The following is a 70,687-nucleotide window of genomic DNA, read 5'->3' on the forward strand; positions in this document are numbered from 1 at the left end:
AATCCCGAGTCACACTCGGGGTAACTTTAGAAGCCCCCCTTTTTTAATTATTATTTATAATTATGTATTAAATTTACCACTAAATTATCACTTTTTACAAACATAAATTAACTTACATTTGGAGGAAAGTGCTAGAGGATACATTTGTTGCTATGCTTACTCAAATGAAAGAGATTTCAATTTATTGGACTGAGTTTTTAGATTTGTGTGCTGAAGACATCTTCACGTTTTTGCTTTATCTATTAAATTTATTCTTTTCATATTGTATACCAATGTTAAATTCTCATAGGCAAGACTCACCTATTCCCACAATGGAATGTTTGTGTTTCTCTCTCTCAGATCCTGACAATGGCCTATTTATTCCTGTGATTGCTGGTATTGCCGGTGTTGTTATTATCCTTATTACTGCTGTTGGACTTTTTTATTTTTACTCAAGTAAGTGACCGCTTGTGAATTTTTAAACTGATTCTTACATGTTACATGTTACCTGTCATATTGTTAAGAACTAGTCTTCATAAATATCGAGCCATAGGTAAGTGGTAATATTATTTTCTGTGCTGAGTGCTGTCTCAGTGGCTCCATTCCCTCCCATTCAGCTACAGACAAGAGAGTCAGATTTATGATTTATGATCCATTCCAGGTTTGCTGGATCACCCAGCTTCACTGATGCAAGTGTATGCTCTCCAGTCTTGGATAGCTTTCATAAAGCAGGCCCAATGATGGCATCAGAATGGTTGCTCATCTGCAGCAAAGTGTCGGGATGCTAGCTTCCATTTTGGAAGACCGAGTCTAATAACGTGACTGTGCCAGTTTAAATTGAACTTCTCTTGTTATACTGCTTCTTTAACTTTTGGACTTTATCATTAGGAGTCTTAATTCTTTAAATTGATTCTTCATTCACTTTCCTGGTGGATTACAAATACTCCCTGCTATAAGTCTGAGTGTTTATTCTACTCTTTTCTATTTGCCATTTATATTTGGATTAGGCTGATTTAGGCCTTCTCTAATGGTAAATATCCCATCTACAGGCCTTTATGGACTTTCCCAGCTTCAACATTCTTAAATTGTTCTTGTTGGGCAGTTTTTGTGAGGAGATTTTGTTTAATGTTTTCCTTTATTTAATACAATATATTTTATATTTCAGAGAGGGGACGTGGCTACAAGAGTACGAGTAGTAAGTATTGCATTATGTTCAGTTCTTTGTATTATTAGAGTGTTCAATGTGTGTATAATATGTGAGGAGATGAGAAGTTGTGCAAATATTGGCAGCATGAGGTTGGTCATGCTAGTCAATCAGCCCACTAATGAGGTGGGTACAAGGAGATGCACTATTCTAACAATGCTTTTCTGCAGATCATGGGAAAGAATATGTGCTGTATCTATTTCAGGACAGGGGAAGACTTACTTGATGAGAGCAGGTGCAATGATTATCAGACCGATTGTACAGCCGGGGGAAATACAGTGGATTCACATCTGTTGCAATGGCAGCTACTGGCAGAACCCCTGGGGACCTTTCATTGAACTCCAGGGTTTTGCAGAATCCCAGATACGAAACTCTGTTTTAGAGTTTTGATAATAGGTTTTGATATATATATAGACTGTTATAGAAGTCTATACATTATACCAGAAAGATTGTCAACAGAGAAACATAGAAGGGCAGAGGGATTTGGGTCTAGTGTTGGGATAGTCCCTCCAAATGAATGGCAGCTGAAAATAACACAGATAATAATAAGTGATCAGCTCTCTGTACAGGATCTGTATAGTGTGTGAGGAGAATGTCCTCTCTGTACTTTATATAGTGGAATTATTGCATGATAATCATCATTTTTCATCAAATTCCAAATCCCCCCCTGACATACGGTATATCTAACTGTTAACAACACTGTTATTCGGCCCTCCCGTCAGGCACGTTGTCTTGGTGTCACCTTTGACTCGGCTCTCTCATTCACCCCCCATATTCAGAAGGTTGGTCATGCTAGTCAATCAGCCCACTAATGAGGTGGGTACAAGGAGATGCACTATTCTAACAATGCTTTTCTGCAGATCATGGGAAAGAATATGTGCTGTATCTATTTCAGGACAGGGGAAGACTTACTTGATGAGAGCAGGTGCAATGATTATCAGACCGATTGTACAGCCGGGGGAAATACAGTGGATTCACATCTGTTGCAATGGCAGCTACTGGCAGAACCCCTGGGGACCTTTCATTGAACTCCAGGGTTTTGCAGAATCCCAGATACGAAACTCTGTTTTAGAGTTTTGATAATAGGTTTTTATATATATTACAGTGTTATAGAAGTCTATACATTATACCAGAAAGATTGTCAACAGAGAAACATAGAAGGGCAGAGGGATTTAGGTCTAGTGTTGGGATAGTCCCTCCAAATGAATGGCAGCTGAAATTACCACAGATAATAATAAGTGATCAGCTCTCTGTACAGGATCTGTATAGTGTGTGAGGAGAATGTCCTCTCTGTACTTTATATAGTGGATTTATTGCATGATAATCATCATTTTACCATGATCTACACACACACTAAATTACTGTACTCCATTTTATTTTTACAGTTTCAGATACCAACTCTGACTCCTCCAACAACCCAAAGGCCACATATTGAACAAAAGAATGTATTAGGTGTGGACATCCCAGGAGGAGGAAGAGGAGATACACCTTTTCTCCATGGAGAGTCGGCCTATTCTGCTTGCGTCTGTCAGCTTCCATTAATATATTTAAAGCCATGTAGTTGAAAGAGAATCTGTCAAGTGTTTTATTATGTTGATCTATGAATGGCATAGGACTAAATGTAAAACTGGAGTAGATTGGATCAGTGATATATGTACCGTAGAATTTTATTTGCTGCTATGTGCGTATATGCTCACCGTGATCCACCAATTCAGTGCTTCCCAGCACTGATGGTGAATTATTTATGTATTTTTATTTCTTTGTGTATTTGGTGGCAGACTCAAAATCTGCACTTCTGAGTACAGGTCAGCAATGACAGCTCTCATAGTTCCATCCTCAGTGGTCCCATATATTACAGGTCATTTTTTTTATGATATTCATGGGTGATAGTTTTTTGTAAATAATTTGTAAAATATTACGTTATACCAAACCTTCTGTAACATGTAACATCCTGGACACAACAGTCATATTATATGGTAGTTTAGATTTATGATGGCCCTATCAGCAGAAACATCCCTTCTGAATCCATTTTCATGTCCGCCATGTCTCTGGCTGGCCTTTATTCAGTACACAGTTCTGTCATCCACACACATGAGATCAGTGGAGGTCATCAGCTTTCCAGCAGAGAAGGCGATCACGGTGCAGGGCAATGTCCGACTCCAACTAAACTGCTGATAGTGTGTATGAGAACTCCAAACATCATAGAGATAAATGGTTGTCCTCCCTCAGATCATGAAGTAACAGCGGTCATTTGGAATGGATGTTTAATGACTTGGCATGGTAGATCACTAAACAGCATCAGGGGACAGCTGTGCAGGTGCTAAATGTTCATTAAAGTGAGGAAAATCCATGAATTTTAACAGAAAATCTTAGTCCAGATTTCTTATCACTACACCCAGACCATCAAAGATAGATACATATATGAGTCATGTGAGGAAAAACAAATCAGATATCTGTAAAAATATTTATTTACTTTAAAGAAAGATATTAAATTATTTGTTTCTTTAGATTTACATTTTCAATAAAACAGATTTGTTTTTTTTCCTTTTGAGCTGTCTCAGTTTCTTTGTTTATTTTTCCGGGAATTTGCATTTTTCCTGTGATTTCTTAAATATATCTCAATACCTAATATTTTACGTTTATTTTTTTTTTAACTTTTATATATATTTTTATTTTTTAAATCAGTTTGATTATTAGCTGCATAGGAAATATGTTTGTAAAATGACAAATTCCATATGTTCACCAAAAACAATAAAACAAATGGAGAAAGAAATTCAGTGCTGGGAAGAGGATCATCTGCGGAAGTTAATGGGGCTGTAATATTATTGGAAGAGTAATAATAAATTGGGCTCATTTCTAATTCTCTGCAATTACCCCCCTCATACACTCTGTTCTCTGATTAGAGCAGGGGTGTCAAGCTCTGGCCCGCGGGCCAAATCTGGCACACAACGGGTTCTTTTTTTTTTGGCCCCCAAAAGGAATCCTAAATATAACTGCAGTTGACTGTCTGTGACACAGGTGACAACTCTCTGGTATCCATTTAAGTAGGATGGAGTGTTAAGGTAAATAGGGTGGAAATGTTAGGGCTTCCTATAGGGCTTATAGTGATTTTCCTGTCGGGAGGCCTTAGCTTCTTTCTCATTGGAGCAAAATGTCATCCAATCAGAAGAGATAGAGCAGCTGTTGCTAAGGTCTCCTGATAGGATAGTCACTCTTAAAGGACCCCTAACAAGAATATATCATTACTGGGAGTTCCTGGGTCGGACCCTGAGATTTCAGGGATTTTCTGGATTTTGTTGCTGGGTTTATTCCTTGGCTCTCAGCTCCTCTTATTTCTCATAAATACTACAACTGTCTTATTCTGGATATATATTTTCTGTACAGACATTGAAGGTGACAACCTATGGTAACCAATCCCCGATTTACCTGAAATAGCAGTGGTTTCCAACCTTTGGAGGCTTGCGGGCCACTAAATGCACGGACTTGGGGAGCCCTGTGTGACTAGGAAAGAAGCTTCCCCGCAGAGATACATCATGATGCCAGGGCTCCAGAGACACAACCTGCCCACTGCCCTGATCCTGCGATGTCTTTGGGAGACGTGGTCTATGGCTTTGGTGGGTGCACTGGCCAAAGCCGTGGCCCACCTGTCAGATGACCTAGTGGGCTGCGGACCAGGGTTGGACCTTTGTGATATAGGGAACTCACAGCTATACCTACAACAAACTCCTTGCGTGAAATCTGCAGGTTGCATCATAGAATCCTCGCTTGTGGTACCCTTCTAATTTCATTAATATACCTAACATTTTTTTTAACCCCTTTTTATGTACTTTCCTAATTAGCAATGTTAGTTATTTTAACGAAAATTTTCTCCTATCATTTATTAATATAAGGATTCACTCCGTAACATATATTTTTGGAGCATCAGCTATCCTTTTCCATAGCATCTTCCTATACAAACAAATAAACCCTTAATTTGGCTTCAAATTACAACCTTATCTCATCTGCTTGTATCTGATTTACTGCATCCAATTGGTATGTATCTGCAGGGATATTTTTGTAACAGGTCCCTAGAAAAAGGTGACTTTTGACTTTTCTATTTTCTACTACATAAATATAAGTAGCCTTTTAGGCACCCTTTACATATTTTTCTCTTTAAATTTAGTTTATATCTGCATACCAGTCTAGCAATAGTCAATATATATTCTTGCTATTTACAAACGAGTTACTATGCAACAACCATCAGTTGTAATTAATATGAAGATACATTTATTAAGCTTTACAATGCAAATATTCCAGACAGTATCCAATTATAACAAATACTGTACTGCAGCAATATTTATAATATATCATTATGTAAAATTGTTATACACTTTACTGTTGTTTCTCTCTTTTGCACTTATACACAGACCTTACAGTCCTTAAGCTAACACTCCCCTGAGGAAGCTCAGTTAGTTGAAATGTGTCGGGATGGCATAAGACTAAAACGGTTACCTATTGTACATAGCTAGAACTTCATGTCTAGTCTATATACTCCAGTCCAGTGACAAGAGAACAAAAACCTCTTTCTTTTGTCCTTCCTGTTTATACGTTTATAATTTAAAGAGGAAACTCCGCAATATAATACCGGAGAGTCATTAGCCTTTTAAGTTCTCAGTCACAATGGTTCCCTAGAAGAGGTTTCTTGTTAAAGTAGAGAAAGGTGAGAATATTTGTTAGAGTTTAAATGCTGTCGATTACTTTCTTCTCTGAGATCATTTAATTTCAAAAAGAACACACAATAAACCCCTAATAAAGCGGTGAAGCAAAAGAACAGTCCTTCACACGGATGATTGATGTTTGAACTCAAACAAGTCCTCTATGGCTGCTGATCAGGTTCCTTGTGCACAAAGTGATAAATACTGTGATTGGGTTATACAAGTGCCTGTAACTCGCTTAGAAAAAGACCAAATCCTGAAAGGCACCAGAAAAGAATATCTCCCTTTGAATTCATGCCGGGTTCTCTAATCCATAGCAAACAGCACTGTATGTGATTATTCACTGTAACATCAAAATTAGGATGAAGTCACATGGCCATTTTATGCTGATGGGTGTTGGAATGCAATATTATGCTAGTTCCAAGAAGTAAATTGATTTGAACAATATGTCTAATGAAGATGTTTACTTTCTTTTAATCGTATACCCATATATATCTTTCTCTCTATCCCTGATGATGTAATATAATGAAAAAAAAACTCTTCTGCAGTATAATTAAATAAATTTTATACAACCTATGAGTTTGTGACAATATTTTATAAAAACCAAAGACTTCCTTAAAGTCTCATCAAGTTGATGTTTTTTAGTTATTATTGAACATGAATTATGAAACGCCAAAAAAAAGTCATATGGCATTACAGTTGTATGACGATGGTCAGCTGTGTTGTTAGGAAGAGAGAGAGTCATAACTCCTATTTTGTAGATATATGGTATATTTAATAAAGATTTTGTTTTATAAAGTTTGAAGTGCAGTTTTATTCTTAATTTTTACAAAGACACCCCCTCCCCTACTCATTTGCATTGTCCATATTGCCATGGTCCTATCTCATAAAACATCTACTACCCGTTAGTTACCGGTAATTCTTCCTTGTGAAGTGACATAAACACAGCTTAGACCAACTGCACTGGCCCCCGGGTTTACCGCAGGAGCACTAAGGGTTTAACTAGGTCCCCTAGACATTAGGTGGGCTCTAGGCTTCTTTCTCCCTAGGTCAGTTTTTGAGTGATTTGATGCTGGAGGTAACCTGTGGCCTGGAACCAATCAGGACAGCAAATACAAGAAAAGTATTAACATTTCTTACTGGTAATTTCCAGCAAGCTACAGGTTAGAGATGTTTTTAATCTCTTCAGATGGGCCTTGGATGAAGATCTCCCCAGAGCTTTGATTTCAGTCCTCTAAATAATAATATACATAAATGTATATTTTTTTTTTTGCTTTAAGGGCAATGATGATACAGGCAAGTTTAGTTTTGTTTCAGTAGCTTTATTAGTGTTAGAGGTTTCATCACTTGCGTTGTTTTTTGTTTCGGGTAGCGGCCAGTGATTTTGCTTTTGCTTTTTTTTTTTTGGCCTGGGGTTGGGTCCCTGTCTTCACTTTCTTCAGAGTAGTTTTCTTGGTCTGTGGTGGGGCCACTGTCTTTACCTTCTTTGGAGCAGTTTTCTTGGTCTGGGGTAGGGCCACTGGCTTCACCTTTTGTGCAGTACTTTTCTTGGTCCGGGGTAAAGCTACAGGCTTTACCTTCTCTAGAGTTGCCTTTCTGGGTTTGGCTGGGGCCAATGGTTTTTTTTTCTTTGTAGTGTTTTTTTCCAACTTAGAAGGGATGGGTGCTTTAGGTTTCTCCTTCTTTCCAGTTCTGTCCTTTTCTACCCCTCCATCTAGTGACCCCTTTTCTCTTTTATGATGCTTATCTTTTGGTGGTATTTTATCTTTATTATTTCTATATTCTTCAAATGACCTTTTTCCTCTTTGATTTTCACCTTTCTCCTTCTCCTCCTCCTCATCGTCCTCATCCTTCACCTCCCCGTCCTCCTCTTCCTGATCCTCCTCATCCTTCACCTCCACATCTTCCTCATCCTGTCGTCTATATCCTGGTGATGGAAGAGAGATAGATAGTAAAAGTAAAATTTCAAATAAAGATTCAATGACATTAAACTGAATTTGTAGTAAACACATATTTTATTTTAATATTACACAATAATATTTCATGTGTCTGATCAGAACTGTAAAGATGTGATCCTCACAGTTCCTGCTAAAGGAATCAACAGTTTCTGCTTCTACAAAACAAAACACAGAACTTTGAAGAGTTTAAAAATATGCCATCCCACAGTGTATTGCTTGGTGTCTGAGTGACCTATCATCTGTCCTGTCCAGTGCCATGCTGGGAATAGATTTCACAAAGGCTCTTGGAGCCATCAGTACTTTAAGGATCTATAGCTCTTCATTTAGAAGCACATAAGGCTTGTTATAAAGCAGAAGCTTGAGAAGACTTTTTGGTACTACAGGTGAAATTGAAGTTAAACTTTTTGTAATATGCAGGAAAAGGAGCTATGATTACCATTGTATATAAAATAATGTACAATTTTGGTGCTAAACTCATACATAAGTAATCAACTTTTTCCAAAAAATCATATTTGTATGAATGATGCACTGGCACAGTCGAAAACATGGAAATGAAACTTAAGCCTGCAAATAAAGAATTGCTAAGAAGCAGGTGCCAAAAAAATATTTCTCTTGATTCCAGCAATTTTGTATTTTTGTGTGTGTATATTGCATATACAGTCATGGCCAAAAATACCAACACCTTTGCATTTATGTAAGAAAATGCACCACTTCTCTCAGAAAAGTATTTCAATTACAAATGCTTTAGTATTATCATGGGGCATTCCACACAAAGGAAGAGTTGTCCAAAATACCAGTAGAAAGTGACTACTGTAACCTCCTCCTCTCTGGCATTCCACTAACCCGACTCCTCTCCTCTACAATCTATCATGAATGCTGCAGCCAGACTCTTCCATCCTTTCCACCGCTCCTCTTCCACTGCATCTCTTTGCAGTTCTCTACAGTGTATTCCATTTCACCTTAGAATCAAATTCAAGCTTCTGTGCTTTGCCTTCAAATCCCTACGCTGTTCTTGTCCCACTTACATTGCTGACCTGGTAAAAAAAAATACTCCCTGAGCCGCTCTCTTCACTCCTCCAATGACCTACAACTGACTTCCTCACTCATAATCTCATCACACACATGGCTACAAGACTTTTCTGGAGCTGCCCCATTTAAAAGAGCACTCAAAGCCCATTTTTTCAAACTTGTCTACCCAACTTCTTCTGTCTTTTGAAACCGTCATTAATTCCCACCACTACATATCCCCCCTCCTCCTGTGTGGTAATTCCCCCACCTTCTAGATTGTAAGCTCTTTGGGGCAGGAACATGTGCAGTGACATCATTACCTGCAACCCAAAGGCCAAAGAGGAGCGACATAGGTTTCCAAAAAAGCATTGGAAAGGATAGAGGGGTCAAAGGACAGGTTGGATACAGAGAATATGGACCACTTGTGAAGGAGGTAACCCGTCACCAGCTGAATTAAATCCCTTTTAATATTTTGATAAGTGGCAGAAATGTTGTTATTTACATATAATCATCTTTTCTTACTCGGTACTTTGACCACCACATCTCTGAGCTCATCAGTGTCTGGGGCACATGTATGATTGTTTGCCAAAAGCAATCTGTACATTTTCTGCAGACTGATTTCTTGTTCTTTTCTGTTAAAAAAAAAAAAAAAAAAAAAAGCAAAACTTAAAAACAATTGGTGGTGGTTAAGTGCTGATATTGTGGTAATGTAATATCAGCTGCATGGGAGCTTTCATTGAGAAAACCAGCTAACACAATTAGTGTGAGGAGATAGCAAAGCACAACCTCAGTGTAGTGGGATTGTAAATGTAATGAGCCAGTATAGCTATGCCGTCTACACATATACAATTACAAATATCTATAGAAATATGTCTGCTTAATGTAACACTGTTTCTATTAAGATGAAACTAAAATCAAGGCAGCATAAAATACAAGATATTACGGGCCTGATTTATTAAAGCACTCCAAGACTGGAGAAGACAAACTATCATGGGAGAACCTGGGTGATCCAGCAAACCTGCAATATATCTGGTTCAGTATTAAAAATATTTGTCAACTATTATCAAAATTATTTTTAAGAAATCCAGTCCAGATTTGCTAATTACTCAGGTTCTATTCTGATAGTCTTCTCCAGTCTTGAAGAGCTTTATTAAATCAGGGCTATTGAGCCCCTCATGTTTGAACTAAGTTGTGTTGTTACTCCCAAACACAACAAGTATACCACACTATAAATACCTTCTACCCCCTACCGCATACTGTGCTTCCTTCCATGGACTCAATACAATTGTACAAGCAGGATGGAGGAACCACAGCATGTAATAGGGCAGCATGGCTGACTGGTCAATTTGTGGTTGTTGTAACACATGTGTTTATTTTTATTAACCACCTAGCCGTTATGCCCGTACGGAATAGGAAAACGACGCTGGATGTGCACAGCGGGACCATGGAGGTAAGGATGTGACAAAAATACAGGCTTAACCATCCTAGCCATTTTTTTTTGCCCGTACGAAGGTCGGGCTTAACGGCTAGGTGGTTAAGTGTTGATATTGTGGTAATGTAATATCAGCTGCATGGGGAGTTTTCATTGAGAAAACCAGCTAACACAATTAGAATACCAAGATTGTAAATGTAATGAGCCAGTATAGCCACCCCGTCTACACATATACAATTACAAATATATATAGAAATATGTCTGCTTAATGTGACACTGTTTCTATTAAGATGAAACTAAAATCAAGGTAGCATAAAATACAAGATACTACGGGCCTGATTTATTAAAGCACTCCAAGACTGGAGAAGACAAACTATCATGGGAGAACCTGGGTGATCCAGCAAACCTGCAATATATCTGGTTCAGTATTGAAAATATTTGTCAACTATTATCAAAATTATTTTTAAGAAATCCATTCCAGATTTGCTGATTACTCAGGTTCTTTTCTAATAGTCTTCTCCAGTCTTAGAGAGCTTTATTAAATCAGGGCTATTGAGCCCCTCATGTTTGAACTAAGTTGTGTTGTTACTCCCAAACACAAGTATACAACACTATATATACCTTCTACCTCCTACCGCATACTGTGCTTCCTTCCATGGACTCAATACATTTGTACAAGCAGGATGGAGGAACCAGAGCATGTAATAGGGCAGCATGGCTGACTGGTCAATGTCTGGTTGTTGTAACACATGTGTTTATTTTTATTAACTGATGAAGTAATAAAAATATAGTCATCAATTCACAAGTTGATTGGATTACTAAGAATAAATATTAAGGAAACTATATTTAAAATGTGGGTGTTTTGTATTAATATTGACTGATTTTTAACAGTTGACAGTTGACAGTTCAACAGTTGACATTAATATTGAACAAGTTTAAGTAATTGAAAACTAAACCATTAAGTTGATTCATGTGTAACTAGATAAGGAGGAGATTTCCTCTGACTTCCTCTTTAGAGATTTTTTTTCCTGTTGGGTTTACATGACTTAGGAAGTGAATGGAAATTTCACACAAATGTACATAAATGTACAGTTTATAAAAAAGTAGGAAAGAGATAAAAGACGTTTTTTAGTGTGTGCCAAAAAAGAGATCTTTGTGCACTTCCTCTCCTAGAGATGCTACACATCTGGAGATCTATCTAGTTAGGAGAGTAAGGACTATTTCCCACTCATCTCATACAATTGTCCCCATTGGATAAATTATCTTCACCAACAGGTCTGGTGACAACTCTAAAAGGAAATAATAATTCTTGTTTTTTTGTTTTAACGACCATGGGGACTAAGGACCTCAGACAAAAATAGGAGGATCTTTCAGACAGCAATAAAATGTTGATTGTGTCTTACTTTTACGTACAATTATTGTGACAAATATTGTGAGTGGTACCCCAATGTACAGCACTGGAGCAGCCATAGCACATGTTGTGCACCAAGACACACATACTGGGCCTAATTTAAAGCTCTCCAAGGCTTCAGAGGATGTACTGAAAGCTGGATGATGCATCAAAGCTGGAATGGATCTGGTCCAGGATTCAAAACATTTGAAAACATTTGGTAACCAATAGCAAATGACTTTTAAGAAATTCATTCCATATTTGCTGTATCACAGTTTCACTGATGAAAGTGTATCCACTCCAGCTTTGGAGAGTTTTAATAAATCGGGCCCAATTTGTGGTGCACGCGGTGCTAACTTTTGCAATTTTGTACTGACGCAATTTGGTGGAAATGTATTTATAATGAATAGACTACACTACCATATTGCAAGTTAATCTCCAAAATGCAACAGGCATTAATGCATCACCATGGACAAGTGTGAATAAAGCTTAACATTTCTGCATCAATATATACTGCAAATCAGTGTTTCTGGACTTTTTTAACATGGAGGAACCCTTGTAAAAACCTTCAGGTCTTCATGGAACTCTTTCTATAATTACTAAATCCACAGCTCACAGTATTTTAGCATGGTGGTCAGTAGGAATTTTGCCTTTACATGGCTGCCCAGTGGGAAGAAGGTAACCCTTACAGATAGCCAAAATGATCATTGTTGTTACTTAAACGTATCTGAGGGGCATAAATTGGAGGAACCCTGCTTGGGAAACACTGCTTGAGATGAGGGTGTAAACTTACAAGTAGTGGTTGATTATGAAGCAGCTAATGATCAAAACGATGAACAGAATTCCCAGCGCGGCCAAGATGATCACCGCCAGTAGATACCTAGTGGACATACCTATAGGATGAATATTATTTTTAATTATAGAACAATCACATGAAACTCTTTTAAATATAAAAGAGTTAAGGATGATAATATTCTTATATTCCCAGATTATTGTTCTGATCACACTTAGCATCTGAATTCAAGAACAAACGGTAATATATTACATCACTTGGAAGGTCATGTGGTAACAACATTTTTATCCTTATATTTACCTGGTGATCCTGCCTGTAACACATTTCTTAGGGTGTCAGTTGTAACTGTACTATATCTATGGAGTATCAGAGTTGTCTATCTAGGATTGGAAGTATGATAAAACTACAGCACACCTAATAAATAAATGTATCATATGCTCATCTAATAGCTAATTTTGGGCTATGCATGATGTCATAATTTGATTTTATAATGTTGTGTCAGTTTAATGTTCTTAGTAGTTAATAAAATTTATGAATTTTAATCTGTTATTATCTAGTGCTTTAAAAAGCCTTCTTTCTTCTTCTCCTCCTTCTTTCCTTTTTCCAAAAATGTACATAGTGAGGAGGTTATCTGTAGTCCAAGAAAAAAATCAGGCAGGGCTGATACCAGAGCAAAATAATTTACACTAAAATATTAGGAGCTTGCAGGCATTTTACAAGAAGACATTGCTAAATATTTGCACAGGGTCTCTTTAATGTCCATCGCTTGAGTACTCCACCAAGGACGGCCTGTCATTATTATTTCATGTAATAAGGGTCCCTTCCTAGCTCTAAATAATACAATTATTCCCAAACCCCCAATGTCACTATTTTACAGTCCAATGATAGCAATCTAAGGGAAGACATCTGATTAGTTTTCACAATATGACTCCATGGGGCTTTATTTACTAAAGAACTCCAAGAATGGTGACGATGGACTATTATAGGAAAACCTGGGTAATTCAGCAAATCAGATTTTAAGATATTCATTCCAGGATTTCTGGACCACCCAAGTTTATCCATGATCGTCCATTTTCTCTAGTCTTGGGGATCTTTATTAAATCAGGCCCAATATTTGCGATTTTAATGCTTACCATCATTTTGTTGAGTCTTTGGTGGAACTTTGTTGTTAAAATAAACATCCCTATCAGGTGGCAGTGAAGGAAATGCATCAGCCAGTCCAAAGGTGGCAATCAGAAAGCATTTAATGAGCAGAAAGTTTACCATTGCCACAACTAAAGGAACAGATCAGTGGCAACTATAACATTCCTCCCCCTCAAATAATGTGAGATTGTGATTCCAAGATTAAAGGTAGCCTAAAGTATTAGGCCTTGTCACCATGACAATGGACGGCAAGTGATGTCATCCACATAGGATGTGTGGGTGGGGCCAGACCGTTGCTGTGGTGACATCACTGGGAGACGAGATTTCACTGCCTCTGTCGTGATCCTTACAGATGAATTTCCTCACAGTGCCTAAAGTTGCAGAGGTTGTCTTGTTATATATTGCTTTCTCTGCTTGTTAAGGCTTTGTAAATACTCAATACACATAGCAGTTGTATCCAGCCTCAAGTCTTCATATTTACAATGAGTTTATAGCAACGCTTATATAACACACAAGGATAAGGTTACTGGGATTTTGTTTGTAAGTGATATTTTTTTTATTTTGTTATTTTCATAAACAAGTCCAACTCACATGGCTTTAATACAAGGATAAGGATCTTTGTTTTAGGTGAGTGTAGTTTGGTAAATTTGTATTTGTGAAATGACAATGTCATGGTGGAAAATATAGATTTTTATCCTCACATGAAGCTATGTGACCTGAGCCTGTACTGATAAACTACATTCTTGTAATATTTAGGTACTGCAGCCCTGACATATTCCCGGAGACGGCCTATAATATACTTCCCGATCCACTTCAGCTGATATAGACAATAGCCCTGATTTAATAAATATCTCCAAGGCTGAAGAAGATACACTTTCATCAGGGAAGCTGTGTGATCCAGCAAATCTGGAATGGATTTTCTAAAACCATTAGCTATTTGTTAGCAAGTTTTGGATCAGATCCATTCCGGGTTTGCTGGATCACCCAAGTTCACTGATACAAATGTGTGCTCTCCAGCCTTGGAAAGCTTTAATAAATCAGGGCCAAAATGCCCTTGTGGATACATAATAATATGCAAAATTGTATACATGCATAAATGCACAAAAAATAAAGTTTCATCTATTTTTTTTTTTACCTATAATTGAAAAAAAAAAGATGCAGCATGTAAGTAAATAAAAGACAATTTTTGTATTTCTTACCAAGAATGTCATCTGGTCCCAGCGCAATACTGGGAAAATAGTCAATCTACAGTTTGTACAATATCAGCCTCTTTGTCCCTGGATATCCATTGTTGGGCTTATTACTGGAGGCATGTCGGGCAGATGTACACACTGGTTTACTAAAATAAATATATTTATTTCACCTTGCAAGGGATAATTCACTTAGCTTGGTGAAAATGGTGAAAATACTCTTTTTCCATGTGGATTGCAGTTTAAATATTAGTGTTTTGAATATTAGGCCAATTAGGCCAATGAATTTATAAACAGTTATATATTCAACAAATTCAGATATCTAAAGGGATTTTAAAGGCTATAATCACACATTTATAGCAAAATTTTTATATCTCAATTATCACCCAATTAAACTCTACACGTTTCGCAGGTGGACAAAGCTGCTTCATCAGCAGGAGAAGGTGCAGAAACATGGTATGTTACATATAGAACAGCAACGCCAAACCCGACCATGCACTCAATCCTTGGTATTTTATTTGTAGTCAAACAGGGGAAGAAGCAAATGGCCGAGAGTCTCCACCTTATCTAGAAGACCAAAGATTTGGTGGTTCCTGAAAATATTCCTTGCAACACATATTCATTCACAAAAGTCTAAAAAAAAACAAATTTTGCCTGTATATGATTGCATAGCTAGTCAGCATGGCTTCACTTAGTTTGCTAAGCTAAATGAATTTAACCCTTTTAAGGGAATAGTGAACAGCCCTTATAGGGACCAGAAAAAACCCCAGTGATGTCACTGTTACCTTTTCTCTAAATCTCTAGGTGGTAATATTTCCTGCTTGGTAACCAATGATATTGTGTTTTACTCTTTTTCTCTTGGACCGTAGCATACAAAGTTATTAAAAAAACCATAAACTTTATTCTTTCTTCTATACCGGTTTCACTATTTTCAATGGGTGGTTGCAGACTGAATCAGGGTTTCATATTTCTGCTCTGGAGTTTCAGTGACATTGTTGACATATGTGAAGGAAGATAGTTTGATCTGTGTCATTCTACCAATATCGTTCAGGAGTTTTTTGAAGTTTAGGAACCAGGTACAATTATTCCCAGCAGTAGCTCTTCTTTTGCTTATATTTAGTATTTTATCTCATCTTTTTATGGTTCTTTTGTTCTTGGTTTTGCTTGAAGTTTTTTTTTATTACTGTCAAACTCTCCCGGATCTAGGAACTTCACTGAGGACACTGCATAAGGTTTATGTTGGAACTTTTGTGTAGGGAGTGATGATGAAGCTCCTCATACTCCTTATTTTCAAGGTGTCAGCTGTGTGTTCTGGTGAGTACTTTATTGGGTTAGTACAAAAAGTAATATTCTGTTACTAGATCTTATTTAAAATACAATACAAAAACGGGAAAAGGACATTGTATGTATTATTTTAGGTATTGCCTTTAATGTGGAGTTGGTTCTTATTTGTGGCTATTACAGTAAATCCCAATCATTTGAAATCGTATCCACATACTTTTGTATATATTAGTAGATATGAACTTTAGTTGTCCACAAACATTTGGCCACTCAAGACTCAACTCACTAAGATTACACACCAGGATAAGGATTTTTATTTTAAAAAAAGACAACTATGTGATTTGAAAGTTACAGTCACAAGGATCTTTATAAATTATATTGCTTTGTAAATTATGCTTACTGTGTATTTAAACGGTGATATTAGGGAATGATAACCTGTGATAAGAATAATGTACACAACAACACAAACACTGACTATTGTCTTAAAAAATTAGCAAACAATATACAGTATTAGAAACACCATACTGGTTACCTGGCTGTCATGCTAATTGACTGGGCGTAATCATTTCTGATGCACTGACCTATAAATGGAAAGGAATTCCTGATTTCATATTGATTTTTTATTTTTTATCTCAGTGACTGAGTGCAAGGGCCAGAGATAGCCAGCTGAGGAGGGCGACAATGGCAGCCACCATGTAGGTTTTCTTTAATAATAGGAAAGTTGACCATATACAATACTTGAAAATATATGTGCAATATCCTACTATATATTTGTTATGTTGATTGTAAATGCTTGTTTGTTTTTAATGTGATATATTATATTGTGTTATGATCATTTGCATTTGGCTCCCCTGTGGTCGATTGGAGTTGTCCTGTTTGCCATGCCATTGTACCATGCTTGGGATATACAATACCTATAAATTAATTCTTCCCCACCACCTCTGAATACTGAATTTACATTATCTTTGAATGCGCCTTCATTTCAATGTAAAGGTTGGAGTATCACTACTTACTAATAAGCCTGCAACACTGGTTAGCCTGATTGCACCACAGTAATAAAACAAAAGGGTTTAGTTGGATTTAGGGACAGCACGTTAAGAAGAATCCATTTGTAGGTAATCACTAGCTTCCAGCAAATCATTCATTTCCCAAAACAATGTGCAGTAATATGGGGAAAGCAATATAGGTGCTCCTTCAGACCTGCCTCAGGATTGAGCGATTCTCTGCACCTTGCCAGCCGCTCGCTAACTCACATCCCGGGACCAGAACCAGTGTCTGTACATTTGACAGCTGGTGGTACTGGTACCACTCACTGCCATCCCCATTCATTCTCTTACCTTGTAGTACTTGTAGCATCTCCCTGAGGCAGCGATAATCTCATGGCAGTGTGAACATAACCTTAGGCTCTTGCAGGTATCTTGGGTGGCATAGCATCTTGTAAGCCCCTAAATTCAAAGAGTACTGATAACGTCCTATATACCATTGTTTTTGTACTTTAAACCAGTTCATTGTCTGGTATTAATGTATCCCAAATGTATTAAAGCAAAACTTTCATGATAAAAAAATACTCCACAAACCAAGCCCAATGATTCCTGTGTTTTCCAATGATTCTCAGCTTTTGAATTCTTTCCAGTGCTGTGTGGAACAATTAGGAGGGCCTTCTTCTTCTTTATCTCTTTTGAGTTCTTCATCATGTCACCCAAACTCACGTTGAATTGTTTCCTATTACCTGCTTGAAATAATAGGGAAGGCCAGTTTTAGGCTAGGTAAAACTTGGTGAAAGTTTGGGGCACCCACCATCCCTAGGGCCCCAAATGACAAACCTTTTAAATTACTACCAGTGCACTCTGATTCAGGTGGGGTGGCCATAGACCTTGCATCCCTACAGGTGATCACTCTTGCTTCCAAAGTCATCCTGGACTCCAGTGCTAGTTACAATAATTACTAGGGAAAACACAAGGACTGCTTTTAAATCACTAATTAACTAATACTGCCCTCTTCCATTGAAATGCTGAAAAATTATAGTATTATCTATATCAGTGTTCTCCCCAGATCTCCCCAGCCCATTTTAGCTGGAGGCACCGCCCGGATTTCTGTAACCACCCTTCTTTTTTTCGGTGGATACTAAAAAGTTGATCACAATACAATAATGTTTTTTTTCTCCTCTTTTAGTTAAGCCACGGATTCAGGTGTCAGAACAAAAATTAGGGGATGTCACAATACTTCAGTGTCATGTGTATGGATTCTATCCCCGAGCTGTGACTGTGAAGTGGTTGAAGAACGGGATTGATAAAATCAATGAAAATCAGGAAAATAAAATTCTCCCCCATACTGGCGGCACCTATCAGACCACAGTCAGCATAGATGTGCAGGACAGAGAGTCGGACACTTACTCCTGTCACGTGGATCACAGCAGTCTGATGGAAACAGTAATTATTCTTTGGGGTGAGTTTAAGCTGAATCTAAACCACTGGATAATATATCGCTGATAACATAGCGTAAGTGTAAAACAGCATTAAAGAAAAATCTCACAATAGAAATAAAATGCCAATAACAATTAAACTGATACATGTAAATCCTGAAAGGAATGTCATTTGAAGATAGCTGCTGTTTTCATTTCTAATCTTTTTTATTTCATATTTTGGCTAAGGCTGGAGTTCATTGGTCATTTATTGAGTACTAGACACAAACTATTGCCAAAAATATATTTTCTGTTTTTCTGTCTAGTTTTTAGTGCAGGGCAAAGGTAAATAATTACAGTCTGAGGCCTCAGTCCCACTAAGTTTGTTGCCATTTGTTATTCTGCAACTCCTCCCGCATGGCTGTCTGTTCCAATGCTGACCTTCACTACACTAATGGGGCAGCACACAAATAAAAGACAGAAATACATGCAATGCCACATTATTGGGAATATCAGACATTACTTACCATATAATATCGGGTGTCCGTGTGGGCCCCTTTTATAGTTTTAATGATTTTTAATCAGAGATTGTTTACAAATTTCTATTAGATTTACCTTAACAAATTGTTGTACTAATATTTTTTTTTAATTTCACTTAGGTATTTATAATTGGGGATTCAGAAATCAGCCATATAGTTAACTTTATTGGTATTCCATCAGCAATAGAACTAAGGTGGACGTACTGTTTGTACAGACTGTGGTGCACAAGGAACATTCATACTAGGGCTCCATTTGTAGTAAAAACGGGTTAATTGAGTATTGGGATACAAGCTTGGTATAATTTGGACTTGAACTTTGCTAGAAACATTCTTCATGCTGTCCTAAATTGTGTTGGTCAGTGACCACAGTTCTGCAGAGCATGCGTGGTATGGAAATGCAGGAGGGTATCACATAGTTACCAAATACCAAAGTCCAAATACAGGCGCATCTAAATTAGAAAGTCATCAAAAAGTTATTTCATTTCAGCATATAATTCAAAAAAGGAAACCCATATATTATATAGATTCATTACAGAGTGATGTATGTGATATCACTTTACTTGATTGGCCAGCAAACTCAAGAATCCATGGGTATTGACATGGGGAAGATATGACACCAGACCCAAAAATGAAGACGAGCTGAAGGATGCTATCAAAGCATCCCTGGCTTCCATAATACCTCAGCAGTGCCAGGCTGATCACCTCCATGCCAGGATGCAATGATGCAGTAATTCATGCAAATAGAGCCTCAACCAAGTACATGGACATTCTTTTCAGTAGGTCAACATTTCTGTATTAAAATTATTGTGATATTTTCTGAAATGCTGAGTTTTTGGCTTGAAACATATCAATCTGTGTGTAATGAATCTATATGATATATGAGTTTTTACTTTATGAATTGAGTTACTGAAATAAAAAAACTGTAGTGCTCCATAAGAACAGAGGTGTTTCTGACTGGATATGTTGACCAATGAACTACAGTAAACAATATTGTCATATTTGTTGCCTATTATGCTGCAGAGTTATTATTTATACACAGTGAGTTAATTTAGGCTGTTAATTTACCACTTTTACCAAATTACACTTTTGCATGGGACAGTTTACTTAGCTTAATAAATGAGATTAAGCTCTGCTGACTTGCAATCATATGCAAGAAAAAATATTTGTTTTTATTTCCTTGCATGTGGTAGCACATTCCTTACAAACTGAATTATCCCTTGCAAAATGATCATTTACTTTGGTAAGTATTAATAAATCAATCACCCCCAGAGCACAACTCTATTAGAAGAAAATGGAACTTTTTAGTACAAAGTCTATTTCTAACTTTTACAGTTGAGCTTTGCAGAGTTTAACTATTTCAAACAGAATGTTTTAAAAGCCTGACTTTTATACATTTCTAAACTTCCTGACATCTTATTGTTAATAGCAGCATTTTTTTTACAGGCTGCATAGTAGTTTTGCCTTGAAGGCGTGGACCTGCCCTACAGGGATTTGACTGCAATATCTGTTTTTATAGGTGTTTCAGTAATACACAATGGGAACTTTCCATTGTAACATACAGTATCTATGCTACATTTTAAATCTTCTAAGAGCAGATAACGCAAATGTTTGATGTGAGGTCTGTACATTTTTATTTCTTTGTGCGCTGAGACCTCACCATGCATCCCTCAGCTGCACAGACATTTTACCTAATGGGCATTGTTCCTGTTGGAAAGAATCAAACAAAATTGCAGTTAGTAGTGAGGGAACAGATAAAGCTTTAATAAGTTACTAAGCAAACGGAACCAGGCACCTTAAAGAACTCTCGCAATGGGAAAGACCCTGATGTTGCCTTCTTGATCTTCTTAAAAAAATGCTAGTTTAGTGGCTGAAGTGGTGATGAACTGGCCGTCATTATCACCCCCGTAACTCACTCATCTGGAATAAGTATGCAGACAGGATTTTCTTGCTCTGCTTATCTGTATATCTATACCTGGCAAGTCACTTAAGCATTCTTATTGTTCAATCATAATGAAAGAATCTGAATATTTTTTTTCAGAAAGAGAGCAGTAAAAGCTGCTCCCATAGATCTCTCACGGAAGGTGTTCTTCAATCGTCAGTAGGCTTTTGTTCCTTTCAGCAGGCATTTACATTCCCCAAGTTCTATGAGATTATAAAACCTACTTGTAATAAGTTAGAAACATGTCAGAAGGGGTCAAATGCACCATTAAGTGAATTCCAAATTGTTTTGCCTGCAACAATTTCAATAATAACTCAATGAAGCATATATGGAAGCATGTGGGCTCAAGGCTGGAGGAGGACCAAACCAGCTTGGTCTACCTGGTCTACAAAGTTAAACACTTCTACTACAACCTGTAGGAAGGTCAATTCTGTAGGGAATGAAGTCTGACAATGTCCCTTATTCATATGAAGCCATTCTGTTTAATACACCCATACTTTATGTTCTTTCGCTGATTGTTGCTGTTGTGTTGTTGATTCCCGGTTCATGAGCACACTTCTAAGCCCCTGAACTGAAAGATATTTCCCTCCTTTTTTTTACTGAAAAATGGGAAAACCCTTTAAGTTGTTGGTGTAATGTATTTGTCTTTTCTTAATTTTTTTTTAGGTTACAAAAGACCTAGGTATCACAATGACAACCCTAATATTGGCCTCATCGTTGGGCTTGTTGTTGTTGTTTTGATTGGTGTTGGTGTTCTTGGATTTATTATATGGAAGAAGTATGAGGGTGAGTATAATGCTCTATGCGGTCCATGTTTGAAACTGCCCCTAACAACCTTGCTTCCTGTTGTGTGCCTGAACTTCCAGCTTGCTTGCCAATATTTATATTACTAACCGCATAGGGAAGGGATTCTTCACTGTAAGGTCTGTGAAAATGTACAATAGATTCCCTCAGGAAGTAGTTTCAACAAGTTCTATAGATTGCTTTAAGAAAATGCTGAATGCATTTCAGAAGCACAGAATAAAATTGGGTATTGAAGTGAAGATAACAGTGATTGTTGATCCAGGGAATATCTGATTGCCTCATGGGATCAGGAAGGATTTTTTTCCACTGTTGAAGCAAATTGTACCAGAATTTAGAAGGGTTTTTTGCCTTCTTCTGGACTAATAATCTTTGTCCATAGGGTTTTATCTGGGATATGTTTATTTCCCTAGTGGTTGAACTTGATGGAAAGCAGGTGGTGCAGGCTTCATAATGGTCCCATCGGATCCCCATATACAGCTCAAAACTTTATTAGTTCCAGGTTAACCAAAGTGATCACAGACAAAAAGCGCCTTTGCCCTCTAGTTGAGCAAAATAATCCTCTGCAATGAAGCACTAGAGGTGACAGTTCAGTAAATATCTATCCAGGACAAAGTAGCATTGTATCTGCAAGGGGTCCCAACTCCAACCCTTTGGAGATCCCTTGCTGTCCCTTCCTTCTCCTGAGCCAGCAAAGAAATGAGGGGTGTTAGCGACCTGGTTTATGTTACTCTCCGACTCATTCAATTAACTTGGATCTACTGATTGGCTACGTGATCTGAGTACCGTCAAAGTGGCGGAAGTGACAAATCCCTCCATACTCAAAAGTTCTGGGTTTTGTGGATAGCTGCAGAGGAGGGAGGAACTGTGAGGGATTACTAGTAAGGTCAGTTAGGTGGGTTGGGGTGGAATCCCATCGAAGAGACATTGTCACTTTGTCCTGCATGAGTAAGGTGGCATTGTCACTTTAGCACGTTAAAGGTTATTTATGTTTTTTGTAGTTGGGTTTTTGATCTACCAAATCCCAACCTAGACAAGGAAGAAGCAACAAAAGGGCAGCAAAAAAAGCAGAAAGCTTAAAAAAGCAACAAAAGCGCAGCTTAAATTTAGGTTTGCCTTAAATATGACCCCTGAAAAGTTTCGGGTAAACTAAAGTGTTAGCTTTGACAGACAGAATTGTAATGATTCACCTCAAAGATTCCAAACACAACAATCTCCTGCATTTGACTTTTTGTTTTGTATTTTAGTTAGTTGTTATTTTTTTTTAGTTTCATTTATTTGTGTCACTCTTATAACTCTTGTTTATCTTTTCCACCGCTATTACACAATAATGGCAGACTGATGGGGTAAATCAAATGATGTTAACTTGTCTTCTGCTGTATGTGTAGTAACTTGTAAATATTTGCAGTGGTGAGGAAACATTTTTGAAAGTTTTGGTAAATTGTGAAGTGTTCTACATAAATGGCTTAGAAAAGAAAATCATAATATTATTACTCTTAAAGAGTACCTGTAATGTGGAAGCTGTGCATAACAAAGGCAATAAGAGGGTAAGGACTTTGCACCAGTATTTCATGCAGTCTATAGAGGTATTGGAATCCATAACCTTTTATATTGTAAGCTCCTCTAGGCAGGGTACTCTCCTCCTCCTGTGTCACTGTCTGTGTGTCTGTGTACAGCACTGTATATTATGTTGGCTCTATATAAATAGTGTTTATTATTATAATCACTGTAATTATAACACTGTTTATAATTTATAATCATAATCTGACAAAATATGATCAGCCAACAAATTCGACACGATTAGGTCAATTCAAATTGAGGGTAGCTTTGCAATGAGAATTGAAGAAAGTAGAATTGAAGTAAAATAATCTTTTTACTAATAAACTGTTTTTGTAAAGCGCCAACATAATATGCAGTGCTGTACATTAAAAAGGGCTTGCACATGACAGAGAGATTCAGACAATGACGCAGGAGGAGGCGAGGACCCTGCCCCGAGGAGCTTACTATCTAAGAGATCATGGTACGTAACTCCAGGGGCTGCATTACAGAAAAGTACAACTTTATGTGCTGAATTTGTACATTATCCATTGTATTTTCACATATACTTGGGTCTGCATGGCCTTGTGCCCTCTTGCCCTCTTTATAGGTAAAATACATTTCCGAAGGGTCCAGATAGCAAAAGAGAGTGTTTGCAACAAATTTAGCCTAAAAGGTTTGAATTTGTCAAAAGTCAAATGTTTAGGCAAAATTTTGTTTTAATTAAATCTTACAGAAAAACATTTCGACCAGACTGAATTTATGTGCAATAGGTACAGAAAAGTTCACCTATATACTGGATATAATACCCTAGAGTGCATGCTCCATGGGTACAGCTTTGACCATTTGGACCATCCTTCTGGTCTTACAGGATCATTAGGGTTGTAGTTGTACCCCCTGGACATCTACATACATTTGAGGGATTCAAAAATAGAAAATGATCTGGGGGTTCTGGTGGATCATAGACTTAATAACAGCATGCAATGCCAAGCTGCAATAACTAAAGCCAGCAAAGTAGAAAGTACAAAAGTTCTTGTAATAAAAGAGGAATAGAATGCAGAGATGGATATATAAACCTGCCCCTGTACAAAGCATTGTCTTTGCATTAGAAGTGCCTGTGCAGTCTCTATAGTTTTATATAGCACTGTTTCCCTTGGCAAGAAAAGCCTATTAGATGTCCCATGGAAATCAGACCCGTGTAGGGAGGCCACTGATTGCAGATAGGAGGGCCCTTCACTACAGATTGCTGGTAGGGGACAGACTTTTCTATTCATGCTGTGGCTGTTAGCTCACTAATTGATGCACATCAAATGTACTTAGCTAACTTTCTTTAAAGAAATCTTGGCAAATCCAGTTTGGCTGAAGCGTTCTATTCAGAATTAAATAACCATTGACAGAACGTTTCTAATGGAGAAAAGGGGACTAGTACACCACTACAGAACTGGCACCACACTACTACAATGAGAGTGCTGGGCTCTCAAGTACATGACCCAGGTAACTAGGATATTAGTATATTAGGCAGATGCAAATGAACAGTCAGTACTTGATGTGTTGGAAGCAGAAAAAATAGAGATATGTAATGATCTTAGGAACATGCATATGGACCATATTGTGATGGTTAGACAAATGGGTCAGAGCAGTGTTTCACAACCAGGGTTCCTCCAGAGATTGCTAGGGGTTCCTCGAGCAATGAGGAATTTATCACTCTCAGGTCAGATACCACTGACAACTTTGATCTTTGTAGCTATCTGTATGGGTGAAATTCATCCCATGGGCCAGCAGTGTAAGAGGCATTCTTCCCACTGACCACCACCCTAATGTACTATGGATATTTTTGCAGGTGTTTCCTGAGGACCTGAAAGTAATTTTATTGGTTCCCTCATGTTAAAAAGTTGAAAAAGGTTGGGTCATATCATACCAACCAAAAATGTGAGTTGAAGGCTAGGGAAGGTAGGTAAAACAAATCCAATCCATGTAGGTCTCACCTAACAACTTACAGGATATAAGGACCTGCTGCTAACATCTACATACCACATGAACGTACCAATATATAGTACATTCCACATGAAGGATATCTTGAGAAGTCTTGTGATGTTTTATTATTTGGTAATTATTTTTATTTGTTTAGTTGAGTAAATCCCCCCAATATCATCATTTTCTACATCCACACTTTTTTCCTGTGCTGTCTGTAGGGATCCATGTTCTCCAGGAGATGTACGGCTGTGAGCTGAGAGATGATGGCAATTTTCTTATGTTATTTCCCTCTTCTTAAATGTATACAAACAAACAAAATGACATTTCAGTACCTAGTGGATAGCAGAGGGGTGAACTGCAAAGGAGTATTTAATTATCTTTTAGGTGTTCTGTTAATAGGATCTCTATGCTATGTTCTTGGCTCAGCACACATGTTGTTGTAATATAAGGAGTTCCCACCATCCATTTATAGAGAATGTAATAGTTGCTAGGAGCCTGAAATCATAGTCAGGAGATCTTACTGTTGGGACACCTACAACTTATAGGAAACAAAAATAAAAATCAGGATGCAGGATGCAGGCCGGCAAAACACAAGATGCCGGCCGGCATCTTACCGGTCCCGCTGGTAAAGGAGACGGCACCCGACGCTGGAGAGGGAGATCGACGCTGGAGGACGACGCTGGAACACGGACCCGACGCTGGAACGCGGACCCGACTAAAATTACTTTTAATAAAATTAAAGGAAAAACACAAAAAATTAGCTTAAACAAGAATACATAAATAAATGAAAAATACTGAAAATGCGATAATTCGGTATACTGTATAGTAATATATTTTTCTAAATCACCTCCCTAGTGTCCAACCGTCCAATGTCACATACCTATAGACAAAACCACATAAATATATTTTCTATTATTTTGGATTGGATTGGATACAGGACTTTGTATTCAATCCAATACAAAATGAGAACAAAATTCAAACTCTCATTATGTATTGGATTGAATACAAATTCCTGTATCCAATCCAATCCAAAATACATACTTTGTATTTATTTTTAATTATTTTGTATTGGATTGGATTTTTTTCTCCGCCGGCCGGCTTCTTGTGTTAGAAGCACCCGACGCTGGACGGAGAACGACGTGGGACGATCAGCGGGACCAGGCAAGAAGCCGGCCGGTATCTTGAGTTCCGGCGGAACACAAGATGCCGGCCGGCATCTTACCGGTCCCGCTGGTATAGGAGACGGCACCCGACGCTGGAGAGGGAGATCGACGCTGGAGGACGACGCTGGAACACGGACAAGACGCTGGATGAGCACAGCGGGACCAGGTAAGTGAGATTTTAATATAGTCGGAAAAGTACGGGGTTATCGATAGTTGCAAATATTTTTTGCACGAAAAAGTACAGGGTTAGCGGTTGGGAGGTTAATACATTCTTTGTGTTTCTTCTCTTTTATAGATATACGAACAATCTCCCTGCCATGGAAGACTAGTAAATAGGATATTACTGGTATGAGCAACCACAGGTTTTATACTCAATTTAACTCTCCATGTGTACAGTACTATTACTGTCATTTTTTTTCTGAGCACATTTTAGGTGATTTATAACTTTTATGTCAATGTGTTTTTTATTCTCTGTTTGTAGCAGCTTGCAGACATAAAGTAAATTTGCCACAAACTAAAGAAGTTAAAGCTCAATATATGATGAAAGAACGCAGAAGCTGAGATGAATTTGACACATTGGCCCTGATTTATGAAAGCTCTCCAAGGCTGGGGATAATACACTTTCAGAAGTGAAGCTGAGTGATCCACAAAACATGGATTGGATTTTTCAAAATTATTTGCTATTTGCTAGCAAATGTTTTGAATCCTGGACCAGATCCATTTCAGGTTTGGTGGATCACCCAGCTTCACTTCTGAAAGTGTATTATCCCCAGCCTTGGAGAGCTTTCATAAATCAGGGCCATTGAGTCAACTTTTTTTTACAGCCAGACCCTAAAATTTATATAGGCTTATATGGGCTTTCTTGCTTCCATTAGTAGTCAGTGCAGTGCCCATTTACAATAATGCTGTCTGCTTGGATTAATCATTGGTATCAGAGGTGAGTACCCTTCAGATTGTTGGTATTTGAAAATAAGAATGCCCACAAGCTTTCATTGTCCTGGCAGCATCTTTGGATTGGTACCCAATAGACGTCTATAGGACTGAGTCCTGAAGCTGAAGACTGTTTAAAGTCCATAGGGCTGAAGGACAGAGAAGACTTGGCACTGGATGTGCACAGACAACAAAACCACATCCCCAGCTCCAGGTAAGTATGCATAAGTGGAAGAGGCACTAGTTCAGGTCAGGGTTAAGGTGCAATGTCAGGTTTAATTAGTATGCATTAGTGATCTTGATTTTAACACAATAACCAAACCCAAGAGCTACTAATTGTCAGTAGAGAGATGAAATTTCACAGCATCCCATTCTCTTTGTGGACTACAGAACACCTCCCTTCTTTGACATACAGAAAAGGATCTAGGGGTATTTTGCCCTCCTAACACACTTCCAGTTCTAGGGTACTAACTCTGCCCCTATACAACTTCAGTACGGGTACTGGCTTATTTTCTTGGGTTTAGATACGTTTCACTAGCTGGATTGGTATTGTCGGTGTAAAATATATTTAGTATTTTGAACATTTGTATCTAATGGTTCTTATTCTTTTTACATTATATCTTTGTATTGCATTGTAATGTTTTTACGTAATTAGTATTTTGCACACATATAATGCATTCTATCTTTTGTCTTTGCAGCATCACAATGAATGGAAATGTAAACCTCCATCAGCAGTGACCTTGTGGATTATCAATGTACCTACATTTTATGTAGATTATGTAGATTTAAAACCTAACATGATAACATTTAGTTTGATGAAGTACTATGTATCATAAACAATTGCCATGGGGTTTTTGATGTTCTTTAGCAGGCTGCTAATGTACTTTGATGCCGCTAATCTCTTTAGGCGTCTTTTCAGCCACTTTCAGTCTATAGTTCTGCAATACACTATTGGCCATAAGGCACTATTTAAGGGTGAGCTCCTTAACTAAACCTTCAGTAGATGCTGGTGGAATGAGCATTAGCATGCCAGATTTATAGGTTTATATATATATTCTACAAGATTTTAGTGTCTAATCTTGAATTTAGATTAAGAAGTTTTATGTATATTGTAAATTGCTTGCTATGGCCAACTTGGGTCCGAAATCTTTTGGAAAGCCAAATTATCACAAGGCGATCAATTCTGTGTTTGCTTTATTATATCTTCAGTGAAAACAAGAATTGGGTTATCCAAGCACAACTGGCTGTCCAATCAATATCCAGGAGCAGGTGCTGGGAATTTTCAGCCCCTGGAAAATATACTTCAAAGCTGAACATCAGAAAAATATTGAATAAATACATGCAGATGTAATTTACCCCAGTTATACATTTATGCAAAAAAGATCATTAAAATGTATGGAAACACTTGTGCTGTCTTTTTGGAAATAATATGTTAAGGTTCCCATTGGGTCAGATTTTATTTGCTGTCTATGAGATTCAAGCTTACTAATAGTCTTAGATGTAAATTATTTGCATTGTCACAGGAACACCTAAAAATCTTCCAATATAGTCAGTCATCTGTTGAGGTGAGAATTGTTTAAGAAGGTATACAGACATCCCCAAAAACTTGCTGCTGTGTGACTGGAGACTTATGGCCTATTCAAAAAAAATATCACAATTACTAGTTAAAAGAAACATTTCTGTTTCCCTTATGTTATCCCCTTTCATAAGAGCAGTATTTTTATTAAGTCTCTATTAGCTTAAAGATCCTAAATAAGAAATCTATTAACAGAGAAAAAAAATTAACAAGTAACCATCAATTATTCAAACTAAGCTAAACAATGGTCAAACAAAGTAAAGTGATACGTTATGCAAAGAGTCTGTCCTCTGTACTCTGCATCCTGGCTGGGCTCCAAGAAGAAGAGAGAGAGATAAGAGATTTAGGAGAGAGATTTTGGGCTGTTGTCCCTTTTTATACAGCTCCAGGACTCAAAATCCAATTCACCCACACCCATGCATTCAACCCTCCAGTAGGTGTCACTGTCGCACTGGGGGCAAGTCCTCTGACTCTGAAGTAGATGCTTCCATGCACAACCCCCGTATCTCAAAACTTGTATAGTGTGATCTTCCTGTTCAAGGAGCTGTTATCTTTCCTTCTAGTTCCTTGACTCCAACCCCTACCTGAAGTCATCCTGCTTGTCCCCACTGATATTTCAAAGGCAACCCCCATCAAGGAGCACCAGTAGTCATATTGAAAACATCATTTGAAATTGAAAAAGCATAAGTGCTAATTTTATACAATTTGTGCACTGGCTATACAGTAAAAACCTTTAAACAGGCATATTGGCACATAGAAAATGATGCATATACATGTATTCCGTGCATGGTGCTCAATCAAAATCAACCGGGTGTAATTAATGCACAATAAAATGTAAACTAAAATTTTTACTTTACATAAAAGGGAAGACAACTCTTTTATTTAAAGTAAGCAACTGCTACTGTCATTATCCCCATGTATAAACCTTCATATCTCCTACACTGATTGTCATAGAAATGTGAAATTTTCAGAGTACACAAATGTAAGCCCTCTACAAGTACTAGCTTGCCAGATATTAGGTCACAAGCATAAAACTTTAGTAACAGTGGGGCTATTTCAAGACCAGGGTCCTCAAACTGAGTGTGCATGTTGAGGACCCCCTGGGGGCCACTCTCATGGCAATGAGTAATTGGGTACAGTCAGTTTTCTGTGCGCAGTGGTGCCCCGTAAAATTCACAAAACCTCAAGACTGTGTTTAGGTTGGTGGTGAAGTTTTGGATGTGGTTACCCCTTCCTCATGGCATGAAACCCTGCCTAGGGGGAGACGCTCAGTACCACTCACTACTGCCTGGAGTCACATCTGCAGACGCCACAGTGTGAACGAGTGAGCATCTGGGGACCTGTCTGTTACACATAACTGTAAACTTACCTTCTGTGAACCCCAATTTCCCTGGAACAGAGGGATCTTGGCAACTGGAAATGTGGGAGCCATAAGGAAACCATACCACGGTACCCAGTCATAAATAAATGTCTGCTTATGTTCTTTGAATCCCAATTTCTCCTGAAAGGGGAGCTGTCAGTATATGAAAATGTAGAATAAAAAGTTGAATCCTATGGTTAACTACCCCTAAAATTTTTTTGCTGCAACGCCATTCCAAGATAAGAAAATTATACCTGTCATACCGTGCTACCCTGTCACATATACCTGGCCATTAACTTTCTGTGAACCCTAATTTCTCAGGAAAGGGGAGATGTATGGACCTGAAGATGTAGTAGTGAGAACATGGACTCCTTGACCATCTGTCACATGAATTGCATTTCTCTGGACGTATGCATTGCAGAGATTCTTGATTTGTCATCTCTTTTATTTGGTGCTTGTACGTTACAGTAACTAGAAACATTTACATTTAACCTCCTGGGCGGTAACCCTGAGTGTGACTCGGGGTAGAAAAAAAATGCTAAAAGTGTTAACCCCGAGTCACACTCGGGGGAGATAAACTTTTAGGAAGTAATAGTAAATCGCTACTTACCTGATCCGCTGGCGTCCCGCATCGTCCTTCTCTGTGATGTCCGTCTTCTTACGGCCGGCTTCCTCTGCACTCGATGAGTTCCCGGTGACGTTGGTGTGTGTGGACGTTGCTGGCGGGGCGGGAAATTCAAAATCCATTTGTATTGCATTCAATACAAAATACCTGTATTAAATGCAATACAATGGATTTATAGGTGTAAAAGCAGTACATTGTTTATCATGAACATTTATTTTACAGTATAAGATAATAGTAGAGTACATATATATATATATATTTATTATTTTAAAAAATTAAAAAAAAATTTAATTCATAAAATTTATTATTTTGAAATTTTTTTTGTGTTTCAAACTTTTTCATACTAATACTAATATATTATTCTGTAAAATAAAGTTTTGTGAAAAACAATGTACCGCTTTTAGACATATAAATCTAGACAGAAATTAACCGCCCAGGAGGTTTAATTTTAAATTAGAACTATTCTAGTTTGAAACATACATCTTTAATGTTTGTTTACATTGTGGCCCATGTGTTTTATCCCAATGTCAACAGCGGCCCCAATTGAAAAATGGTTGGGCATAACTGGTCTATACGATAGCCATGGGTTTTGTTACAAAAGGATTCGAATGACAGGTAACATGTTCCTAAGGCAGATCTGCTTCAGAAATTAAAGGATGATGACACATCACTGAAAGGTGTTGATGGTCTACTGGCATTAGTTGGAGAGTTAACTAAGTGGGTGACTCCGAGGTTAGCACTCTGGCCTTTGCAGCATTAGGTCCCAGCTTTGTATCCTTGCTAGGACACTATCTGCATGGAGTTTGTTTTCAGTTTCTCCCTGTCTGCATGGGTTTCCGCCGTGTACTCCGGTTTCCTCCCACCCCAAAAAACATGCAGTTAGGTTAATCTGCTTCCTCTTAAAAATTGTTCTTAGACTGTTGGTATTGACATATGACTATGACAGGGACATTAGATTGTGATGGACAGTTAGTGATATGACTATGGACTATGGATGATGTAAAGTGCTGCGTTGTATGTCAATGCTATATACAGTAAATACTGGATAATAATAATAACTGTCTAAGGGACCTAACTCATAACATGGCAAGAGTTTTGTTTGTCTGTAGCACCTATTTCTGTCTGCAAATAAAACCTACATACTTCTATATTGTTGTGTACATCAATATCACTTCCCTGATATATATATCTTAGCAACACCAAAAAAGTTTGGCCCAAATGTTCCAATATATTAGAGCGAAGCAGCACCAACACCCACTAAGTGGCAGTAGTATCAATTACCTCCAGACCCAGAAACATCTTCCAGTGTTGGTGTTCAGTAGTTGTACCCACCATGTGGGAGTGTAGCTGAAGGCATCCGCAAAAACCCAACTCTCCTGGCTGGGGGTTTATCTGAAAAATAAATGGTGAACCAGTCAGGAATGGGCATCCATTAAATATTGTTTTAAGTGATAAGATCTCTCTCCATCAACAGTATCAGAATGGAGTCAATGCATAAAACTATCTTTTCCATAAAGAGTAACAACTGACTACCCCAAAAGGGAATTCCTAATAGTAGTAGATGGTGAGGACAAATCACTTATATGGAGGCTCTAACTGCCCTAAACGGTGTTCGTCTGATTATTGGATATCCTTTCCTGTTCATGCTATTTGTCCAGACTGTAGAAAAGTCTCATTGTTGATAAGAGTGTGGGAACAAGTAACAGGCAGCACGTGGCTCAGTGGTTAGCACTCTGGCCTTTGCAGCGCTGGGTCCCAGGTTCAAATTTCGGCCGAGGCACTATCAGCATGGAGTTTGCGTGAGTGTTCTCTGGTTTCCTTCCAAAAACATGCAGTTAGGTGATTGGCTTCCCCCCAAAACTGATGTAAATGTCATATGACTATGGTAGAGACATTAGATTGTGAGCCCGTTTAAGGGACAATTAGTGACCTGACAATGGACTTTGTACAGCGTTGCATAAAATAAATATATAAATGCTGTGTAATAATGAAAAGTTCCACCCCCCCATCACACACACAGGCAAAAAGATTATTGGTGTCATTGGTTAGGTATATGAGAGTCAGGATTTGCTAGTTGCTTCCTAGTAAACCTAGAACCCCTGAATTTCATGGTTGAGAAAAGCTGTGCTGTATTTGTTCATGTGCCAATGGAACCTCATGACTTGCAGGTTATTTTTTTTTAAATAAAACATTTATCTGTAGCCATAATGTTAGAATGTTCCACACCCTGTGCATATATCTTTATCCACCCATCAAACCTCTCGTTTATGGCTGAATCTGGGAAAAAACACTAATATTTTTGGGTTACCTCTAAGCAATGCATAGCAATATAGAGAGAGATTTCCTCTGTTCTTCACTTATTTTATGCCACCCCTAAATGAATTGGATTACTGTTAGGAAAGCACTAAGCAATGCACCATCCACTAATAGAAAGTACTGAAGCTTTGAATAAGAATTCATTTGAAAAGTGCAGAATTTTTGCTCAAAAAACTGGCCCATGATTTAGCAATGACAAGATTTTAAACATATAAACATGTTTTTCCATTTTTATCCTGCTGACACAGCATTTTTAAACCATACCATCCGGTGCAAGTGTTTTTATCTTTGCTCTACACAACCCTTATAAAACATAGACATCTGCTAAGCACTGGATTTATCTTATAACACATGGGTCCAATTCACAGCACGCCTATATTCTATGTGCGCATAAATATATAAAACGTGTTAATGTTTATATTTTCTCTCTTTGTGTGCGTTTGATTCTGAATTTTTCATTTGTGACACAGGGATTACAGTGAACTTGTTTTTGAAGGGTGAAGCAACAGGTTTTCTTTGGTAATTGCCTTGTTTAAAACCTTCTACGTCCTTCCATGCCAATTTTTCAGCCTCCAGGAGTAAAGGTGTAAGCTACATGCTGCACCTTTAAACTTGGGTTGAAAATGTTCTCAAAAACTTATGTGACCATGCTTGGGGGGGGGGGGGGCAAGGTCCCTAACATCGCTAGGGCCCTAACTGGCAAAATGTCACAGATGTAGGTTACTAGATTGCTGTGTATTTGGAACCCAGGACCCCTATTTTTTCCTAAACCCTCATGTCCCTAAGTCCCTAATGTTTAGCCAAGAGTGCTGTCACACAGTAGAGAGAGAAGTCACATGGTCTCTGGACCCCATTAGTAGTGGGTATTTGCTGAGCTGAGAATATAGTACAAATGAAATCACTAGTGAAACTGGTAATTTAGGATTACACTAATTGTCCGTGTAACACCAACTCCCTCTAACCTCTCTAAAACCCGAACACTAACTTTCCCTTTATCTGTAATACTAACTTACCTTCAGACCTGAGGTTTTGAGCTGTTTTGCTGCACGTGCTTTTTTCAGCCAATCACAGCTGACCTAGTATACTGTGAGATAATCGCAGCAGGAGCATGAGAGCTGTGTCTGTGTCCATGCTGCTGTCATTACCCCCAATCTATAAACCTTTATATCTCCACAAGGGGACACAGGGGACCTTAAGAGCTGTCAATAAATCAAACCCCCTAAACATAACAATTTGCCAGATACGGGGTGACAAGCATAAACTCCTATTGACAATCAGGGATATTTTCACAAGGGGGACTATTTCTGGACATGGGTCCCCAACTTGATTTTGCTTGTTAAGGAACCCCAGGGGCCACTTCCATGGCAAGGAGCATTAGGGTACTGCCAATACACTCTGTGCTGTGGTGCCCCAAATATATGCTTGCTTGTTCTAGAAACTTTACGTCTGTTTCAGACTGGCGGTGAGGTTGTGGTGAGGCTACCCCTTCTTTGTGCCGTGGAACCCCGGACCTGGGGAGACGCTCAGTATCGCTCACTGCCGCCTGGAGCCAGATCTGTACACTTTAGGGTGCGATAGACTGAGCGGCTGGTGGGGGGCCTGGTACACATAGCTGGACACTTACCTTAATTTATCCGGAAAAGGGGGATGTTGGCAACTGGAAATTGTAGTGTAAGAAAGTAGGAAACCCCTTCCCCATTAAAATGTTATATACCCATCATATCATGCTGCCTTGTCATACATAGCTACCCCTTACTCTCTATGAACCCCAATTACTGAAATGTGAGTACAAGTGCAGGACTCTTGTGGATAACTCCCTAAAATGTTATCACTATGGTGCCATCAGAAGATACTAAAAACTATACCTGTCATACCGTGCTACCCTGTCACACATAGCTGGCCACTTACCTTTTGTGAACCCCGAATTCTCAGGAAAGGGGAGATGTATGGACCTGAAGATGTACCAGTAAGAACATGTACCTCTTGGCTGTCTGTCACATGAATTGCATTTCTCTGGAAGTATCCATTGCAGAGATTTTGGGATACAAAGAGGGTTAGCAGCCCCCTATACGTGACAGGACTCATTGTATGATGTAGTTTCTGCTCTTTGGTACAGGAATGGTGAGTGGGGAGCAATATATGACCGGCCAGCACTGTATGATAGATTTAGTTTTGTATCTTTCATTAATAAAATCAGCATCAAACTGTGAGTGCAGAAATTCTTGATTTGTCATTTCTTTTATTTGATGCATGTACGTTACAGTAACTACAAACATTTCAATTTAATTTAATTTTAAAATAAAACTATTTTGGTTTTAAACATACATCTTTATTATTTGTTAGCATTGTGGCCCACAAGTTTTATCTCAATGTCAGCAGCAGGTTGGGCAAAGGTTGGGCACGACTGAATTAAGGCTAGGTACACACGTGCAATAATTATCATTTGAAAACAAACAATTCACGATTATTCCTGATTACTTTGAACAATTGTATTGTGCATGATTCTGTACATGCTGTAATGATACGATCATTTAAATATAATCCACCAATAATGTTCAGACTAGATACGATTGTTTAAACTGCGGGGGGGGGGGGCACAGTTCTATGGCCACTAGGCCATTTATGGGGTGGGCGGGAGCACATTAGGCTATGACGCGCCCTAATGGCTCCGCCCGCCACCAGGGAACGCCACGTGAAGTGAAATCTCTCTCCTCCGCATGCATTAAGGAGGAGAGGGATCTACCTTCCGGGAGCCTTCCCTATTCACCGCGGCGGAGGAATATCAACGCTGGTCGCTGTAAATAGAGGAGCAACAGCAAGGAGGTGGCTCCGGTAGTTCCTAACGCCCCCCTGACCGATCCGGTCGGCAACTCGCGGATCCGTAGCATTAGGCCGATCGGCCAGGGGGGCGTTAGGCTGGAACGAACTACCGGCTAGGCCGTATTTGGCCTAAAGGCCGACCCCTGGTTTAAACGATGCGAGAAGTTACATGTACAAGATAAAGTATATCACAGAACAATCGATGATCACTGAACGACCGTACACACAACAGATTACGAAAAATCGACACACAAACAGATCCGGCACGGTCGTTTGTTTGCAGCAAGAATCCTTGCTCGTCGGCGCCGTTGGCCAGTTGCTGCACACTTTTTTTGGTAACAATTACCAGAAACAATCTTTTGTGGATCAACAATTACTGCGCATGTGTACGCCACCTAAAGGATTCACACTTCAGGAATTTATTGAGGGATATTACTTTCACTTTCACTTCTCATCTATCGCTAAAGGCACTCTGCCTGGCAACTGCTGATGATCAGTTTTACTATTTTTCTATTGGATAGAGAGAAATTATGCCCTATCCGGCTCACAGGTTTTCTTGTGTACAGATCGTTCGTTATGGAGTCGCATACATTGATCTGTGTGTAAATGGCTCTTCCCTCTGTGATCCCCCGGACCCTGCCGATGCTGCTACTCCTGGGGGTGTCAGGGGTGTATTGTGGTGAGTATATATGGAGTTTATATAAGACTGCTTTCATTTCCTGATACATTGTATATATGATATATAAGGGTGTTACCTAAGTCTCCTTATTTACTAAGTGTTGCTGATGATAATTAGACTTTTATTCCCTATAATTATAATTTTGTTATTGGTGCTAAAAATCCCATTTGTGGTCTGTTTTGCTGGAACCTTTGCTAAGTACAGCCACTTCCTGTTTCCTTTTATCTTTATATATAATGTGATAAAAGCGGAGCCCCCCAAACCTCTTTCCCGCCTCTTTTCACCAACTGTCACATTCACGTTAAGATATTTTAGGGAACTTCCTGTTCGCTCCCCCCGGGGACACTGCAAATAAATGACCATTTGTGGACTGAAGATCGGTTTAATGCAGAACTATAGTGTAAAAGAAAGAGGCGTGAGGCTCAGAATTAGATCAAATGTATTATGTATTGACAAAATTCAATTTCTTATCTAATTATATCGTGCATTCAATAATCCATCTGCTGTGTATCCCTGTACCCGGTATACTTGGATGTACCCCAGTTTTGTGAAGTATAACATAACGGGATATACCGCAAATCATTTATTGAATGCACGAAACAATCATGTAATCAATGAAACTGATTTTTGAGCTTCAAGCCTCTTTCTTTCACTCCTATTTTTTAATAAACGGAATAAAGAAGTTTGCCGTAATATCTAATATGTACAAAATAATATTTGTAAACAAGGCGGAATATTTGTAAACATTATTGCAGAAGTGACAGGGTCCCCTGCGAAATGAACCTCCCGTCTCTTGTAATGTTTTATTTACAGTGTGGTTCTGCTTTAAATCCCCTATTGTGGTTGAAATTGGTTGTTGTAATTTAATGTATGAATTTCAGGAAGACACACACTAGGGGATTGAAAATTTAGCAAACAGGTGTTGCTGTACTTTCCTATGAAAGAGAAATCAAATATACAGAGGGCCAAAAACTTAGACAAAGTTGCGGGCCAACCTTGATATATATGGAAAAAGTTGAGTACGTTTTTCTTGCTTATTAGATATGAAATCTTTTCATGTGGAAACAGGTTTTCATGTGAAAAGAGGTTTTGCTTAACATTCAATCTGGAACAAGCCTATAATAGAGAAAGAGGCATAAGGTTTTTTTTTAATATTTTAATATTTTTTTTTATATTATTTAAGAAAAATTTACTTGCGTCTATAAAACAGTCCAATGCGGGGCCACGCATAGGCAGAGAGCCCGCTGGTCTATGGACGCGAGTAATTTCGGGAATTGTAGTAGCAGCGCTATTTCAATGCAGTGGCAGGCTAGCTGAAGTTCATATTTAGGATTCCTTTGGGGGCCAAAAAAAAGGATGCTGGGGGCCAGATTTAGCCTGCGGGCCAGAGTTTGACACCCCCTGCACTAGATTGTCCTCCCCACTCCATAAAACAGAAAGCTGTGTGTACAGTAAAGATTGTTTCCAGCCACATCATTCTGACTTGTGTACGTGGAGATCTTATCTTTGAGAACAGTTTTTCTCTTCATTTTCCCTCTCCATAAATTTAAAAAATGGTTTGTGATTTTTTCAGCATTTTTAGCACCAATTCAGTACATTTTCATGTTTTTGTTTCAGTGTTTACTCTGTTTTGGTTTGGAAATGCCCATTTGTTTATGGATAAAACACCAAAAAGATGCACAGGTAGACAGTTGTGTTAAATGTCTGAAATATTTGCAGGGGTGTGCTTGTACCACCACAGTGCATTATTGTCTGCTACTCCAAATCCAATCAAAGATCAAAAGAATTACTACGGATTTTATTTGTGATCTGGTTTTATTGGTGTGTTAGGTGGAAAGCTCTGTTGCCTGTGACTACTACTCATAGGAGATTTGGAGTGACATTTGGTGAGGTCATTGCTGTGCTGATCATTGTTCTCCTTGCTGGAGACTCTGATATGAGGAAGCAAAGCCCTGCCTCTATCATGAGAATGAGTTTGGCAGATCTACTATTTCCCCAAAACTAACCCCCTTACTCAATAAACACACCATAATCTTTGGTTAAATTGCCCTTTTATTACTTACAAATATTAAAGAACTCTTAAATATCAAACATACCACCAGAAATATTAAACAAACAACAAATAACACTAAATTACCAATGAATTTACCATTCCAGCTTACTACTTAAATAAAGCTGAAGTAAACTAAAAACCAACCCAAAACAATAAAAACACACTTACCTTAAATCCCGCAGATCAGTCTATCCGTCGAGCGGTTTCCTCCATCGGGTCCCGCGTCATCCCGGTATCTATCTGTCACCAGGTGCCGCCATCTTCTCCTCCCTTCTTCTGCATTCTTCTCCCTACGACACTTGACCTTGCACTGTGCAGGCGTGAGATCGGCAATGTTTTCCCTACTGATGGAAGGGCTTCTTCTGTGGATGCCCAAGTTGCTCCCCGGATGTGTGACCTAGGTATCCCGGGTGGCTTTGCGCTCTCATTTATTCTTGATTACCTAGGCAATCGAGAATTAAGGGGAGCGGTGCTGCACTATTTGTTGCACTTAAAAATCGCTAACAAACTAAATTTTTACTTTAAAAAGAGTTATCTAAAATAAAAAGAGTTGTCTACTATTTTATGTAAACTGAAAATTCTGAGTTCAGGTACGCTTTAAATCTGCTCAGGTTGACGGTCTTCGAGGGCACCATTACCACTGGTAGTCTGCTCCAGCCTGATAGTATTAATCCCAGCCCCCAATTCTTCCAACTCCGGAACGATAACCCCTTTAAACACAGACTATCACCATATGTGTATATTCCATCCACCACTCTTACCAATTCTGAGACTTCACACCAAATATTTGCTCCCTTGTTCACCTGTTCCAGGTCTGAATGGCTTCCTCCACACAGAGACACAGTGCAGAGGGATGGTAGGTCAGTGTTGGGGAGGAACAGCTGCAGGGTGGCCGCAGGCAATTCTGGCATCTAGTCCTTTGTCCTCTGCTGTCAGAGTCCAATTGTTCTTGGACTGGAACTAAAGTGGAACTAAACACAAATTAGAAAAAATTGCAGGCAGGCAATCGGTTACTGTAGAAGGCAACCCTACCACTTGTTGGACCTCCATCTTCCCCTGATCCGCTTCAGGTTTCTGTTTTGATTGGCCGGGCTGGAATGATATTAACACACAAATTGCTCATTGCTTATTGAACCTCTGGTTGAGAAACACTAGTATAAACTGTAGATCTGGGGTCCCCGACCTCTGATGGATCACGGCCGTCTGACGGGTGGGCTGCGGCTCTGGCTGGGTCAGGAAAAAGACCTCATTTGGGGCACCAGGCACAGACCATGTCTCTTGTACAGACCGCAGGCTCAGAGCGCTGTGCAATCAGGAGTCCGTGCTTTTGGTGGTTCGCGAAATAAAAAAGTTTGGGAACCACTGCTGTAAATGTTTTCACACCTGTAGCTATGGCAAGTACATGAGGGATTCACATTGTTCTCGGTGCCAATGAGCCCTTATAATTTCCCTTTCAAAGCACACTAAATGTAAGATAAAAAACAACCACATAAAATTCATTGGTTTTACTGAACTGAAAAGGACATGTGTTAATAGGCTCCACAGCATGTCAACAATGAATGTGCATTATTGCATGAGCGTTACAATAGATACTATGGGGTAATCCCTGCAAATGTACCGTATTTTTCGGACTATAAGACGCTCCGGCCTATAAGACGCACCCAATTTTAAAGGAGAAAAACCTAGAAAAAAAAGATTCTGAACAAAATACTAAAAAATCACTCTGTGTCAATGTATCGCCTTCTAATCACTCTGTGTCAATGTATCCCCTTCTAATCACTCTGACACAGAGTGATCAGAAGGGGATACATTGACACAGAGTGATTAGAAGGGGATACATTGACACAATGTATCCCCTTCTGATCACCCTGTGCCAAAAAATCATACTCACCCGATACCGCGATCCCGCGATGCTGTGGGCTTCTTCTTCTCCTGGCTCTCCTCCTGGCTGCAGCGCGTGTCTCCTCCTCCTCTGAGCGAGGAGAAGCCGACACGCATGCCCCCGCGATCCCATAAGCAGGCTGGATCAGCCTGCTTATGGGATCGCGGGGGTATGCATGCCGGCTTCTCCTCGCTCAGAGGAGGAGGAGACACGTGCTGCAGCCGGGAGGAGAGCGAGGATAAGAAGCACGCAGCATCGCGGGATCGCGGTATCGGATGAGTATGATTTTTTTAAATTATATTTAACATGTATTCGGTGTATAAGACGCACCCACTTTTCCCCCCCAGTTTTGGGGAAGAAAAAGTGCGTCTTATAGTCCGAAAAATACGGTATTTCCTGGAATGGAAATACATTTGCAGGGATTACCCCATAGTGTCTGTTAAGCCATTAAGCAGAAGTGGAGATGGGGCAACTGATGTTTAATACACAATTTGAGAACACAGATTATAACAGGTGAGCTGAAGGTTCTAAAGTATTCAGGAGAAGTCCGTAAATATTCCATGAACACTAGAACAATGAGGATGTCAGGGTGGTCCCTAAACAGACGGGGAGATCTTAGATTTTAGTCAATCAAATAATGACACTTTTCACCAGCACAGTAACAGTTAGTAGGAGCAGTTCATGAATTGTTGTCTTTGTGCTTTCTGTTGGCCCTACCTATTGGCAGGGTGCCTAGAAAAAAAAGAAAGGAACTAAATATCTTTGGGACCTACATCATTTTGTAGAATTATAAAAGTATGATGGTGGGCAATATGTGTCGGAGTAAAGGGTGTAATTACTTGTAGGAAAGTATGACAGAAAGCATTGTGTGTAGGAGAGGAGTGCAAAGGTTATGACTGTAGTCTATGTGCAGGGGAAGAGTATGGAACGTATGATGGAGACTTTAAGAGATTAACAGATCCGAGGCTACATCGAACAACATCAGCCAGTTTGTCATCAAGTAGACTAAATGTCTTTTGATAACATACAATAACTGAATGGCAAATGTAGGCCTATATATGTCTGTTAGGTATAGAAGTGGAAAGGTAATGTATTAGTGCTGATTGGAGAAACATTGTAGATGTAAAAGTATTGTGTTACAGCAACCTCCCTGCAGTTATTTGAAACGCAAAAACAATAGAGGGAGAAGCTGAGCAGACAAGGTGTACTAGTTTAAATCAGGGCCAATGTGTGTAGACTTTGTAGGCTTTGTCGATGATAATAGTTAAAACAGGTAATCCACTGACACACAAAAACCTTGGGCAAATATTATTTCTTCTATTATTAGCAGCTAAAATGAAAGTAGATTCCAGGACGGCGGTGGAGGTGGTGAAAACATGTCAGCAGTGCCAGGGTTTTGCAGGTGGACGCAGAATATTGTAACAGGAAAATAAATGTATTGGCAGAATTGTTGGTCAAGGAAGCTTTATAGGAGGAAACCGAAACTGTGTGAGGGGGGTAGCTTTGCCTTTGTTGCCAGTAAATATTTAGAAAATTATATAGTGGATCCAATATTACTGTTGGGCTTAGTGTGAAATCTCTTCGGGAAGAACATGTACTGTGTTCAATATACAATTCATTTGATGGGAGTGTGGGCTGCCCAGTTAAGAGACTCTGAGAGGGAAACTGTGTGTTCTGAATTTGGGATACAGAGGAAAGCCCAGTGTGTGCTTGGTGATGGGATCCCACCTAAAGAAAAGACCAATGGGCTTGAAATAATAAACCTCTCCAATGCTGAAGGGGATAGGTTTCATGCATTTCTTAAAAGTCATTTGCTAATTGTTAGTAAGTGTTTTCAGTCCTATACCACATCCATTCCATCCTTGTAGAGCATTCATAAATCAGGCCCTATGTGTGTTCTGGAACCGGCGTAAATATCTAATCTGCTTTTGCTAGACCTCAAGAAAGCCCAGAGACCCATATTAGCCTTTTCTGAGTAAACCACAAGGCCCAGATCTTCCTAGCTTGGGGTAGTTGAATTTCATATTTTGTGTTATTTATTAAGCTGCTGGCTGGCAGTTTATTGCACCCTAACCTGCAGAATTATAAACTTAGCCATAATGGGAGCATTGCTGACTTGTCCAGGGAGCATGCTAAACTACGTGAACACCCTCCCAGTCCTCCTACACCTTGATATCATTAATGGCCAGACTGGTCACTCTTCTGAGTATTGGGTGTAGAAAAACTATGTCATACTATCAAAGAAGCTCTTACACCAAAGATCTTCATTGCTAAGGCCCAGCAACTCTGAATGACAACTAAACTTTGTAATAAGAAACCTGGACCAAAGCACATCAACCATTACCTAGTGAATAAAGTGAAGTATATCATTCCTGTAACTGTGGTTGGCAAAGTTATTGGTTTGCATATATGTCTATGCATGTAGTGGAGCACAATTTGTGTGGGTGACAAGGTTAGGACATCACCAAACACTGCCCGTGTCTACTCATTCTTATATTTAGAAAGTTCCTCACCAGGAAAATATTTGTGCAACCAGAGGCTGAGAGGGGAATTTTTGGACAAGTTACAGTTATCTGCATCTCCACATTAATTTTAAGCCCAGTGTGTTTTTTCTGTACTTTCTATGACTCCTTATGACTAACTGACCTGTGAACGCCTCTCATGCAGGCCATAATGTGAGTAATAAACATTGTTATGATATCTAAATTCCCAGCACTAAACAAGCTTCTTGTAAATGTGACTTTGAATACTTTCACTTTGTCACCGGATAAATCTGTCTGTGTCCGGTCTTTTCTTAGTTGATCCAATTCAAAGCAGTAAGTGGTGTTTCAAAGAGTTTAGGATTCTGCACCCATAACTTACTAAGGTATTTTAAACCTTCATCTTGCAGCCTCCTCTGGATCTCTACAAGGAGAGCCTTCATGTTTGTAGTTTTAGCAAGAAGACTGGGAACAGATCAGTTTTTGTGTTTTCATAGGATAGAACAGTCTTTCCCTACCAGTGTGTTAGTGTGTCATGAATGCAAAGGTATTGTGTTGTAGCATCTGACCTCCTTTTGTCACTGTACCCTTTTTGGGTTAGTGGTGTGCTGGCTTACCCCCTTTTCCATGGTAAGACTGATGGCCAATGCTGCCTGTACCTCTTTCTCTTGTGCCCCTCTTCCCCGGCCAGATAACAAAGAGCATTCTCAATGCTTAGATGTAGGTTGGAAGAGTGGCAAGTGGGAGTTGATATGGGAACAGTTCGGTAATGGCGGAATGGTGTGTCCTGTCAACCTGTGTGTCACTGGGGGTCTGCGATCTGTATGTTAGTGAGGGGTTTGGGACTCAGGAAATATCAATAAGGTTTGTTAAGTATGGCTAGGTATACACGTTTACATTTTCATCATTGGAGATGACCTTTTACGATTGTTTCCAGTAACAGATGCATGAACGAGCACTGTACATACAGCGTTGTTCTGTTCTATGGAGGTGGAAGAACGAGCAAGGGGCAGCCTGCTGTGTTCTTCTTCTTCACTTATATTGTGGTCTTTCATTGTCTTTTGTTTATGGCTCTACGAGGACCGATCCATGAATGACGTAGGGCGACCTCCGTACACCTATCAGATTGTCACCTGAGATGTGCCTGACCTTTTGTATCACCTGAAAAAAATCTGATGTGTGTAGACTGCCTAAGTCTTCTGTTACCAAGTTCTATTACTAAGGCTAGGTACACGTCAGATGATTATTGGCCGATCCTCGCCTCAGGGCTCGTCTCAGATGAGAATCTGATGTGAAGTGGCCGTCATTTATGGATCCGTCGAACTACTGCAATGGAAGTGAAGGGAGGAGAGTGAAGCAGGGTGCCTTTTATTCATTCTCCCCCCTCTCCATAGAACAGAACGGCACTCGTTTATTCATCTTTCAGTCTTTTGTTGTTTCTAACAACTAAAGTCTAAAGTGTGTACATAGCCTAAGGTCCTTTACTGAGGGTTTTGTGACTGAGGGGTGTTTGACCAAGAGTCTGTCACATAGGGGTCTGACCTTCAGGTTGGTCACTGAAGGGTCTTTTACTGAGTAGTCTATCTCTAATAGGTCTCCCATTAACAAATAAATACATTTACTAAAGTTTACAAAAATAGAGACAAGCATCTGCTGTGTGTTTTGTGTGACCAAGTTGTACAAAGCCACTTTACAAAGCATTGGTGAGACCTCATCTGGAATATGCAGTCCAATTTTGGGCACCAGGACATTGTGGAATTGGAGAGAATCCAGAGAAGGGCAACTAAACCAATAAAAGGAATGGAGGAGCTCAGCTATGAGGAGAGATAAGCTGAATTGAATCTATTCTCCCTTGAGAAGAGACGTTTAAGGGGGGATATGATCACCCTGTATAAATATATAAATGGTCCATATAGAGAACTCTCTTCCCAATTATTCACTTTGGGATCATTACAAAGGACTAGGGGGCGCTCTTTGCCTCTGGAGGAAAAAAAGTTTAATCTCCGGATAAGGAAGGGATTCTTCTCTGTAAGGTCTGTGAAAATGTGGAATCGGCCCCCAGAGAAAGTAGTTTCAGCAACTACTATAGATTGCTTAAAGAAAAAGTTGGATGGTTTACCAAAAGCACAGAATATAACTGGGGATTAAAGTTTTATAAAAATGACTCCAGAGACTGTTGATCCAGGAAACATCTGATTGCTTCATGGGACCAGGAAGTTTTTTCCCCTGTTGGAGTAAATTGAACCAGGTTTCTGAGGGTTTTTGGCTTTCCTCTTGATCAACTATGTCTATAGGGTTTTATCTGGGATATGCAGGTTTGTAGTATGTTTTTTTCACTAGTGTTTGAACTTGATGGACTTTTTTCAATCTGACTAACTATGTAACTGTGATTTTAGAATTGAAAGACTAAAATTTGACAGCTTAAAAAGCCATGGCATTTTCGTAAACTTCTCTAGTTGGGTCCTAATATAACAATTGTAATATTTTGATTCTAAAATAAAAAGTGTAGGAACTCCTACCATATTGTATTTTTTTCTTGGCATTGGTGAGAGTTGAGCCACTTGTAATTTAAGAATCAGACCAGGTGATCATCTTGGGTTCGATTTTCGATTGGCCGATAGCAGTCAGAAGTGACACTGCCCATGACAATTACAAGACAATAGAAATGTGATCGACATTTACCTCAAAAAACCTGTAGGATTTCCAACCTTGGTTACAGGGAGATATCACCCAAACCCGTACTGGGAGCCTGATGCGTCTTTTTTACTTTCTTTGCCACAAACTTTCGTTTTTAAAGCTAGATGGGGGTTGGCAGGGAAGTGGAATTTTCAAGTGCATATAAGGTCCATTTTAAAGTATATAAAAGCGAAAAGTGAAACATTTTAATTTAGTTGTGTTCAAACTGACTGGGGAAAGGATAGACTATCCACCATATTTTTAAGGATATGTTCCTATTAGGGGGACCCACACTGTTATATGTTCTGGTGACCACTGAAACCAAGACAGACTGAAGGAAAAATCTAAAATGGTTTATTTGTCATGAGAGCAAGAGAATTAGGAAAAGATGGAGTAAACAAGTGACTTCGAGATGGAGGAAGGGATGTAATAATGGACGAGATTTGTTGCTTGGTTGTAAACTGACCTAGAATTGCCCAATTACACCCACTCGCTCCTTCTATCTACACACATGTGGATTGTCAGGGATCCAATGTGGACCTGAGCTGTCACCCACTTTGCACATTTACACCAGCAGAATATTGGTATTCCCATTACCTCCTGAACCCCTCTTCTTGGTGCCTAAACCTAATTTTCCCAGCCCAGTGCGTAGCCAAAACCACCTCCTATTTAATATCCAACCTTAAACACCCCTACCTCCTGTCTAACATTAACAAACCTTGTCCTCCCCTCCAGGTACTTATCCTTAACCCCCTATCAAGTGTTTAACTCAAGAATCTGACCCTTAACCGTAAAAGCATTTAGGGAGGAGGGTAGGGCAGCTCTTCTTCCCCCTTACTCTTTGGTCTCTTCTCTTAGTAGTTGTGCATGGGGAGTAGCACTCCTCTCCCTCCTTCCGTCCAACAGCTGCTGCACCTTCTTCTTCCTCCTTCTCTTACACCTATACAATAACAATAGCAAGCGGTTTGTTAGACGGAAATCAAGAGCACAGCCAAGTGTTAGATCCATCCATGATGGGGAGGAAGAATGAGAGCACGCAGCATGCGTGACAATGAATTTGTGGTGTAAAATATCTGTGCAAAGTGCTGTAGAGGGAAGCCCTATAGAGGAAGTCTTTTTATAGTCCTGTTTTTTTAAATATGTTTTTAAAATACCACACAATGGATGTATTTGTTAATGTTTATTTTGTCATTTTTACTGATTATTGAATGTTAGCTTTGTTAGTAGCAACAACCACATTTTTGTGCTATAGGTGCATGCTCAAGTCATTATTTTTTCAGAGTAAAGGTACCTGTAATATTACATATTATATTAAAATTAGTTTATATTTACGTGTCCCAAAACCTTGTGGGGTAAGTGTTGAATTGGGGTATAAGTACCACCCAAACATTTTACATGTTTTAGGGCTCCAGGAGATTGTATTGTATTGTCTGGCTTTTCAGTTGATTTATGGAAAGCCAAATTGTTGGTGTCCTGTACCCTGACCAGAGGAAGATTGGGAAGGTTTCCCTGATCGATCAAATTCATGTCTGTGTTTTTACCTGTGGACGTAAAGCACAGGTGTGCCATTCAATCGGCAGCATTATACTACTAGCAGCTCAGTGTGATCCCCAAGCTGGTAGGGAACAGAGTTCTGCAGGACAAACACTGCATGGTATGTAGGTTTTGCTATGTTATGTATGAAAAGTGACTGTATTTATGTTTTGCTCCAGTCAGTCGGGGACTTGAGTGAGCCAGTTAGTTGCTTATCCGAGCCACCATTTTGCCGTTTTTGTTGTTGCTGCTAATATTTCTGCAATAAACAGGCTGGAGCCGGCATTACATTTTATCTGGAAGCCTACTGTCTCATGGTTGGATCATTCTGACACCCCTTTCTCTCCTGTCAGTTTTTGTCTGCCTTTCAGACAGTCACTCCATGCGGTATTATATCACTGGAGTCTCCTCTCCGGGGTCCGGGCTGCCTTTGTACTCTGTAGTCGGATATGTAGATGACCAAGAGGTAACAAATTATAACAGTGACACTCAGCGCTATCTTCCCAAAACTGAATGGATGAAGAATTTAGGACCTGAATACTGGGAGGAGGAAACAATAAAAGACCGGCACGCAGAACCTATTTTCAAGCATAACGTTAAGACAGCTATGAATCGATTCAACCACTCTGAAGGTGAGACGATTTCTACACACATTTGTATTTATTTATTTTACAAATATTCCATTGACCGATTAAAAATTATCAATGACACATTTAACCAAACAAAAATTACATCAAAGGTGACAGGCACTAATCTTTTAAACATTCCTGGTGACCAAAATTTGGTTCCTACTCCTATGGTGACAAGTATATTGCTACCCACTCCCTGAAAAATTGATTTACAAGTTCTGATTTTATAAAATAGTATTTTTTTTAAAAATGTTGATGAACTGGTTTATCCAGTTCACCATTGCTTGTAGGTAATTTAAGATTTGCAAAAAAACCCACAAATGATTAAAGAGTTTTACTGTTCTGCTAATGACTAATGGCTACCATTCTAGCAATGTCAAAGAATATGACGTACAATGTCCAGTCAGCATTGACAGATCATAAAAAATAATATATATAATATATATACATATAATAATATATATACAGAAATATACTCACAAATAATGAGTCAGGTTTGACATATTCAATGAGTTTTTCACATCTCAACACAGGTTATTAAAGGAAGCATAACAGAATCTGTACAAATTTCATATTATCAGTATGTTTAGGTTTTTTTTTAATTCATTGGGACAAAGCAAGGTCTAAGGAACTGGAGCAGAGTAATAAATGACAAGATGAATATGATCAAGAAGTCCCAAATGACATTACTGGCCGTATTTGCATCAATTACAAAATGGAGTCTAAAATTATCTGATAATGAAACTACCAAAGCTGGAGAGACACTGCAGAACATTCCCGGATATTGCTTTGCCCTAAAATGTAAATGGTAATCAAATGTTAAAAACAAAACAAAGAAACAGAACAATAAAATAAATTGCACCTCAGTGCATGTTTTCCATGTTTTATCCTTTCTTATAACTGTAAATACTGGGGATCTGTACAGGACATCGAGGGACTCGATTAGGGAAACTTCCAGAGGGATCGATGAATCTGCATAAGTAAAGGTGAGCAAGTTTTTTTTTAAGTATACTTCGACGTTAAAGTTTAAGTTATGTTAAGAATACAGCTTAAAATGGGGTGTCAGGTTTGGTGCATTAAGTGCATCATGCTGGAAGGTACCGCTGACCTCTCCAACCATTTTGATGAATAATGGTCTTGCAATTACCTTGAGAGGTAAGGAGCCATTAATAATGATTCAAATTTCCAGCAAATCCAATAAACTTGGATTGAATGTAATCTGGGTAGGCTATCAAGATTATCTCTAAATAAAAGGATGAATTTGTGCAATGTGTGTGCACTTTTGTTAGCACACATGTATAGTACTTATATATATACTGCCTATATCATCACCCTTTATATTAGCACATTGCATCCATGTAACATCTTCCTGTGTTGTCTGCAGGCCTCCATACTCTCCAGAGAATGTACGGCTGTGAGCTGAGAGATGACGGCAGCATTGTGGGGTATCAGCAATATGGATATGATGGGAGAGACTTCATGTATCTGGACACACAGAGATGGATCTTTATACCGACCATGAATGAGGCTCAGATCTCCGCACAGAGATGGAACAGCCCGGACATCAGGCTAGCAGAGAATGACAAGTATTACCTGCAAAATGAATGTATCACTTTTTTAAAGAAATTCGTTGAGTATGGAAGAGAATATCTAGAGAAAAGAGGTGACTACATGCCACACTATATACATTCCATATCTTGTATGTAATAACTATACGCTACAGTGTTTAAGCACACTTTCTATGCACAATTTCACAATATACTGTGTACATACTGGTTATGATTTACTACACTACATGAATTTAGACAAGTCACATACACTTTTAAGGATGAATCTTTAGGCTCTTTTAGGTAAATTTGATTGCTTATTAAATGTGTTTATTAAGTATCTATGCTGCATTCCCAATTAACTGTAAGGAAGAAAAAAAACAGCAACATTTAAACCATCTGTACCCAAATTCTACAGATAGGATCAATTACTACATTAATTAAAGGGTGGATATCACTTTTATTTAAAGTAAAAAATGTTTGTTTTGGTTTTTTTTTCATAAATACTTTTTTTTTTTAAAACAAGAAGGGGAAGCCCCTCCTCCTCTGTCTTTATGGCCGTGGCAGTAAAGACTGAATGGGAAACCAAGAGCCTCCTGGGATACCTACGTGACAGATTTTTCCCACAATGTTAAAATAAATGTGCCGATCTCACGCATGCGGGGTGCAATCGTCATTTTATTTTTACATTTACAGGAGGAAACATCACCCAATTTTCCGGCTGTGCGGTGCTGGATCGGGTGATGTGAGCAGAAGGCAGCGCTCACAGGTTCCCCCGTGTCAGGAAGAAGAAAGATTTTAGGCCTGATTCTAGTTTTTTGCAGTCCACATTGCTGGTGTTGACAGCAGGCATACCTTCCAAGAAATCATACCATTCCATAACATCTATTAAAGAGTAGGTAAACTCAAAAATGCTCAAAAAAAAAATACACTTACCTTCAATCCCGCAGAGCAGTCAATCAGTCTGGAGGTTTCCTCTATTGGATCCCGCGTTGTCCCAGTATCCGTCTTCGGGCCAGCGCTCCAGGCGCTGCCATCTTCTCTTCCTCTGGGTTCCTTTTCCTAGGTCACCCGATGCAGGCGAGAAATTGGGCTGCATTTTCCGATCTCACTGCACTCCCAGATAGGAGGGTTAATTTGGAAAGTAAGGAATCCACTAGAGCAGCGGTCGCCAACCGGTTGTCCGCAAGAAAATTTTCGGGGTTCGCCGTTCTGGTCGGTGCACCCCCGAGTGGGGTTAGGAGAAGGACCCTGCCGGGGGGGGGGATGCACCAGCCAGGGCTGCAGACCACGTACCCCGAGCAGTTCCTAGGCTCGGGAAAGTGGGCGGGCTGTGTCCCTGCACACAACCTGCCCACTCTGCATTGCAGGCTCAGGTCGGCGGTGGGAGAGTGGACAGGGTTAGTGACCGCTTTAGAGCCCCCTTTACTCATGAACTCATTCCTGCTTGATGTATTTGTTTCCACCTCCAAAGTTTCTTCCTCTGCTTTGGTGAATGATTAAGGTAAAGTCTTTGGAGAATTTAGGAAATCTACCCCCCCCCCCCAAAAAAAAAATCAGTGAATACCCAGTTCTCAACCCAAGGCTCACTACAATGTTTACACATTGTGGGTCCCCTTATACACCTTTTAGACAACTATGGCCTGAGGCCAGTTGCCTGCAGTATTTCAAATTAAAAAATGAAAATAAAACTACAATAGCCATCTTGTCACTGATACTGTCCTCTGAAGTCTCACTACTTTACAATCCAGCATCAGTTCACTATACCTGTTCACTATAGCTTGGGCAGTCAGAGACCCACCAGATCTTGCAGGAGAATTCAAAAAAGGTGTGACAGACTAATACATGGTGATCTTTACAGCATTTAGGACCCCATCTACATCCAAGGAGGAAAAGCACTTGAGATATTTTATTACTGCACTAAATATTTATAAATAAGTGCCCCAAGTACTTTTGAGAGGAATAGCGGTAGAAAACTATGTGTGAATCCAACCCATATTCTTGATTGATTGGGCCAAACCATTGATTTGTTTTAAAAAAAGATATTTGCAGTTATATTTCTGATCAATATTTGGGTGGAATACTGATTAAAAAATGATTTTAAAAAATCTAATTCTTGCAAGCTTTTTTCGCTGCCTGATATATGTTAATAACATAAATTATATTAATATTATGGTTATTATTAATAAACAGGATTTATATAGCACCAACATATTACACAGCGCTGTACAATAAATAGGGGATGCAAATGACAGACAGATACAGACAGTGACACAGGAGGAGGAGAGGACTCTGCCCCGAAGAGCTTACAATCTATTGTAATAAATTGTATCACACATAAGAAGGGGGGATATGGAATGGTGAGTAGTGAGGGTTTTAGGAAACAGAAGAAGATGGGTTGGCAAGTTTTAAAAGATGGGTATTTCGTGCTCTTTTAAAGAAGCAGAAGATAGGAGCAAGCCGAATAGGAAGACGAAGACCATTCCAGAGAGTCTGCGCAGCTCTATAAAAGTTTTGGGTCCGTGTGTGTGACGAGATTATGAGTTAGGATGTTATTAGTATGTTATGATATTTATAAATGTATGTATAATGCAAACATATCCTATTTGTTAGCAAAAAATTGATTTACAATGACATCTCCTGAAAAAAAAGTATACATCACCATTGTGCACAGCTCAACAAGCATATTTCTTCTCTAATTTTTCCTCTCTCAGTGCGTCCCGAGATGAAGGCATGGAAGCGTCCTGAGTCAGTGCATACAACAAGACTTAATTGCCTGGTGTACGGCTTTCACCCCCGAGCTGTGGATGTGAAGTGGATGAGGAATGGGGTAGACCATATTCCTTCAGATGAAATGAGTCCAATTCTCCCCCATCCTGATGGCACCTATCAGATCAGAGTCAGTGTGGAAGTGCCAAAAGGAGAAGAAGACACTTTCTCCTGTTATGTGGAGCACAGCAGTCTGGGGGAGGAGCCGGTCCGTGTGAATTCGGGTGAGTAGAACAGCAAAAAAAAAAAACAATTTTAAATGAATAATAAATATGCCTTGAGTGCATCTCTTCAATACATTCATATATCTTCTTATTAAGTCTCAAGTACAGAAATCTCCAATGAGTTCCTAACTTCTTGTATTGTATCTGTATTATAAATTTTCTGTACTCGAAAATCAGAAACTCTTTGCTTAGTTAAAATAATTATGGTACCATTAGGCTGGGTAAAATATTAAACATATAATTACAATAGGATTGAATACTAAATAAATAGGTGCCCTTTACATAGCAAAGTAAATGATCTAATTAAAGGGATAATTCACTTAGTTTAGTAAGTGAAATGCAGCTCTGTTGACTTCAGCCATCCAGTTATGGAGAAAGAATAAAATAATTTTGCCCCACCTTCAATACGCTTATCCCTTACAAGGTGATAATTCACCCTAGTAGGTGAATAGTCTAAATTTCTTTTCATAAATTACCCCCAGTAATCAAGCTTTAGCATATTCATCAGTGAAGGCAGATGAAGAAATTTGGAGCCCTCCAACCACCCTGGCCCAACTTCCCTCCACCATGGCTTTGGGGGTTGCCTTTAACTGCTGAGGCGGCTTCCAGTTTCTCTCACCTGTCAAGTGTTCCTCTCTGCACCTCTGTTGACGTCAGTGGCGGAAGGCTGCTCTGTTCAAATCCTTTTTTCCTGCCCCCTCTTCTGTACTTTTAAAACAAGAGCATTCAAGAGCAATGGATGTGGGGAAAAGAAGATGCAAGGACTTCCGTTGCTGATTCCAACAGAGATGAGGAGCAGTGCATAACCCAGGTAGTTAGGATGTTCACCAACCCATTTACCAATATTTACCCACTCCTCCTCTCTACCGTCTCCACTCCCCACCATTCCATTTCCCATGTCCACTTCCTACCAAATCAAGACAAAACACAAATTTTATGGAAATTTTATACAACTTTTTGTTCCCAGCAGCAAGCCCATCAGCTCAAGAATGAGCCCATAACTTACAGACCCTCCTTTAATGCCACCTTGGCACAAATTACTAGAAACCTTTGGGAGATTCACACTTCAGATGCCCTCCGAAGACCCCAACTGGCACCCCAAGCGATCCCCCATATGTACATCCACAATTTATTTTAGGGCAGGCTGAAGTGAAATTCACTCCATTTGCTTCCTAAATTGCCCATACTTCTTCCTCCTTTTAACATCTAACCTCTCCATCCCTTTTCCAAACTTCCAACCTATCTCTGACCTAACTTCAACCTATCCTAACTTCAACCTGCTCTCATAACTTTCCGCCTCATGCTTTCCCTAGCCCAGGGGTGTCAAACTCAAATACACAGAGGGTTAAAATTCAAAACTTAGACAAAGTCGCAGGCCAACCTTGAAAACTATTGAAAAAATTGAGGAAGTTTTTCCTTCTCATTAGATATAAAATCTTTTCATATGGAAACAGAGGTTTTGCTTAACAATAAATATGGAACAAGCCCAAAATAGAGAAAAAGGCATAAGAATTTTTTTTAAATTTTATTTAGGAAATAATTAGTGTTCCTAAACACTTGACAATAGTAGTGTTCCTAAACACTTGACAGTCAACACCAAAACTCCCCCTGAACATTCCTCACTTACCCAGGCTGTGGCATCAAATTGTTATGCCGATGATTATGCCCAAGTATAACATACTTATTAGTATTTACTGTTAGATTTCTACTTTTATAAAGTATATTGACCTGAACATGAAATGGGTAACATTTTCATTATTCCCAACCTCTGATGTGTTTTTATCTTTCAGATCCTGACAATTGTCCCTCTATTACTGTGATTGCTTCCATTGTCTGTGCTTTTGTCATCCTCGTTTCCACTGTTGGTGTTGGACTCTTTTATCATAAAAGTAAGTAATAGATTTTGAAAATTTAAATTTTTCTTGAATGTTCCTTTCTGTCTCAGTATAAATGATTAGTCTGTACAAAGACTTGTATGCTTAATTTGTTATTAGCACAATGCACCTAGGTTGGGGAAAACAACATCACCACCCAAAAATAATCGGGGCAGCACTATTCAATGATATGTGGGAACTACAAAGCAAACAAATCCTATGTACAGAAAAAGGAGGTAATACTTATTATACTTAGGCTGTTATATGATTGCCTCTGTAAATAATTATTGTAAGGCTGGACTCTGACAGTGGGATCTGTATGGGAAGCTGTGAAGAGGGATGAAGCCAGGGATTCTCAAAACATTGAAGTTGACCTTCAGCCTTCCCTTTTAGTTTAGTCCCTCAGTTGTTTAGTCTCTGCTGTACTTTAGTTGTTTATTCTAATTTCAATGTACACTGAGGTCTTCTCACATTGTGCATTGGAAGCTGCAGCAAATCAGATGAACTATTTCCTGGATGTTGGGTGTCTACCATATATTCCTTTCTTCCTCGGTCTAACTGTCTCTATCCTTGCCCCTTCCATTTACTAGATTTCCGTTCCTACAATCATGTAGGTTCAGCATTATTTTTAGGCATGACCACAGTCTTCTAGAGAGTAGTGGTGGGAAATCAGCGTCTGAGTCTTCCAAGAGTGAGAAGATGAACTTTACAAACATTTGACTTATTTTCTAATCTTACTAACCATGTAATTAATTATCAATGTGTTTAAAATAAGTATGCAGTATTTAGGAGCAGTTGTAGCAGCCAGAAGCTTTGTAAGTTTCCTTTGAGATCTACACATCACCACATCATATCCCAAGACACCTGGATCTTCTCTGCCGCAGTTTATGGTCACTTACTGCGCTCCTTCTTACTGTCACACTTACCTCTTCCTCACTGAAACGCAGATGTCTCTCTTGGGCGCATGCAGGCAGTTCTGACTCTGAGCGTGCCTATACTAGCAAGCTTTATCAGCTTCACCGGCCAATCAAAAAATAGCCTCTTAACCATCCCTGGCTAATTAGCTAGCTCAGACACAGCACTCAGTGTTTGTGCAATGTGTCTCCGCTGGGACCGAGCCCCTAGTTCTGTTGAGCTAGTTCCTGTATACCTGTTGCTTGATTCATGGTATCCTCTGTCCAGCTTCTGTGTGAAGCCATTGTTGTCCAGTTTGTTTTTTTTCTTGCTCATTCCTTTGTGCTGTTCCACAGTCCCTCTCTGTCTGTGGTTATCCCTGTGTCACCTGTGCCTTCTGTCACTTCGGTTGTCTGCAGTGGCCCCTGTATAACTGGCGTCTATTTCCTGGATCCCTGGTATTTGACCCCTGGCTTGTCATCTGACCTCTCTTGCTTGCTGCCTGCCCTGACCCCGGCCTTCCTGTACGATTCATCTTCCTAGTGATTTGGTACTGTGTATCTTCCTGCCCGCCCTGGTGTGCCCTAGGACCACAACCTGTCAGTAACCAGCAGGACAACATCCTCACCCCTACAGACTCTGGAGAAGACCTGGTTAGTGCTCAGACTCTGTGCCTTGGCCCTTCTCGGGGCTCACAATGCTTTTGTGCAAGGATATTCTGAAGTTTGATTCTCATTATGTGATAGTTTGGCGGTATGTTGTGTGCAGTGTTTTCCATGAACTAATCATGAACTTATTTCTTCCAGAATTAAGACTTGGCTACAAGAGTACCAAGCATCCCATCTTCATTCAATCTTCCTTCATTTCCTGAGCAGCATGAAGAATATGTATTAGGTAATAAGTCCTGCATGAGTCCTTACAATATTCTATACTATTATCTTTTTTAATGGGAGAATTTAACTACCCTGACATTGACTGGTGTAATGGCACTACAGGTAGAGCAAATAAGAGGACATGTATACATTTGAAGATCATTTTATGGTACAGTTTATAGAAGCCCCAACTAGAAATTATACTCTGCTGGACCTAGTTTTTTTCTAACAATGCAGAACTTGTAAAAAAAAAACATATAAAAGAGAATCTGGGTAGCAGTGACCATGATATGATTTCATTTATTGTAAGCTGTAAACAGAAAGCAAAAAATAGGAAAGGTGCAAACATTCAGGAGAGCAAATTTTCTATTATTAAGGGTGTCCCCCCCCTTACTGGGAGACAATGTTGTCCTCAAACAACACAGAACAGAACATTTTCAATTTTGCTTTATCAAAAGCTAGCAAAATACTTTCTTGTATTAAAAGAGGAATAGACTGAAGAGATGGAGACGTAATCCTGCCCCTGTACAAAGCATTGGTCAGACCACATCTGGAATATGCAGTCCAGTTTTGGGCACCGGTTCACATAAAGGACATTGTGTGATTAGAGAGAGTGCAGAGAATGGCAACTAAACTAATAAAAGAAATGGAGGAGCTCAGCTATGAGGAGAGATTAGCTGAACTGAAGACGTTTAAGGAGGGATATGATCACCCTGTATAAATGTATAAACGGTTCATATAGAAAACTCTCTTCCCAATTATTCACTTTGGCATTATTACAAAGGACAAGGGGGCTCCCCATGCGTCTGGAAGAAAAGAAGTTTAATCTTCGGATAAGGAAGGGATTCTGTACTGTAAGGTCTGTGAAAATGTGGAATCGGCTCCCTCAGGAAGTATTTACATCAACTACTATAGATTGCTTTAAGAAAACTCTGGATGATTTCAAGAAACACAGAATATAACTGGGGATTAAAACTTTTAAGAAAACATTACAGTTTTGCCTTTGTGAACCAACTATAGGGTTTTATATCTGGGATTTGTATACTTCCCTAGTGGTTGAACATGATGGACGTATGTCTTTTTTCAACCTGCCTTACTATGTAAATATGTGACTTTCTAGCCTGCATTATACCAGAGCAGATAACAGGGCCATTCTCTAATAATCGCTCCTTGCACAGTTTGGACAAGCATAAGTGTGGTGTCAGTTGTGAAAACCAAAGTAAAAGCTAAAGTTTTACCTCTGAATTGTATTGTATGGCCCATGGTAGCTAGGGAAAGGATTAGAATATACTCAGCTCTAAACATTGTATAATCTTTCTTCCTTAGAATGTTCATATTGTTACAGTAGCTGCACAATTTCTTTTTACAGTGTTAGATGCCGACCCCGAGAGTGCACAATGATGGATTATGTGTGGATATCGCAGCAGAAAAAGGAGACACAACTTTGGACCTTTAGATTGCATTTGTATTGCCCCTGTCAAATAAACAGATGTCCCAATTGCCTAAACACAGCACAGCATCTCATGTTGCATCCCATGCCCAAGGTATAGTTGGCACATTGGCTATTAGTTACTACCAAGACACAGGCAGCATCAGGAACAGATTTGTCACTTCAAATAGACTGAGCTTTTAAAAACATCACCTGTGCCTTCTGCAATAAAAGACCTGTCTGGTCGCAATATTTAAATGTTTAGCTTTAAGCCAAGTCAGAAGAAGGTCAACTACTGTGGCAGCACAGTGGCTCAGTGGTTAGCACTCTGGCCTTTGCAGTGCCCCATTCTTTATTTTACTTTTTTCACATGGAATGGATAATGGAATGGAATTCCATGGAATTTGACATGTTCTCTACCTTTACATAGCTAAGGTAAACAGTAGTGCAATGGAGTCCGGAACCCTCTACACCCAATATATATAGTCAGGTGAAAAAAAAAGTACACCCTTTTTAGTTCTGGGGTTTGCATATCAGAACATATTATGAACATATTGAACAATTGTTCTCTTACCTATAGAGGAGCAGGAATATATCTTGTATCCAATTTGAAAGCTAATGTAAAAGTAGCATGGAGAGGAAACTTAACCACCTGTCCATTAGAAGATAAATATAAATCAAATGTCCAAATGGTCAGTACTCAATCCTAGTACTCAAGTAGTCAAAATTTAGTAATGGAAAAGCATAAAATGATTTTAACCCCCCTAGCGTTCTAATTCTGTCAGTTTTTTGATGCAAAACGTGATCCTATTTTTTTGCATCGAAATTTTTGTTTGTATTGTGGGCCTGTAATTCTTAGGATTAACTTCCGGGTATGATAATTATATTTATTTATTATATTATAATCATAAATTATAATATAATACATAATTATAAATAATAATTTTAAAAAATAATGAAATAATAGACAACAATGTAATCCTAAAACAAAACATACAATTAAAAATGTACTTTTATTTTTGTTTCATGTTGTGTGGTGTTTTTGTACTGTAAAAACCATTTAAAAGCAGATTACATTGTAATCTGCTTTTACATTTCCCTCCCAGACACACCCCCCAATATATCACCACTCGCATCACCCGGAAGATGACTCATCCTCCCGCGTGATGCGAGTGGGGATGTCCAGCCTGCCTCACACAGACGCTGGAGCTGCTGCTGCTCTGCATCTCCAGGACTTCTGCATTGTGCTTCACATCTCACTGCTGATGCAGGCAGCGGCGTGGCCGGGACCCAGGTGGTATTTAAAAGCTTTTAAATTTCCCACCCGGCCACGGCCCCGACGCACCGGCGACCCGGCATCACAGTGGGACCATCAGATCGCCACTGGAGCGAGGAGCAAAGGTAAGGGGGGCTCTTAAAGTTACCCTGAGTGTGACTAGGGATTACCGCTTTTTGCATGTAAAAGCCACCCCGAGTCACACTCGCAAATACCGCTAGGGGGGTTAATAAATTTTTACCCCCTGCTTCCAAAAAATATTGAACATTTTGTTTTTGGTTCTTGGGCTTTTTTTTGGCTGGTTTGTCCATAATCTTATGGTCAAGAAATGTGCACTATGGTGTGCATGACAAATTAAAACAATAGTTCTGTCAGTGATTCCTTTGATTTTTTCTGGTTTGGGGAAGCATTTTATTCTCAATGTAATCAGTATTACAGCATCAATAGAGTGTATGTGTGTTGGGGGGGGGTTAAAGCGCACCTAAATTTAACATTTTTACTTTTCATAGAAGGGTAAACAACCCTTGCAAAAAAATAAAAAAAACATTTTACGTGCAACTCCCACCCTATCACATTTAGGATAATGGAAGCTCAGAGCCTCTTGGGATACCTGCTTCATGCATCCCATCATGCACAGTCTCTGGCTGCTCCTTCTGTGCATGACTTGATCTCAGGCACAGAAGGGAAAAGAGATGCCAATCTAACAGATGTGCAGCTGCCTTTTTTTTTCCCTTGACAACAGCTACGTCACCCGATTTCACACCTGCGCAGTGTGAGATCGGGTGACGAAGCAAGAAGACTGGAAGAGAAGGCAGGAGATGGTGCGCACAGAGGCGGAGGGAATGTTTTTAATTTACTTCTGCTTTAAGTTTTAATTTAGCCAGGCAATCTCTATGAATATTTGGAAGTGGGATTCCATTTTTGAAGAGTTATAGTCATAATCATATCTGTGGAATTAAAGCTTAATATAGATATAGAATGGTGGTGGGGAATGAAATATAGATTCAAAGTCCTGATACAGTGTTAGCTAAGCCCCTTTCAAACTTGTGGTTGCAAACTGCAGCTCCCAGCTACCCCTAACTACAATATTGTAGGTGAGTGCAGATGAGCTGCAGCACAATCCATCACAACATCAGCTAAGTAGACAAAAAGGTTTACAAATGCCTCCACCACTTTTTAAACATGTAAAGTGTTGAGAATATCATCACTGTCTAATGTTACCAACACAGAATATCAAACTATACAATTTATTTCTGTGGCAAAATTTGGTACCAGTGTCATTACCAATAGGTAAGATGGATCACGTAAACATATTAGTGAACACCTAGCATAAAGAAGGGGCTAAGGGAACCCTTGGGGTCTATTTATAAACATTTTCATCCAACATTTACTGAATTTTTACCCCACATGAACACTTTTTTTTACACTAGATTATATTAGAAATTGTGTAAATTTTGGGCGAGAATCTAAGAAAAGAACCCTTATACTGATTCTTGGTAGTATAAACAGTTCTATGAAAAAGGGGACTTCCATCTTGGGATCTTAAAAAAATTAGATGAGTTTTTATAATGTTAGGCACTTGCTATGTTTCTCTATTATTATATTAATATTATTGTGAAATTAATTGTTTTTATGTTAACCAAAAATATACTTTAACAGCACTTGCAGTTGATATAGTGCCATCATAAATACCACCATAAATATAAATGCTTTGATTATAGTCACGAGTCAATTATCTACTTAACTATGTCATTATTTCATATGTTTTTTTTAACTATGCATGCTTTATGGACAGTTCCTGGTAGCTTTGCTTTTAGAACTTGATTACATAAAATGTGTATTCTTAAAAATCCAAATAAAACCTTTAAATGCAATACAACCCATGGATTTCTTCATGAATGAAAATTACGGTCCAGTTTCATGTGCACACACTGTAATACTTGTGTTTTGTGTCACACCAAATGGGTTGATTTTCAACATGGTTTTTAAAGGTTTGTTTTGTCTTTGTTATTCTGCATTGGTAAATAAGGGCAAATTGCCGGCGGCATAGTCTACAATCAATGCCATCTAGGGTTGGCACCCATTGTGCCATAGGGAAGTGGAAGTTGCACATGCACTGGTCATTGGACAGCTGTGGCCAATTTTTAAGAAACAAAAAAACAGACATCACAGACATCTTGAATTGGATATATTTTTCATAGACTGCCTATGATTTTATGGATGATTAATACAATCCTAAATGTTAAAAGAAGACAATTTGTGTCTTCTTCTATTTAATAAAAGTGGTTTATTTCTATTTAATAAAAGCACACAAGGGGTGGTTCTGCACTTTTTTTAAACCTCTATTTATTCAGATTTTTTTAAGCAAATGACATCACTTTTCTACATAGTCACCTTTCTTTGCATTTTTCCCAGTTACATCACAATCTCAAACACAACCAGTTACTACTCCTTCCACCCTCACCAATTCCAACAACAATTTAAAAACTGCAAAAACATTTGGAAGACCTAGTGGAAAATCACAATTTCTAACATTTCTGACTTGATGCACCTGATTAGACAATTATGATATCTGCTGGCATAGATACTTTTTTGTTAACATTTACCTGCTTACAATAGAAATTGTAGTTTTATGCCAATAAGCATAGTGCTCTGGGGCTCATGTGTCATCTAATAAAAGTTTATTTCTAAAATAAAATAAAATTTCCTATTGATCTGCAACACTGGGCTCATGTACAGCTCAGGACATGGCCAGCCAATGCACAGGTAGGAGCAACCTGTATTTAAGGGCCAATAGAGAAGCTATTATTTAGTTACAAAATGTTCAACTGCAAAACCCAGACATGTTTATATATTTTTTAAGTCATTAGGGTTGATTAAAGGATTAAGGGATAGCTGTTGTTAGGCTATTAATGTGTCAATCTTCAAGGAGTTTTTCACGTAGCTTAGTAAATGAGATGAATTTGATAAAGCTCACTTAGGTCGCCATGAGTCCTCCTTCTAGGACCAGGATCTGGTTGGCATTTTGTACTGTGTGCTGCCTGTGAGTGATGATCAGCAGGGAGAGATCCGGAATACTCAATAGAATACTCAGCAATAGAGATTGCTGGATCTGTAGGACAAACACAGGGTGAAAGTGCACAAAGAAGACACAAGACTGGCCAAGGGAAACAAAGAACATTGACTGGAACGATTTATATCATTTTCTGTTTTAACACTTAGAAATCTCGAAACTTCATCTAGAATAAGTAGTTTGGGTTGACGTAAGATTGCATGCAAGAGCAATCCGCTGCTTCTGTCCGGGAACTAGCTGATCCCCACTGCTGCCAACATCTGCAAAAAAAATGACATACAGAGTCACTTTTCTTTAAAAAAATGACCTTCTGGTCAGATTATATTGTTGTTTGTGCCATGATAAGGTAGATTCACTTTCTAGTTGTGAATTTTATTTGTCTACTTTAATGAAAGTCAATCACTCTAAATAAATCCTAAGTACTCATACAATGTGTAAACTTCTTAGAGCTAAACTTCCCAACGCTGGCAGAATTATGGCGATCCTGACCGCTGCTCTCACACAGATAGTAATAGTCCAAATCTCTTCCAGTCCAACACATACCTGGTAGACGTTGCTTCAGCGGATCCCTAAGCAGTATTGTTATATATGTTGTTGTAATAAATTACAAAAAATTCACCTTAATCACTTTTAATCACCACCAAATTTTCATGGGATCTGGGTTAAACAAGAAATGTTACAAGCATTAAAGTGAACAGGCCAAAAACTGAAAAATAGGTTAAGTAATATTCATGTTTTATTCATAATGGGATTTTTATTACTGACCTAGTTATTGTGTGGAGTGAGGGATAGTAGGGGTAAAGCTTACAGATAGTTGAGATTTTTGAAATACAAGATTCACATTAAACGGTTCATAACCCTTCTTTCTGTCAAGATTGAAGTGGTTTATTATTGTGGTCTTATGACAAGGAATATTAAACATTGAATATTGGCTTTCAGATGGTAACCACGGTATAAAAATGGGAATGGTGTTATTGGCTGGGGGTTGTAATAGTCAGCATGCAATAGAAGGGAACCCACAGACTGCCCAGGTAGTTCTAGCACAAAGGTTGTATACCAAGCAAAATTTTTCGTGTCCAAAAAGGTTTTATACCAAGTTGGATTTATTCCAAAGCAGACTTATACTAAGGTACCACAGTATACCTTAAAGTAACTGAAAATAAATTCCATGCAAACTATTTTATTGTAAGGTTCCAAGCTAGCAAACTCTAGGGGCTCCATATATAAAACAGGGAAGCTGACATTCCATCAAACATAGGAATCGTATGGAACATAGGAATCAGTTACTGCCAATTAAACACATGGCCCTGGAAGATTCTCACCAGGGAATTTATAGGGAACCTCCCATTCCCTGTTTTATAAATGGAGCTCTAAGATTGATTGTCATTTCCTTTGAGGTCAGTTGCTTCCCTAAAGGATAAAAACAGTGTAAATATTTTTCGAGATGCAGAATTTTTTTTTGTAATAAATTCCTTACAGCTTCTTTTTTATATAAGTTCTTCACTTTTCTTATAAAAACAAACAAAAAGGATATCGGTCAATATATAATTTCCAAGTCTCAAATAACAGTTAAAAATAACTGTTCGGATGTTCATTTTATGTATGCCATGATTGTGGCATTGTGATTGTGACGTACACACGTCCAATCGATCTTGTCCGATAATCGTCTCAGGGCCTATATCAGACGAGAATCTGGCATGTGTACAGTGCTCGTCGTTCATTGACCAATGAATGATCCTAATGCAAGAGAAGGGGGAGAGTGCGCAGAGGGGTACTGCTCTGTCGCTCCCCCCCTCCCCTGTATGTACAGCATTCGTTCATGCATCGTGCAGTTCTTATCGTTGAAAAAGATCATGAAAGATCCTTTCCACCACAATGATTGCACGTGTATATGCGACTTAAGAGAAAAATGAAGCCTTGGACAGTTTAAATTTTTTAGAGGTGTTTAGGGAAATCCAGCCAAACAATGATCATTATCATCCAACATCTGTATTAACTGAACAATGACAGGTTCAGCTGGCCATCACTGTGTTCAGCTTTGTTTTATTTCTCATTAAAAAAAAAACAAAAAAACATTACATTGTTACCCGCCAATGACAGCCTACCAGGTAAAAGTTGTAGAGTTTGACAAATGTGTGAAGTAGCCTTATTTTTTAAAACCAGACTCTTTAATCAATTGATAGATATATCAGGAAATAGGACAGCAAGAATGTGTGTGCTTCCTCTCCTATTCACTAAAGGGTCATCTAGAATCTGGCTTGGCAAGACAAAAGGGGGGAAAAGTGCATGTAGCATTTTTCTATTTTGGCAAAACCCAGAGCCCTTCCTGTCCCAACACTGGCCATTGTTAAGAGAGGTTGCCTCATACACAAAAAGTGACTCCTTGTTTTGGACACTGGAACCCCTGCTTTAATAAGAGGGCCCAAATATCTTCCCCTTCATCTTGTGGAATGAGAATGGGGGTATATAATACCCATCATACATTCTCGGAATATGTTGAATCATCCCTAGAAATGACATCACCGCACAAGAGAAACATTTTTTTTATCAAACTTTTTTTCAATTCTGTTAAGTCTAAAAAGAACATCTTAAAATTATTTGTTCTGGCATTGGCTCTTTCAACACAAACTGTCCTCAGCTGCCCCCTTGCTGGATTGGCTAAACACAATAACAGAAGCTCTGCCCACCTGAGTTTCTGGTATTGTTCAGCCAATCCAGGCAACAGACAATGACAGCTGTCATAGCCTGGCAACTGGATTGGCTGAACATAGTGCTCAATGTACTGCAGCAGTTACTGTACACTGTCAATGACAGACATACCACATGGCTGTAAATTCAAATCTAGCGGATTTGGAGCTGATTCACCCATAAAGTGAATTAGAAGTAACTGTTGATGCTAATTCTGACAACAATGCTGGTAAAACCCCGCAACCTATCTAAATATAAATTTGTAAGAAATTAGCAAGCCATGAGTACACGGATCACAAAAATAGTATAATTGTTTTTGAAAGAAACCTCTTTAAAATTAATGTGGGGGGATTACTGAGTAGGTTTCATGTCAGGGTGTAGGACAGGAGCACTTACCATCTTCCTGGGCCCTGGGGTGGTCATGGGGGCAGTAGGTGAGTTCCTACAGGGGTGGAGGAGGTTGGGGTGACCGCACAGTGATCTGCTCGGTGACGTATGTGGAGGGGGATAAAGCCATCTGGAGATAAATAATTCACTCTGATAGTTTTACTTTCCCCTTTGCTATATAGCAACTGGACATTCCAGGACTGAGAGAGGGCAGAGAGATAGAGTAAAGCACAGAGGACAGAGTTCGAGGAGGAACATTTTCTTTTTTTACAGAAATATGAGTTCTTCAAGAAGTTGTTTAAATGACGCCAATGTATTTTGCTACATTTGTGGTGAATATTCTTGGCAAAAACAGAAAAGAAACATTACAGAGTTTGTGAAACAAGCATATCTTGCATATTTAGGTATTAATTTGGGGGACCAAGATAAGTATTGGGCTCCCCATATGGTATGTAAAACTTGTGTAGAGTGCCTACGTCAGGGGAAAAATGGAAAACTGAAAAGTTTAAAATTCAATGTACCTATGGTATAATGAGAGCCCAAAAATCATCATAATGATTGTTAGTAGTTTTTGTGCTGTGAATGTAAAGGGGTTCAATCATTACAAGAAAAACAAGTGGGAGAACCCTGATTTAGAATCATCAAGACGACCTGTGCCGCATGGTGCTGATGTTCCCATACCAGTGTTCAGTACACTCCCTGATATTCCTGTATCCGATATGGAGGATATACAGGGAGTGTAATCCAGGAGTTACCAGTGGAAGTGAATATGAAGGAAGTGTTTCATCAAACCAGCAGTTCTCCCAAGAAGAGCTCAATGATTTAATACGTTACCTAAGTCTGTCAAAACAAGCATCTAAACTTGAAGAAAAGAACTGTCTGAGACCGGAAGTTAAAATGACGATTTCTAGGACAAGGGAGATTGTGATGGACGCCCTCTCAGCCCGCACCCTGCGCATAGACTTTCTAGCACGCTCAGCAATAGTCCACGTACCAGCAGGCTGAGAAGGGGCCATCACACGGACAAGGTTACCACTCTGTTACCCCTTGCCAAACACACCATCACAGGTAGACCGTCACCACGTGCTTAGACGGAAGCACGCACCGTTACCCTTGACAACCGCAGTTGTGCTTCTGTTTCTTTAGTATCACCCGCTGCCACTCCAGAGAGGGATGTCTCAGAAATCACAATGTTACAGTAGCGTTTCAGGTTAGCAAGTTACACTATTTCTATTTAGAGCATTCAGAGATTCAGCTTACAGCTTTTATAGGGTTTCATAAGTAAAAGCATAAAAAAACACAGAGCATAAACAATTTATAGAAAAATAAAGACTAATCTAAGAACATTAGCAGAACTATAGCAACAGCAAAAAATAAAAGGGAAAACTGTGAAATAATACATAGGTAGACTTGGTTATCCTGGTCCAGGTTGCTGTGTAAAGTCCAAGTTATTAGTCAGAGTCACTGGGCTCCCTGCAGTGCTCAATGTGTCAGTGCCGTTGTCCTTAGCAACAAGACGGTATCAGTGACAGCTGTGTCTGCTAGACATTGCTTTTTCTATGCCAAGCACAGAAGTGGGACAAATACAATAATCCAATGACAGCAGGGTGGGGGCTGTCTGAGGGGCTGTGTCCACATGGAGTATGATGCTCTGTGAACACTTCCCAAAATGCCCTTGTTTTAGCAATTATTAATAATTTCACAAGTAAAGGTTTAATGAACTGCCAACCCCTGATTATTAATCACCACAAAATATGATGTTTACAGAGACCAAACTAGGCATGTCTGGGATTTATGGTTCACCAGGACAGGCTAATATGACTTCCAGGCTTTCCTAGGAGATTAGTCCTTGGTCTCAAAATGCTCACCATAACTCTACAACTACAAATCAGTCAACTACTACTTTATACAGAATGGTATATAAGAAATATAAAGATTAATAAATGAGTTTCAGAATACATCTCAGATTTCAATCAGGGACCTTATCTGAGTTTTTTGACATCCGGAGACACCAAACTCTAACTTTTACAATGGTTCTATAGAGGTTCTAGAAGGATGTGCTTGTCAGATCAAGAACTATCTGATAAGAGGAAAAAAAAGAGGAGAAGCAAAGAAGGCTTTTTGAAAGGCATGTAATAATAGCTGATAAAGCAGTCCTTCATTAGAAAACTAAACAATGTTTGACTTAGAGTACAAATAAACACAATACAAAATATATATAGTTCACAATTATTATCATACAATGAATCAAGCCTGATGGTACACTGATAGTCGTTATATTTATTAAGTGTGTAATTACGTATAGTATATATCCCCCCGACACGTTTCACCCTTTTTGGGGCTTGTTTTATGAATCAAGCTAGATGTGATTAAAGATGAGATGCTAAGGCTAAAATTGACTGGTGCTGGTCATTTTGTCATTTTACATCAGATGTGCATCAGACACACAGACGCACAGAACAAATGGAGTAGCCATCATCACTAAGAGAACAGTATCAACATCAGACCTTGGTTACAACCCAAAAAGTGATAGAATGATCTCACTTAGATTGCAAGGCAAGCCTTTCAACATCACAGTGTTCCAAGTTTATGCTCCAACAACTGAAGCTGATGAGAGGGAAGTGGAACAGTTTTATGAAGATTTGCAACAGCTATTGGACTCAGCCCAAGAAAGACATTATTTACCTCGTAGGTGATTGGAATGCTAAAGTTTGGCAGCAAAAAAACAAGTGAAATAACAGGCAAGTTTGGTCTTGGAAAACGGAATGAAGCAGGACAGAGCTTAATAGAATTTTGCCAAGACAACAAGCTGGTTATAGCAAACACCTTATTTCAACAGCACAAGGGACGACTTTACACATGGACATCACCAGATGGTCAATATCGCAACCAAATTGACTGCATACTTTGCAGGAGTAGATGGAAGAGTTCTTTCCAAATAACTAAAACAAGACCTGGGGCCCACTGAGGCTCAGATCATCAGCTGCTAATTGCAAAGTGTAAAATAAACTAAAGATAGGAAAAGCCTGCAGACCAATAACATCCTGTTTAATAATAATAATAATAATAACAACATATGATCTTAACAATATTCCACATGACTTCACAGTGGAGTTGAAGAATATGTTCAGAGGATTAGATCTGGTTGACAGAATGCCTGAGGAACTATGGACAGAAGTACATGATATTATCCAAGAGGTTGCAACAAATAAGATCCCAAAGCGAGGAAAGACTATCAAGGCGAAATGGTTGTCTACTGCAGCTTTACGAGTTGTTGAGGAAAGGAGGAAACCAAAGGCCAACAGAGACAAAGAAAAATTTGCCTAGTTGAATTCAGAGTTTCAGAGAATAGCATGCAGAGATAAGGAAGCTTATCTGAATCAACAGTGCAAGGAAATAGAGACAGACATTGCAATGGCAAGGGCCAGAGAAGAAGATTGGCAATATCATGGGAACTTTCCATGAAAAAATGCCAATGGTGAAAGACAAACATGGAAGGGATCTGACAGAAGTAGAAGATGTCAAAAAAAGGTGGCAAGAATATACAGAACAGCTATACAAGAAAGACTTAGACAGAACAAGAACCAAGCATCATGATGAGTGAAGTCAAATGGGCATTAGAAGGTCGTGCTAATCACAAGGCTCCAAGTAGTGATGGAATTCCAGCAGAACTTCTGAAAAGCCTGCATGAGGATGCTGTTGGAGTGCTGCTGATGACTTGCAATTAAAAATGAATTGGAAAAGGTCAGTTTACATTCCAATCCCAATAAAGGGCAATGCCAAAGAGTGCTCAAATTAACAAGCAATTGCACTACTTTCACATGCTAGCAAGGTAATGCTGACAATTCTACAAGCCAGCCTGTAGCAATATATGGAGAGAGAACTGCCAAATGTACAAGCTGGCTTTAGAAGAGGGAGAGGCACAAGGGACCACATTGCCAATATTCGATGGATAATAGAGAAAGCAAGGGAATTGCAGAAGAATGTCTACTTTTGCTTTATTGACTATTCAAATGCATTTGACTGAGTAGATCATGTTAGACTGTGGTAGATTCTTATGGAAATGGGGATACCAGGCCATCTCATTTGCCTTCTGAGGAATTTATATTATTATTATTATTATTATTATTATTATATGCAAATCAAGAAGTAATAGTTAGAACTGAGTATGGAACAACTGACTGGTTTAAGATCGGCAAAGGTGTGCGGCAATATTGCATATTGTCCCCCTATCTATTTAACTTATATGCCAAATATGTCATGTGGAAAGTTGGTTTGGATGGCTTGCATGCTGGAATTAAAATAGCTGGCAGGTATATTATCAATATAAAATATGTCGATGATACCACTCTGATGGCTGAAACTAAGGAAGAATTGAAGAGCTTAGTCATAAATGTCAAGCATGAAAATGCAAAAGATGGCCTACTGCTTAACATTGGAAAAACTAAAGTCATGTCATCTGCTCAAATGAACAAGCTGCAAAAACATGGGGAAAAAGTAGAAGGGGTAACAGATTTTATCTTCCTAGGATCAAAGATTTTTTGCAGATGGTGCATGAGATTAAAAGGCGCTTGTTGCTTGGGAGGAAAGCTATGACAAATGTGGGCAGGATACTACAGGATAGAGATGTCACGTTACCAACAAAGATCAGGATAGTTAAAGCTGTGGTGTACCCAGTAGTGACATATGGATGCGAAAGTTGGACTATAAATAGGGCAATGCATAGAAAAGTTGATGCTTTTGAACTATGGGCGTGGAGAAAGCTACTGAGAGTTCCCTGAACTGCTAGAAGATCTAACCAGTCAATACTGAAAAAGAAATTCGCAAACTTTAACAAAATTGAGAGCAAAAGAAGAAGAGGACGGCAGAGGCTCAGAAGAATAGACAGCATATGTGAAGCCTATGAACATGCCTATGCAACAGCTGAAAGAAGCAGTGATTGACAGACACAGCTGGCATGCAAAAGTAAATCTGGTCACAAAGAGCCATACTGAACGAATGAGAGAGAGAGAGAATGAAAGAGAAAAAATAGTGGAATAGACTTGGTGGATTGACTGCTTGGTGAGGGTAAGTTATTTGTAGAGAGATATAAAATACTTATATTCGCTCTCCAGAGTAAGATGATGAATATGGGTAAAATTCAAACACCCAGGATAAGTTCTATGATGGTATTAGAGAGAGATGAGGTTTCAAGTTCACAGGAAAAGTGGTGTTGGATATTGATTTTTTTGAATAAAAATGAAAAGAGTGTCCTGTCAGCAGGCAACCAGCACAAGGGCAAGAGATACCTTACCCTCACCTAGCAGTCAATCCACCAAGTCTATTCCACCATTGTCTTTAACGGGACTACCTTCATGGAAAATCAAGCTTGAACACCACCATCTTACCCTCCATATCCCCTGAGGAAGCCCTAAAAAGGGAGAAACGCGTGGGGAAGGAGATATACTATAACTACACACTTATTAAATATACTGACTATCAGTGTACCATCAAGCTTGATTTATTGTGTGATAATAATTGTGAACTACACATATTTTGTATTGTGTTTATTTGTACTCAAATCTATCTGTCCGCTCCTGACTTTCTCCCTCAGTCCTGGATAAGGTCTCATGATGCCTGTTGGCCATATCATCATGGATGTCTGACTGATTCCTGAAACTCAACCTGGAT

The 70,687-nt window shown here is 39.0% G+C and overlaps 4 protein-coding genes and 1 long non-coding RNA gene across 5 annotated transcripts in view; 4 read left to right on the top strand and 1 right to left on the bottom strand.

Annotated features, from left to right (window-relative positions):
- The window catches only part of LOC140343342 (class I histocompatibility antigen, F10 alpha chain-like), a 17,378-nt gene extending 13,646 nt beyond the window's left edge, over positions 1-3,732 (top strand). The window contains exons 5-7 of the mRNA XM_072429995.1: positions 340-435; positions 1,145-1,174; positions 2,569-3,732. Coding sequence (XP_072286096.1) covers positions 340-435; positions 1,145-1,174; positions 2,569-2,618 — 176 coding nt within the window. The 3' untranslated portion in view covers positions 2,619-3,732. The remainder of the gene's footprint in view (positions 1-339; positions 436-1,144; positions 1,175-2,568) is intronic.
- Positions 3,733-7,189: 3,457 nt separating this feature from the next.
- Positions 7,190-13,848, bottom strand: LOC140343343 (uncharacterized). Its single transcript, XM_072429996.1, has 4 exons — positions 13,592-13,848; positions 12,459-12,558; positions 9,366-9,475; positions 7,190-7,804 (listed from the first exon to the last, which is right to left on the bottom strand). Exons 1-4 carry the CDS (start codon positions 13,722-13,724, stop codon positions 7,221-7,223), a joined length of 927 nt encoding a protein of 308 aa, XP_072286097.1. The 5' UTR covers positions 13,725-13,848; the 3' UTR covers positions 7,190-7,220.
- Positions 13,849-15,723: 1,875 nt separating this feature from the next.
- LOC140343344 (class I histocompatibility antigen, F10 alpha chain-like) lies at positions 15,724-21,982 on the top strand. Its single transcript, XM_072429997.1, has 3 exons — positions 15,724-16,105; positions 18,245-18,517; positions 21,618-21,982. Exons 1-3 carry the CDS (start codon positions 16,054-16,056, stop codon positions 21,842-21,844), a joined length of 552 nt encoding a protein of 183 aa, XP_072286098.1. The 5' UTR covers positions 15,724-16,053; the 3' UTR covers positions 21,845-21,982.
- A 5,295-nt stretch (positions 21,983-27,277) lies between these two features.
- LOC140343108 (uncharacterized) lies at positions 27,278-28,759 on the top strand. The gene is made up of 2 exons (XR_011923255.1): positions 27,278-27,362; positions 28,054-28,759. It is a non-coding gene; the product is annotated as an uncharacterized lncRNA (long non-coding RNA).
- A 7,824-nt stretch (positions 28,760-36,583) lies between these two features.
- LOC140343022 (major histocompatibility complex class I-related gene protein-like) lies at positions 36,584-60,748 on the top strand. The gene is made up of 7 exons (XM_072429465.1): positions 36,584-36,731; positions 47,727-47,987; positions 49,369-49,647; positions 52,246-52,524; positions 54,315-54,413; positions 56,099-56,186; positions 57,534-60,748. Exons 1-6 carry the CDS (start codon positions 36,659-36,661, stop codon positions 56,161-56,163), a joined length of 1,056 nt encoding a protein of 351 aa, XP_072285566.1. The 5' UTR covers positions 36,584-36,658; the 3' UTR covers positions 56,164-56,186; positions 57,534-60,748.
- The last annotated feature ends 9,939 nt before the right edge of the window (positions 60,749-70,687 follow it).

The sequence above is a fragment of the Pyxicephalus adspersus genome, chromosome Z (assembly GCF_032062135.1).
Source record: "Pyxicephalus adspersus chromosome Z, UCB_Pads_2.0, whole genome shotgun sequence".
In the NCBI taxonomy this organism is placed as follows: Eukaryota; Metazoa; Chordata; class Amphibia; order Anura; family Pyxicephalidae; genus Pyxicephalus; species Pyxicephalus adspersus.

Coding starts and splice junctions, on each gene's coding strand:
- LOC140343343 (XM_072429996.1), bottom strand. CDS start 13,724: ATGGTAAACTTTCTGCTCATTAAATGCTTTCTGATTGCCACCTTTGGA. Junction 9,476..12,458: donor TTCATAATCAACCACTACTT/GTAAGTTTACAC, acceptor TTTTTTTAACAG/AAAAGAACAAGAAATCAGTC. Junction 7,805..9,365: donor TGTGGTGGTCAAAGTACCGA/GTAAGAAAAGAT, acceptor TTCCATCACCAG/GATATAGACGACAGGATGAG.
- LOC140343344 (XM_072429997.1), top strand. CDS start 16,054: ATGATGAAGCTCCTCATACTCCTTATTTTCAAGGTGTCAGCTGTGTGT. Junction 16,106..18,244: donor GGTGTCAGCTGTGTGTTCTG/GTGAGTACTTTA, acceptor CTCCTCTTTTAG/TTAAGCCACGGATTCAGGTG. Junction 18,518..21,617: donor AACAGTAATTATTCTTTGGG/GTGAGTTTAAGC, acceptor ATTTTTTTTTAG/GTTACAAAAGACCTAGGTAT.
- LOC140343022 (XM_072429465.1), top strand. CDS start 36,659: ATGGCTCTTCCCTCTGTGATCCCCCGGACCCTGCCGATGCTGCTACTC. Junction 47,988..49,368: donor TCGATTCAACCACTCTGAAG/GTGAGACGATTT, acceptor TGTTGTCTGCAG/GCCTCCATACTCTCCAGAGA. Junction 54,414..56,098: donor TGGACTCTTTTATCATAAAA/GTAAGTAATAGA, acceptor TATTTCTTCCAG/AATTAAGACTTGGCTACAAG.